Source organism: Petaurus breviceps, unplaced genomic scaffold, assembly GCF_028583685.1.
Source record: "Petaurus breviceps papuanus isolate PSGF00001 unplaced genomic scaffold, PetGlider_PUasm1.0 181, whole genome shotgun sequence".
Classification (NCBI taxonomy): domain Eukaryota; kingdom Metazoa; phylum Chordata; class Mammalia; order Diprotodontia; family Petauridae; genus Petaurus; species Petaurus breviceps.
Window position 1 is genome coordinate 13,060,319 of NW_027185784.1, and position 55,994 is coordinate 13,116,312.

General features: G+C 38.5%; 2 protein-coding genes across 6 annotated transcripts; one reads left to right on the forward strand and one right to left on the reverse strand.

The window, feature by feature from the left end:
* Window positions 1-9,821: 9,821 nt before the first annotated feature.
* TMEM209 (transmembrane protein 209) lies at window positions 9,822-40,697 on the reverse strand. Of its 5 annotated transcripts, none has more exons than XM_069087216.1 (16): window positions 40,452-40,697; window positions 32,168-32,304; window positions 32,005-32,063; window positions 31,359-31,490; window positions 29,582-29,814; window positions 28,251-28,455; window positions 27,418-27,593; window positions 26,109-26,180; window positions 23,912-24,008; window positions 22,242-22,367; window positions 20,739-20,836; window positions 20,260-20,374; window positions 20,066-20,163; window positions 19,218-19,291; window positions 13,975-14,070; window positions 9,822-12,562 (listed from the first exon to the last, which is right to left on the reverse strand). In XM_069087216.1, the coding sequence occupies exons 2-15, from the start codon at window positions 32,302-32,304 to the stop codon at window positions 14,016-14,018; spliced, it is 1,677 nt and encodes a 558-aa protein (XP_068943317.1). In that variant the 5' UTR covers window positions 40,452-40,697; the 3' UTR covers window positions 9,822-12,562; window positions 13,975-14,015. The 5 variants fall into 5 exon arrangements, with proteins under 5 accessions (XP_068943317.1, XP_068943316.1, XP_068943318.1 ...); XM_069087215.1 differs by having other exon boundaries at window positions 40,465-40,696; XM_069087217.1 differs by having other exon boundaries at window positions 32,168-32,296; window positions 40,458-40,591.
* On the forward strand, window positions 40,477-49,440 carry SSMEM1 (serine rich single-pass membrane protein 1). The gene is made up of 3 exons (XM_069087220.1): window positions 40,477-40,597; window positions 47,907-47,970; window positions 48,549-49,440. The coding sequence occupies exons 1-3, from the start codon at window positions 40,580-40,582 to the stop codon at window positions 49,040-49,042; spliced, it is 576 nt and encodes a 191-aa protein (XP_068943321.1). The 5' UTR covers window positions 40,477-40,579; the 3' UTR covers window positions 49,043-49,440.
* Window positions 49,441-55,994: the final 6,554 nt, after the last annotated feature.

Consider the following 55,994-nt stretch of genomic DNA (forward strand, 5'->3'; position numbering starts at 1 on the left):
TAAACAGGTAAATGTGAACAAAAAAATGTACCTTTATTCAATAAGCAAATCACTGGGGAAGAACAGGATGACGTGCTCACTGCTGCAGCTCTGATTGGATGCAGCTCGGAGCGCGGCGTGCGTTTCGCGGGAAGGGGGGGACGGGGGATGGTGCATACAGAGGGTACCGTAATGTAGCGTGTAGCGCAGGAGATCACCTTCACTATAGTAGCAATCTCAATAGGGCTTATTTTCGGGGGAGGGCTTATTTTAGAGGAATCTTACACAGTAAGGGGAGGGCTTATTTTCGGGATAGGTCTTATTATCGGGGAAACACGGTAGCTCTGTAAGAGGCTTCTCCAGGTCAGGGACTATGAAGTATTAAAACTTGTGTCTATTACAGCATCCAGCATGTGGAAGGTGCATAATAGAGTCTGATGAATAGAATTGTTCAATTAAATGGAAAACTAAGTAATCAAAATTCTGAGTTTGTATTACCACCACCCCACACCCTGATGGAAGGATTAGATTATAATCTCCTTGAAGGCAATAATTGTGTCTTTTTCATCTATCTTCCCTAGGGGACCAGCCCCATCAATCAATTAACAAAAAAGGGAAGAGGAAGCAACTGAGCTTGCAAAGCTCCAAGGAGCAGGAGGAATTCTAAAGTTTGTTACTCTCTGTGGTCACATTGCAAAACTCTGAGAATTTCCATGTGTCATTCATTATCTTTGGGAAGAGCAGACTGTGCCCTGTTAAATGGGCAGAAAGAATGCTGATCCTTCTTGCTCCAAAAAATACCAGCAAAGCAAAACTATCACTCTTTGCAGATGATATAATGGAACTACTTGAAATAATTAACAACTTTAGCAAAGCTGCAGGATATAAAATAAACGCAAATAAATTGTGAACATTTCTATATATTACCAACAAAGCCCAGCAGCAAGAGAATGAGAAATTCCATTTAAAATAACTGTAGACAATATAAAATGCTTGAGAGTCTACCTGCCAAGACAAACCCAGGAAGTATATGACACAATTACAAAACACATTTCACACAAATAAAGTCAGATCTAAACAACTGGAAAAATATCAATTGCTCATAAGTAGGCCAAGCCCATATAATAAAAATAATTCTACCTAAATTAATTTACTTATTCAGTGTCATATCAATCAAATTACCAAAAAATATTTTATAGAGCTAGAAAAAAATAATAATTCATCTGGAAGAACAAATGATCAAGAATATCAAGGAGATTAATGAAAGTGTGAAGGGAGGTAGCCTACCTGTACCACATTTCTTTTTTTTTTTCATTTTTCAAATGCTTTATTAACTTCTGATTTACATCATTAATTTCCGCCAGATTTTGAGTTACAAATTTTCTCCCCGTTTTTCCCCTACCCACCGCCCCAGAATAGCGGTCCCACAGGATAATCCCTCCTCCAACCTGCTCTCTCCCATATCTTCTCCCATACCCCCTTAGACTTTTCCAGTGGGGCATGGTGGAACTCTATGCCCCAGTGCTTGTATATCTTATTTCCCAATTACATGTAAGATAGTATTAATAATAGTATATATGTATATATAATTTTAAACATTTGATTTTAAAACTTTGAATTCCAGATTCATTCCCTTCCACCCTTACTGGGAAGATAAGCAGTTCAGTATAGATTGTACATGTGTAGCTAACGCAAAACATTAACATAATAGATATATTGTAAAAGACTGACTATATTTCCCTCCCTCCTACCCCACCTCCCACTTGTTCTATTCTCTACTTTGATCCTGTCCCTTTTCAAAAGTGGGTGCTTCCAACTTCCCTCCCCCCAAGCCTGCCCTCCCTTCCATCATGGCCCCTCTCTCCTGTAGGGTGAGATACCCTATTTAGTGTGTATTTCATTCCCTCCCCGAGCCAAATTCAGTGAGAATAAGGTTGACCCATTCCCTTTTGCCTTCCTATTCTTCCCCTCCATTGTAACCCTTTACCCTTGCCTCTTCTTTGTGAGATAGTTTACCCCATTCTGTCTCTCTCCATCTCCTCTCATTATATTCCTCTCTCACCTCTTAATTTCCCCTGAAAAGTATCATCCCTTCCTATTAAATTGGTCCTGTGCCCTTTATCTTTCTATACCTATAAGCATATATACACACATTCACACATGTATTCATACGCCCATATGCCCTCCGAAATAGACATATATATTTCTATTCCCCTCAACTATTTTCACACTTAGAAAAGTTTCATCAATTACAATTATTGTTTTTCCATGTAGGAATGTTAATAGTTCAACTTTGATCAGTGACTTATGATTTCTTTTCCCTGTTTACCTTCTCAAGCCTCTCTTGCTTCTTGTATCTGGATGTTAAATTTTCTATTCAACTCTGGTTTTTTCATCAAGAATGCTTGAAAGTCCTCTGTTCCACTGAAGGACCATATTTTCCCCTGAAACATGATACTCAGTTTTGCTGGGTGATTCTTGGTTGATTTGGTTTTAATTTCAGCTCCTCTGCTGAAATATCCTATTCCAGGCCCTTCGATCCCTCAGTGTAGAAGCTGTCAGATCCTGGGTTATCATGATTGTGCTTCCACAATATTCAAATTGTTTCTTCCTGGCTGCTTGTAATATTCTCTCCTTGATCTGGGAATACTGGAATCTGGCTATAATATTCCTAGGAGTTTTCTTTTTGGGATCTTTTTCAGGAGGTGATGGGTGGATTCTTTCAACCTCTATTTTGCCCTCTCGTTCTAAAACATCAGGGCAGTTTTCCTTGAGAATTTCTTGGAGGATGATTTCTATGTTCTTTCTTTGATCATGGCTTTCAGGTAATTTTTAAATTATCTCTCCTGTATTTGTTTTCCAGGTCAGTGGTTTTTCCCATGAGATATTTCACATTGCCTTCTATTCTTTCATTTGTTTGGATCTGTTTAACAGCATCTTGATTTCTCTTAAAGTCACTAGCTTCCCTTTGCTCCAATCTTAATCCAAGGGAACGATTCTCCTCATTGAACTTTTGAGATTCTTTTTCCATCTGGCAAATTCGGCTTTTTAAGGCATTTCTCTCCTCATTGCCTTTTTGAGCCTCTTTTGCCAATTGAGTCAGTCTGTTTTTTAAGGTGTGATTTTCCTCAGTCAGGCTGTTGACTCTCATTTCATAATTTTCTTGCATCATTCTCATTTCTCTTGCCAATTTTTCCTCCACTTCTCTTATCTGCTTCTTAAGGTCCTCTATGGCCTGTAACCAGCTTGTATTTCCCTTTGAGGCTTTTGGTGCAGGAGTTCTGGCTTCACTGTCTTCCTTCTGTTCCATGCTTTGCTCCTTTTTGTCCCCAAAATAGGAGTCTTCTTTTTGTTTTGCTTCCTTTGTCTGGTCACGTTGCCCCTCAGTCACTTGACCCCTGGGCTTTTTGCCACAGTAGGACTCTGCCACCAGACAGGGGAGCTTTCATCCCAAACACTGGGTTTTCTCAGTTGCTGGAAGTATTAGTTGGGTGCCCTCTCTGAGGCCTCCACACACTCTGGCAAGCTGGACACATACCCCAGAACCTCTACCCTAGATTGCAATCCAGATCCAAGCAGGTTAAAGCAAGAGCAATTACCCCTCAGACTGGTGCTTGGTCCCCCTACACTCTGCAGGCCAGGAGCTGAAGCTGCCATATGGTGCTGGCTATGCTGGTTGTGCTGGGCGGCTCAGCAGCTTCTCACCCTGGGGGCAAAAGCCAATGCTCTTCCAACTACTGGTCCCAAAGTGCAGCCTGCACTGACCTCTCACTTTGTCCTTCACATCTATGTGTTGATGAATCTGGAAATGGCCACAGATGCTGGTGATCTCGAGTCCCTCCAGCCAGCGGCTGATCAGGCCCTCCCTAGGGCTAAAACCTCCAGCTCTCAGGGGGCCTGGGTTTGGCTTCCAGAGCGCTGGGGTGGCTGATTCCTGAGGGCCTGCCAGGCTGTACTCAGTGGGAGGTTAGCTTTTCTGTGTCATGTTGTGGGTTCTGCAGCTCCAAAGTTTGTTTAGAGTCCCCTTTTACATGGATTGGGGAAGGTGGAAGCCAGAGCAGCGGGGAGGTCCTGCTTCTACTCCACCATCTTGACTCTGCCCCTCTTCCCCCCCCCCCCGCCCCCAAGCTGTACCACATTTCAAGCTGTATGATAAAAGTAATAATCATCAAAACTTTCTGGTATTGGGTAAGAAATAAAGTGGTGAATCAGTGGAATAGATTAGATACACAATACAAAGTAGTAAATGACCATAGTAATCTAATGTTTGATAAAAACCCAAAGATCCAAGTTTTTGGGACAAGAACTCACTATTTGACAAAAACTGCTGGGAAAACTAGAATATGGTATAGCAGAAACTAGGTATAGACCAGCACCTTACACCATATACCAAGATAAGGGGAAGCATGGAATAGTTTACCTATCAGATTTATGGATAAGGGAAGAATTCATGATGAAACAAGAGACAGAGAACATTATAAAATGTAAAATGGCTAATTCTTTTTTTTTTTTTTTTGCTTTTTGGATGGGGAGGAAGGGCAGTTGGGGTTAAATGACTTACCCAAGGTCACATGGCTAGTGTGTCAAGTGTCTGAAATCATTTTTGAACTCAGGTCCTCCTGACTCCAGGGCCAGTACTCTATTCACTGTGTCACCTAGCCACCCTGAAATGGGTAATTCTGATTATATTAAACTCAAAAGTCTTTTTTTAAAACAAAAAAACCCAATGCAATCAAGATTAAAAAGAAAGCATAAAGCTGGGAAATTTTTTTTTTACAGCAAGTATCTCATAATAAGGGCCTCATTTTTCATATATATATATATATAGAGAGAGAGAGAGAGAGAGAATTGAATCAAATTTATACGAATACAAGTCATTCTTCAATTGATAAATGGTCAAAGGATAGGAACAGACAGTTTTCAGAAGAAGAAATCAAACTTATCCACAGTCATATGAAAAAATGCTTGAAATCACTATTTATTAGAGAAATGCAAATTAAAACAACAACTACCTCATACATATCAGATTGGCTAAGATGAGAGAAAAAGAAAATGATAAATGTTGGAAGATATTCAGGAAAACTGAGACACCAATGCACTGCTGGTAGAGTTGTGAACTGGTCCAACCATCCTGGAGAGCATTTTAGAACTATGGCCAAAGGGCTAAAAACTGTGTGTACCGTTTGAGCAGCAATACCATTACTAGGTCTGTATCCCAAAGAAATTAAGGAAAAATGGAAAAGGACCGATTTGTACAAATATATTTATAGAAGATCTTTTTGTTGTGGCAAAGAACTGGAAATTGAGGGGATGTCCATCTTCCTATCCATATCTGAATCTATCAGAAGTCTATCCATCCTTAAACATCCAACTCAAATGCTGGCTCTTTCCCAGATTACCCCAGCCCAATGTGGTCTCTCCTTCCTATGCACCCTATAGCATTTTATTTATATCATTCTTATGGGAGGGAACTAATAAACATTTATATAGTACCTACTATATGCCAAGTACTGTGATAAGAACTTACAAATATCTCATTTGATCTTTACAACAACCCTGCAAGATTATCCCCATTTTACAGTTGAGGAAACTGAGGCAAATAGGTTAAGTGACTTGACCATGGTCACACAGCTAGTGTCTGAGATGAATTTGAACTCAGGTCTTCCTGACTCCAGGCTGTCATAGGAATGTAAATTTTTAAGATCTTCCCTGCCCCTAGGTTAAATGTACCTGGAGCCTGTGGTGGGAGGCTTGTTTCTCAGGAACACCCACAACTTGGTGCTTTGTGATTGGGCTGTGGGTCAAGAGGGTTGTTACATTCTCTGAGCCAGGAGAAAGCTATATAATCCTTGATGTGAGGCTTTGCTTTGGGGCTTACTTTGAGAAGTGTTGTGTGATTTGACCAGATGAGACTCTGGGCAGCCGTTGTTGAGAGCCCCCCCCCCCACTTTGAAAACCCAGATGTTGATGCTTCCCTCTCTGGTAACTGTGATTTGGTATGGATGTAATGGTTGGACAGTTTGGAAGCCTGTCTGCTTGATCTTGTAACTTCTGTCTTTATACTCTGAAGTTCGGGGTGCTGACCTTTTCCCCCTGAACTAGGTAAATGATATATGTTTGATTGATTAAAGTAAGCTTGTTAACCCATTTTGAGTTGCTTTCCTTTAGCAAAGCAGATGATTAAAGTAAGCTTGTTAACCCATTTTGAGCTGCTTTCCTTTAGCAAAGCAGATCTAAGAACCTGGTTTGGCAGCCACGCTGGGGGATGCTGGGGTGCTTGCTGCTACACAGGCCTAGTGCTCTATCTGCTGCAGCACCTGGCTTCTTATGGTTCTTAATAATTAACAATACTAATAATGTGTCAGTATGAGAATTTCATATACCCCATCAGATAATAAACTCTTTGAAGAATACCTTGTATCCTAGCCAGTGACTTGTACAAGGTATGTTAAAAAAGGGTGGGTTAACAAATATGTGAGAATGATCATTTAGAGATGCAGCCAGTGACCATGGGGGAGAATGAAGCCAATTGTTACACATACTATATTCATTAATTTGAGCAGGGCAACTGGGTCTTTACCACAGAGTACTGGGTTTTAGAGCACATGAAAAATGTAATGCAGACATTCCTTCTGCAGTATAAAAGAAAGCCACACTAGTACCTAACTTCCTATCCCACTCAACCAAGTTTGTCTTAATTCTTACATTGTTTTCATTTTATGAATTATAAAGTTCATTTGAAGGTGCATTTTATGCTGCTTGCCCCAGGTGCTAAAACTGTTAGCTGGTTCTTGAACTCAGATCTTCTGACCCTATACCACACTGCCCCCTAGCAGATAAATAACCAGATTTTATTTTTTAAGGGCTGCAATCTAGAGAGACTATTCATCTCAATGACTTGAACATTTTCCCAGGATCATCATTTCAGACAAAAATAGCAGCTCTCCAAACCAAATCCAGAGAAACATCTAAAACTGCTTAGGGGTGAGGAGGGTGGAACAGAAGGGGGCCCTGAGGGGGGGGGAAATGGTTTATTTTTGTTATTTCTTGAGGAGAAAAGCAAACCCAACTCAAGTCATTGGTATTCAGTAAGAAATACCACTTTTGTGTGTCAGAGTGGATAGAAAGCTGTGTCTGGAGGCGGGAAACCTGGGCTCTAATCCCCTTTCTGATGCCTGTTAGTGACATGAACACTGGCAAATCACGGAACTCCTCTCAGGCTCATCTCATTCTGTGAGATGGAGATAATACCTGTAGCACCTGTCTCCTAGGGTTGTTGTGAGGCTCAGGTGAGAGGATATATGTAAAGGGCTTTGCAAACTATAAAGCATCATATCTGCTGTCCATCAGTCGCAGGGGAATCTTCCCGTTTGGGGTTTTCTTGGCGAGATACCAGAGGGGTTCACCATTTCCTTCTTCCAGCTCATTTTACAGATAAGGAAACTGAAGCAAACAGGGTGAAGTGACTTGCCCAGGGCCACACAATTAGTACGGGTTTGAGGCCAGATGTGTCTTGAATTCATGAAGATTAGTCTTCCTGACCCCAGGCCCCCTGCTCTATCCTCTGCACCACCCAGCCACTCTAAACATTAGGTACTATAAAATTAGTCACTATAAAATGAACAATAAATGATGGCAAATCTGGATAGCATACTAAAAAGCAGAGACATCACCTTGCTAACAAATTACTGCTTGGGCAATCCAACCTTCCTCACAAGATTAGCCAGCAGCCAACGAAAGACCACTCCAGATGCAGACAAGAAGCTGAGCTTGCTGTATGCGGCGAGAGTCTGGATTCTTCAAGGTCCAAAAATCACCCCAGGAAGGTAGAAATGGGGCCGAGCGGTAGCTGCAACTGCTCCAACCCTGCCTGGCTTACTCTTATCTGAAAAGAGAAGGCTAGGAAGCCTCTGCCTCCACATATTCTTCCCAAAAGGGGAGTCCCAGAGGCTCCATTCATCGGGGTGTTCTTGGATGTAGCCCCGAGGAGGTCCCTCGAGCCACTGTTGTCCTCCCGACCCGGTTCCACCGCCTGTGGAAGCAGGTAGGAAAACACCCACGGGAAGATATGGGGTGGGGGATAAGTTACGCCACTGGGCGTTTAAAGGGCTCCTGGTCCCACCTGAGCTCTCCCCGGCTGATCGCAGGTGCGCCTGCCGCAGAAGCAGCACGACTATGGATTTCATTGCTTCCTTCTTCACATGTACCTATCCCAGCCAAGTTCCTTCCGCTGCCGCGCCTGCCCTCCAGGTGACTGAACACGGGTCAGCGTGCAGTGAACAAGGCTTAGTAACTTATATACGGGTAGGTACTAGCAGTCAGATCAACAAGTCACTACACATCCTAGGTCTGTTTCCTTACCTGTAAAATGATTGGATTAGATCCCTAAGACTTCTTCCAGCTATAACATTCCGTGGTTTCTGAGACTATTGCAGAAACATGTGGACTAACATCTCAGGATGCAGCTACTGGGGAATAGTGCTAACATTCTTGCTCAGTCCCACTGCACTCATTTCTTTCATTTTCAGAACTTTGGCCGTTAGTTTACACCTCACAATTTAATAATTATAAAGTAATATAACATGTTTAGGTTTTGTCTGCCCACTTATTTAGAGCATGGACTATTGCTACAGGAATCTAATGGAAGGGCAGGAGATAACGGAGGGAATTTAAGGACAGTGCATGTAGTTAAAAAAATACTAGTCTTCATATTTGGGTCCCTGGTAACAGGCATTTAAAAATATTTGTAAACCAACCAATAGACTACTTGCCATGTGCAAAGCACTTAATTACGAGTTACATAAAATAAATGATCCTTTTCTTAAAAGAACTTAAGACCCTAGTGTTGGGGAAAAGACAATCTACACATAAAAATAGAAAAGTACTGTAGCAGGAAGATTAATTCCAGTTGGGGTGGTCAGTATTCCCAGAGTACATTAGATTTGAAATATGTCTTAGGGGCTAGCTAAAATAAAAATGGGGGGTGGGTGGCAATGTGGCACAGTGAATAGAGCACAGGCCCTGGAGTCAGGAGGTCCTGAGTTCAAATCTGCCCTCAGACACAACACAAAAACTAGCTGTGTGACCTTGGGCAAGTCACTTAACCCCAATTGCCTTCCAAAAAGCAAAAAAATAAAATAAAAATGGGCATAGGAAGGTGAGGAGGCAGTGGCACAGAAGCCAGAAAACAAAAAGGCACATTCAGGTCATTTTGGCTGAACAATGGGTTTGTGTAGGGTAAGAAATTAAGGTCAGAAAGGTAGGTTGAGGTCATATTGTAGAAGGTTCGGATTAAAAGGCTAAAGGGTTTGTTTTTAATCTTGGTGTGGAGTGTTTATAAAATGCTTTTCCACTGATTCACTTTCAAGGCAAAAGAACAATATCTGGTAATTCCAGGGATCCACCAGGGAATTTACTGTATTCCCTCAGTCTTCTAACCTCTCTTTGCTGTTCCCAAATGTAAAATGCAGGTACTGGCATTTCAGTTCGGGTGCTGAACTAATCATTTCTAGGGTCCCTTCCAGCTCATAAAGCTCTATGGTTCTATGTTTTTGAGACATGGAGATCTGATGAAAGCTGTGTCTTCGATTATTTGGACAGCGGCACATTGGAGGGGGGAGGGAGGAAAGGAGACTGGGCTTTTACAGACGGCATAGTGGCTGTGATAGTCATAAATGAGATTTTGACCATTAGGACTGCTGAATACCCCCATTCAGCCAAGCAACAAATTCAGAAACCTATAACTGTTTGGGGAGGGAGGTGGAAGGAAGGAAAAGACGAACAGAATGAACATAATTTCTAAGCAGAGAAGTAGACTGATTCCATAACCAAAATTCAAGTGACACATTTAAGACATCTTTTTTAATTCTTCAAAATTAGAGAAAAAAACATAAATGTAATTAAAACCTTTTCACTTAAAACAAGGCATTCTTCTGGAAATTCAAACTCAGAACTGTTTACCAGTGTTCTTAGTGGCAGTAGTAATACTAGAAAGGTTAACAGATTCCTGAGTTAGGTATAGGACAAAACTTGGTTAACCTTAGAATGGAACTGAAATAAAAACATGTTAAAAGTCAAAGTCAAATTACTGTTCAATGATACAAATAATAGTCTTAATACCCACAGAAAACATCTTTTGTTGTTTTCCAAGCATATCATTTAGTCAGTTTTTTACATTTTATGTTTATTGTAAACTCTTACCAAAGGCAGAATGTTGCTGTCAATATAAACAAAAGTGAACATGGGTCTAATTTTTTAAAAATCCTGGGTAGGAGGCATAAAAGAAGATGCTTCATCATTAGTATTTTGGTCTTAAACATTTTAAAACAAATTATATACTTTCCCATCAGCTGTTTTACGATGATATTTTCAATTACTACCCACTGAAATCTGACAGATTTTAACATTTCTAACAACTTCAGTTTACATTTTTTCCCAAGACATCACAGCCAATGTCCTTGACCTAAAACAAACAAGTTTCCGTATTGATAGTAAAAATACATTTATTTGTGGTGCCCAGAACCAATACATCAGGTTTAATCTGATCAATGCGGAGTAAAAGTGGAACAATTGTTGTCCTTTTATGGACACTAAAGGCTACTTAGAGAGGAGATACAGTACCGGGGAAGGAGCACTGGACTTGGAGAGAGAGGGCAAATGTAGGCTTCGACCCGATGAGCACTGTGACCTAACTTTTCTGGTACCTTTTTTTTTTCTTTTTAGAAGGGCAATTGGGGTTAAGTGACTTGCCCAAGGTCACATGACTAGTAAGTGTTAAGTGTCTGAGGCCAGATTTGAACTCATGTCCTCCTAACTCCAGGGCCGGTGCTCTATTCACTGCACCACCTAGCCACCCCTCTGGTACCTTTTCTATAAAATTGGGTAACAGCTGCATTAACATGTTTCACAGGGCTGCTGTAAGCAAAGTGCTTTGTAAACTTTAGAGCATTACACAAAAGTAAAAATACACCCTGACATCACATTAGCTTTTTAAGCTGCCATTTTTACTATCAATCATATTGACCTTGATTGAGCCCATCATTTTACCAAGTGGGATTGGATGATTCTACTACCCAATATATTAGCTAGCCTACCAGCTCTATCTTGTGAACATACCATTTGTCTTTTATTGAATTCACTGATTAAAAATAGAGCTAATGGCAGTTTTGTAGTACGTTACTAGAGTTCTTCCTCTAGGAAGACAACTGATAATCTCATTACATTTTGGATATGGTTAGCTATTTATCTGTCTAACTAGACAGACATTCAAACTTGCCCATCTTATCCACAAGTATTATCATGACAGGCTGTCAAATGCCTTACAGAAGTCCAGGTATGGTGGCAGCATTCCCCAGATGTAGTAATATTGTCAAAAAAAGGAAATGGAACTAGTTTGGTATGACATTTTTAATAAATCCATACTGGCTCCTAGTAATCCTCAGCTTCCTTTCTAGAGTTACACTCACTATTACACTCAATTATCTACAATCTTATCCCCTTTCCCTTCTTTGAAAGAAGCAAGAAGACAAAAAATGTACTTTTTCTGGCATTAACAATTTTGTTTTGGAGAGTTTAAAACAGGTAGGCTGACATTTTAATCTTAAAAAACAGAAAAGTTCAAATAACACAATACTGTCAATGGTATATCTGAGTAATTAAAACCAAATGTTATAAAAAATTCTTTCTTACTCATTAATCCCCAATATCCTTGAGAAGTTTAACCAAAGAGCTGAATAAAATTCTGTCCAAATTTAAAGTTTAACTTAAACTCATATTCTTTGGAGCTAATACTGTAAAATCTTTTTACTAGTATTACTATCTCTGATAAATTAATTTTAACCAATAGTTATTAAACTTTTATGTTTTAGGTTATTAATAAGATGGGAAATTTGGGGACAAATTACCAAAGGAGTTCACAATTTACTGTCTTTAAGATAAGAACTTATGCCAAAATATTCAAGAGACCAAAAATGGATTGTGGAACTACCTTAGGTATCTGTTTTTGTTTGTTTGTTTGTTTTTGCTTTTTTGGAGGGGAGCAGCAGGGCAATTGGGGTTAAGTGATGTGTCCAAGGTCACACAGCTAGTGTTAAGTATATGAGGCCTCATTTGAACTTAGGGCCTCCTGACTCCCAGGCTGGGTGCTCTATTCACCACACCACCTAACTGCCCCAGTATGTAGTTCTACAATCCTATGGTTTCATTTCTGAAAGTCCCGCCAAAACCCTAGTTTATTAAAAGGCTGACACACTTTCTTCAAAGGAACTCTAGAGGACAATATTTATAGCAGACAATTACAAAACCTTGAAATATATGTAAACCAAAGTCGATGATCTTTTTGTAACAGAAGATGTCAGAGTTAGCAATGACAACAAGCTTCTTACTACCCCAGCTTTCATTTTGTCTGGAGTGTGTTACATATCCTATTTCAACTGTGCAGCAATAGGAGTTTTAGAATCTTCTTCAAAAAGGGTGACATTTTTATTTGATCCAATCAAATTAAAGGAGCTCAAAATCAAGAGATAAGTAAGTTACTCTCCAAAAATCCACAAAATATTCACTCCTGAGACCAAGATTAATCCTCCTGTAAAGAAAAAAATGAGTTTCAATGGATTTTTATATAGACTATATTTGTCTCTTTCAATAATCACAATAATTTTGATAACCAGGATACTACCTCAAATATGAGCTATTATCATAAACATGAACAATGCTGGATTGTTCCACTTAACAATATTTAGAAATATTGATCTGATGGGTATGAAGTGGAACTTGAACTTTTTAAATTTGCATTTCTCTAATTATTAGTAATTTAGAGCACTATTTCAAATAGATTTCTTCCTCTGAAAACTGCCGTTCATATCTTTTGACCATTTATAATGGGAAATGGCTCTTATTCTTATAAGATCCCTAAACATCTTAGAAATGAGACCTAGATCAGAAACTTTGAAGTCACCTCATCATTTCCCAGCCTGCTGACTAGATTTTATTATCTCCAGAAACTCTGAAACTTATACTGGCTAAGATCGTTTCCCACCCTGACTGTAGAACTTCATTACCCCCTACCCCTCCTTGGGTAACTCCTCATACCACCATCCACCAACCACCACCCACCCCACCCCCCTGCCCCTGCCCAGCCTGTCAGCTTCATATTACGTGCTTTCTTCTCTCATTACATTGAGAGCTCCTTTGAAGGCAGGGAGTCATACTTTTAAAAAATCCTCAGTGCTTAGCAAAGTACCTACCACATAATAGGTACTTAATAAATGCTTACTGATTATTCAATGACTACTTGCTTCTCTTCTAATTTTATTTTATTTTGCTTTTTTTTGGAGGGGGGGGGAAAGGTAGGGCAATTGGGGGTTAAGTGACTTGCCCAAGGTCACAAGGCTAGTTTTTTTTTTGTGTTAAGTGTCTGAGGCTGGATTTGAACTCAGGTCCTCCTGACTCCAGGGCCGGTGCTCTATTCACTGCGCCATCTAGCCGCCCCTTCTCTTCTGATTTTAGTCGCACTGGTTTTGTCTGTGCAAAAACTTTTTATGTAATAACCATCCATTTTACCTTCTGTAGTACTCTCTATTATTCAATCATAAACTCACCCATCACACAACAATCTGAAAGGCAATTTTTTCCTTGCTCTTCTAAATTGTTTCTGGTGTCACTTTACAACTAAAGTTATGTATCCGTTTTGGAATTTAACTTGGTTTGTGGTATGAGGCGTTAGTCTATGCCTAGTTTCTGTCAAAATGCCTTCTGGTTTTCCCAACAATGTTTATGGAATACTGAGTTCCTGTCCCAATAGCCAGGATCACTGGATTTGTGGAATACTAGGTTACTGTGCTTATTTGCTTCTTCTGTAATTTATACCACAGAAAATGTTCCACTGATCAACTTATTGTTTAACCACTACCAAATTACTTTGAGGATTACTGCTTTGTAGTACAGTTTGTGATTTAGTACTGCTAGGTTCCCTTCCCACTTTTTTTCATTAATTACCAGTCAAAATAAAGGAGATGAAAATCAAGAGATTATGTGAGTTATTTTCCAAAAATCCACAAAATATTCACTCCCGAAAGGCCAAGATTAACCCTCCTGCAAAAAAAAAAAAAAGTTTCAATGGATCCAGACAACTTAAATTTTTTTTTACAACCATAATAATTTTGCTAATCAGAAGTATTATATAAATGTGAGCTATTATCATAAAGATTAACAGTGCTAGACTGTTACTTCAGATTCAGATGAATATTGTCATTTTTTTTTCTAGCTGTGTAAAATAACTTTTGGGAAGACACTGAATAAATCTGGCAGTATTTTCATATTTATTATACTGACTTAGCCTATCCACAAACAATTACTATTTCTCTAATTATTTAAATGTCTTTACTTGTTTAAAGTGTTTTATAACCCTAATATTCTCTTTTTGCTAGTAATATATGGAAATGCCGATGATTTGTGTATTTATTTTATATCCTACAACTCTGCTGAAGATGTTAATTGTTTCAATTAGTTTTTCAGATGACTCTCTAGGATTCTCTAAAGAAATCATCATATTTTGGGAAAAAAGAAGAAAATTGTTGCTCTTTCCCTATGCTTATTCTATTTATTCTGTCTTATTACTATAACTAGAATTCCTAGTACTATATTGTACAGTAATGGTGATAATAGACGTCCTTGTTTCATGCTTCCAGTTTATTTCCATTATAATGCTAGCTCTTGGCTTTAGATAACTATTACTTATATTAAGGAATATATTACTTATATTAAGAAAATATATTCCTTCATTTTGTACTTTTTTTTTTAAACAAGAATGGTTACTGAATTTTGTCAAAAGTTTCTTCTCCATCCACTGAAATAATCATGGCTTTTGTTGGTATTATTAATATGGTTAACAATATTCATAATTTTCTTAATATTTAACCAGCCCTGAATTCTTTTCTTTTTTTTTTTTTTTTGCTTTTTGGAGGGCAATTGGGGTTAAGTGACTTGCTCAAAGTCACACAGCTAGTAAGTGTGTCAAGTGTCTGAGGCTACATTTGAAATCAGGTCCTCCTGACTCCAGGGCCGGTGCTCTATTCACTGTGCCACCTAGCTGCCCCAAGCCTTCAATTCTTAATAAAAATTTACCCTGGTTATGATGTATAATCTCTGTGATAAGTGCTATGGTCACCTTGCTTATATTAGATTTTTTTTTTTCATCAATGTTCATTAGAGATATTAAGTCTATAGTTTTCTTCCTTGTTTTCACTCTCTCTAGTTTAGGTATCAAGACAATATTTAACCTTGGGGGGAGGGGGGAGTGGTGGTGTTAATTTTTTAATTATATCTGTTTTCTTCCTTTAAAAAATGAACAGAAATCAATTTTCCCCCCAGCCTTCATTTTACTGGAGAAAAAGGAAAGAAAAACAAATTCCCTGCAAAAATATGCTGTCAAGTAAATCAAACCACCTCACTGGCAATATCCAAAACATACATGCCTAATTCCGTACTCTAAGACAGTCAGATTATTACATAAGAGGCAATTGTGTAGACATAGTTTACTAGGAATTTAAGAAACCACTTCTGAATCTTTCAGTCTAACTGATGAAGAGATGTAAGTGACACAATAAGTAGAGTTCAATTCTTTTTTCTTTTTTAGGGGGGAAGGTAGGGCAATTGGGGTTAAGTGACTTGCCCAACCAAGGTCACATGGCTAGTTTTGTGTTAAGTGTCTGAGGCCGGATTTGAACTCAGGTCCTCCTGACTCCAGGGCTGGTGCTCTATTCATTGTACCACCTAGCTGCCCTGAAAGTATTCAAAATTTTTAAACACCAGCTTTATTTATTAATTCAATAGTTTTCTGGCTTTCAATTCTGAGAATTTTTTTTTTCAGCATTTCTAATTTGAGGCTTAAAAAAACCTTTTTTTTCTAGCTACATGCCAATTCTTTAATCTACTATTTCTCTCTGTTATTGATTAAAATGTTTAGAAATAAAAATTTCCCCCTAAGGGCTGCTTGATTTAGCTGCATCCTAAAAAATTTTGTTATATTGTCCTACTGTTGTCACTATCGATAAAATTGACTGTTTCTATTATTCATTCTTTGACCTATCCTTTAGAATTAAATTTTTTTGGTTTAGATTTACTTCAGTCTGAGAGGGGTAAACTGATGCCCCCCAATATTAGTTTTATTATTTCTCCATATATCTCATTTGACTTTCCTTTTAAGAATTTAAATGCTATGACATTTGATGCTTATGTTTAATAATGACATTGTCTGTGCTAACTTTCAGTAAAATATAGTTTCCCTATTTCTTTTAAGTTGTCCACTTTTGCTGTTGCTTTGAGGTGGAGATTGTTACCCCTGCCTTTTTCACTTCAGCATTAACAGATTTTGTTTTAATCTCTTATTTTAAATGTATGCACCTTTCTATTTTAAGCATGTTTACTGTACGCAACATCACTGAATTTTGTTTTCCAATTGTCATCACCTTCCATTTCATAGGTGAGTTCATCCCATTCACATTCAATTATGATTGTTAATTGTATATTTTCCTCCATCCTATTTTCTTAAACTTTTCTGTCTCTTCATTGCCCTCCTCTTCAAGAGTTTGTTTTGCTTAATATCAATACCTCCCTTTTTCTATTCTCCCTCTTATTCTCTTCTTTCCTTGTTTCCCTGTTGAATGAAATGTATTTCTACACCCAACTAGGTATATGTATATCCTTCCCCACTTTGACCAGTTCAGAGGAGAGTTTCAAGTACAGCCAGTTCCATGTACCCCGACCCCCTACCTTCCTCTTTGCTTGTGTAAAGTTCCACATTTGTGGATCCCAATTACATCAGGTAATTTCGCTTTCCTTCCTCTCTCTCTTGAATATTTCTCTTCCTTTGCCTTTCCATTTTTAAGATTATCAAAACAGAACACCCAGGCCCTCTGTCTAATTAAACTTTCTCTCTGAACCCCTGATAATGACAGAATTCTAAAGGGAAATACCTATTTTTTTATATATATAAAATAACATATGTATATGTATACACACACACATATACGTATCTTATTTCCACATATTAGAAAGTAAACATTTATACTTGTTTAGTGCCTTATGATTATTTACTTCTTAAAATATCTCTCTTGATTCCTGTATTTGTATTTCTGATTTTCTACTCAGCTCTGTCTGGGATTTTCATTAGAAATGCTTAGAAGTACTATTAAAGATCCATTTTTTCCCTGGTAGAATTCTATTCAGTTTTGGTGGGTAAATTATTCTTGGTTGTAAGCCTGTTATCTTTTTGCCTTTTGAACTATCATAATTCAAGCTCTGTGTTCTTTTATGACTGTGGCTGCTCAAACTGTGTGATCCTAACTGTGGCTCCTCAATACTTGAATTCTTTATTTCTGTCTGCTTGCAGTATTTTTTTCCTTTAAGAAGCTCTGGATTTTGGCTATAACACACTTGGGAATTTTCATTTTGGGTTTCTTCTAAGAGGTGGATTTTTATTTCACCTTTGCTCATTGGTGCTAAGACCTCTGGCAATTTTATGATTTCATGAAATGAGATGTTTAGGCTCTTCTTTTTGTCATAGCTTTCTAGTAATGCATTGATTTTAAAATTAAGCTTCTTTCTTTTCTAGGTTACTTATTTTTGCTTATATCTTTTCATTCTTGTTTAATTCAGTTAAAGAATGAGATTTAAACCCTGTTTTAGTATTTTTTGTTTCATGAAGTCATTGTTTTCTTTTTGGTCAATTCTAAGTTCTGAAGAAGTTTTTCTTGGGTGAGGTTTGTACCTCTTGTTCCAAGTTATAATTCTCTTTCCAAATCATACTTCCATAGCTCTCTCATTTGTCTTTTAAAGAGAAAAAACACAAAACAAAAAACTCTTGCTGAATTTTGTGTCTAAGCTGTGTTTTCCTTTGAGATTTTCCTTATAGATGTTTTGGAGTAATTTTCTTTTTCTGGGATCATGTCTTTAGTTGTCTCTGTCACCATAATAGCTCTTTATGGTGTAAATTTTTTTGTTGTTTGTTCATTCTTCCTTTCTGCTTTCTGACTTTATGTTAGGGTCAGATTCTGTGTATATCTGGAGTACTTCAGCCCTAAGTTTTTGTCTGCTTGGTTCCTCCTCATACTTTCTTGGGGTATAGAATGTTGTATTATTCCACGATCTCAGGGACATCTCAGGCTGGGGACTGATAAGTTTTTAATGCTCCCAAAAGGTATAATCTAGAACAAAGTCTGATTACTGACCTCCATGAAGTTCCTGATCTGGGTTTGGGTCTAACTGGTTTGTTCCTTGTTGGAAGTTCCAGTAGACTGGTACTGGAATCAGATACTCTCAGGCACCTAGAAAGCTCTGCGGTTCTGAATGACATAAATACAGGATCCCCTTTGATCTAAGATTCCTGCCCTGATTATTCTGCGGTAGGCTTCAGACTGGGCTGAAGTCTAGAACTAATACTCCTATTCAATTCCTAAGGTCTAAGTCACACAACTACAGTTCTTCTGAACTTGTTCCTAGCTCAGTACACAGCCTACAGCTTGTGACCACTGCTCATCCTGGACTGCCAGCCCTCAGCTCAGTCCCCTCATTAGGCAGAGATGAATATGTGATACAGAACTGGGTAGTAAGCAACACAGATGCCAGCTGGCACCTGCTGTTCTACCCTGTACAAGGCCAGAGTTCAAATGGGACTCTTTTTGCCCTGGTACATAGCTCTGGCCCTTTTTAAGTTCTTGCATGTGATATACTCCTGGCTAGATCCTGCTCTGAGTGTCCACAGAACTCTCTATGCCAACCTGGGCTGGAAAAATGACTTAGTATGGTTTCCCCCCCCTTGAACTTCCCTATTTGGATTGGTCTGGTGTATTTTCTAGATCTTTGTGGAGGGGTTGTGTTGGAAGAGTTGGACTATATTTTTTTTTCTGCTATTCTACCATTTTGGTGCCACCTAATAATCCAACAATTTATAGCACTGACTCAAGTTTGCTGGACTTGGACTTGAGCTATTATCATCACTATTTAATTACACATTAAATAGTGATGATAATAAAGAATTTAATACATTTCAAATAAGATTCATTTCAATAAAGATGCTAAGAATGATTTAATAGAATTAGAACTAACCCCTACTAACTAGAAATAGGACTTAGGCCTAACAGTGACTATATAATAACTACAGAAGCTCAACAGGAAAAGCAAGATTAAAGAAGTCATTTAAAAAATTAGTGTTTGTGCCCAAAACAGCATTTTATACCTACCCAAGCATTCCTGACTCTTTGGTCTTTATGATGTATAAGAACATCAGTAACGTATGGAACATGTTATTTCTATCCTGAATTTAGAAAAAAAAAAATTAAGAAAAAATATGAAAATTCAATCTGATAAGGTAAATGAAGTAAAAGCTCATTACTTTAGACCCCAATAATTCAAAAACTCTTGTTTAATTCAGATATAGAATGAGATTTACTCCCTTGTACTCTATAAGAAAAAAGTCTGCTAAGCAAATGGCTATATAGAGGGGAAGGAAAAAAAAATGTAATTAGCCTGCATTAAAAAACAAAACAAAATAGGGGCGGCTAGGTGGTGCAGTGAGTAAGAGTGCTGGCCCTGGATTCGGGAGGACCTGGGATCAGTTCCGGCCTCAGATACTTAACGCCCACACAAAAAAACTGGCTGTGTAACCTTGGGCAAGTTACTTAACCCCAACTGCTTAAAAAAACAAAAAACAAAAAAACCAAAATACTTCAAACCTTGTCAAAGAACTTCAGCATTCAAATAATGTGCTAACTACAAATTTTCCTTATCTATCTACTTCAGCAACATTCTGTCAGCCTCTTATGTAACTGTAAGTGCTTTACTGGAATTTGGTAGTGATACTAAATTAGGAATTAGATAAATCTAAAAGGTCTTAGTAAACATGAGAGTGGAAAAAAATTGTCATTAGTTATCAACATAGGGGACTGTTTTGGTGTTAATTTGAAGTAATGCATTTTTCTGTAAGTAAAGTATTTTTCAGTTTCATAAACTTGAGTAAATATTTTTTCAAAGACAAAGTAGTCTATCATATACAAAATGTGTATATGATAAACACAAAATACAAAAGTACCTTTGGAAGACTGTAGACGTGACGCTGGTAAATTAGCTCATAATGGGGAGGATTAATGTTGCTCTGGTAGATGCAAAAAACGTTTTCATTTGTAATGTCTGCACAGTATCAATTTGAAAAGAGAAAGTTAAGCTTAGAACATAAGAGACATCCACCTAAAAATTCCAATACCTCCTTTCAAAAAAATTCTCTACCTGGTTTGTTTGGTGTCTGAACAAAGTGCTGAGAAGTAAATGTTTTTCCATCAGGATACTTAGGATGTGGAGGTAGTCTAGAGTCAAGGTAAGTGCAAAATACATGCATAATGATCTGTAAATAAAATAAATCAGCACTGAAAAACGGCAACCAAAAATGCATCATTAATTCAATGACTACAATGAAAAACTCAGGATAAACTTTTCTCTAGAACTGAGATCTAGGTAAGAAAGAATGGAAATGCATTATAAATAATACTTGATTTATATATTTAATGATAATAAACATAACATTCCTGATAATCAGTTAGAATTTAGCCAAGCCCACATAGCTAGATAGAACCAAAATTAAGAACACATATACATAATTTCTAGCTGTTGCTTTAACATAAACTTTTAAAATTCTTATTCTGACATAAAACAGTCTCTGGGTATAGATAAATTTATTTAAAATCATTTAAAAGCAATCATTGACTCACAGCAGAATCAGTGGGTAGGTCTGTATCCCATTTTCGTGCTTTGAAGTCCCCACCTCTATTCCATCGGAATGAGCTCATGCAACCACCTTGGGAGAGTTCTATGATTGGATAGAGTTTATATATGGTTATTTAGAATCACAAGGATGGTAAGAAAGAATGAAAAAAGAAGATAGTATCTGAGAACTTTAATGAAATATACCAATGATCTCCTGAAGATTTTTTTCTTTTAAGGAAAAAAAAAAACAACCCAAAACTATTTCTAAAAGTCACTTAAGCAATGAAAACATTTTGCAAAAACAATTTAAAAAAATACTACTCTTATCACTGATTTTCCTTCACAACCTCACCATGTATGTAAGAATAAAAAAATTTTTTATGACTAAGTGTCCAAGGAGCTAATTGACTTTCAAGGTAGCTTACTTATTACTAAATAATATTTCTTTCCCATTGAGGAAGCAGAGCAAAAAAAAATCCAAGAAAGAATACATTAACATTTAAAATGACTAAGTTATTCTAAGACATACAATTGAGTTAGGAGAAATAGCGTTCAGTGTGTCCTATTCTTCTGATGAAAGACATCAAGGAAAGGTCCACTTTTAGTATTCTGAAGAACAGAGAAATAATATCTAAATATTCCAAGTGCGTACACCTTGTACCCAGGAAACTTATTTTTCTATACTGGTGACTAATAAACTTTCAAACACAGAGACACACAACAAGAAGCAACAAGATGTAATGGAGAGAGAACTAGCAGACTTGGGCTTCAGTGTTGTTTCTGTCATGGTTAACCTCTCACCCAGCAACAGTGCTACAGAGCAGATGCTGATTACTTTGACAGAGAATCTCCTCACTTCAAGTTTGGTCCTAACACACAGACACAGAGTAACAAGGTGTAAGTGAATTCCTCCCTTTGACATGTGTTAACTGTGACCATGTTCTCATTCTTTCTGTGCCCAAGGCTAGGTTTTAAGTAACAGATAAGTCATAAATATTCATGAAAAGAGTTTCCACATCCATGTGAACATATGCCTAAGAGGCTAGTTGATGACCAAGCATAGATATGCAGACATATAAACAACAGCCATGATTCTGTACTTATAGATGGATTTCCTTCCACTGGTTGATGACAGTAGCCCCCAACATACCTCAAAAGATAGTTTCTGTGAGTTGCTATGACTAATAGAATTCACCACTTCTGATCAACCTTCTAGTAACGAGTGCATTTAAACTTAGCTAGGCTGGTCTTTGGATGACAGATACATAAAATCTGTCGTAAGACATCGTATCTGAAGTTCCTGAGAACCCAGGGTCACTTCTGTGTCAAAATGATAAATCAGACTAGGACTTCAGTGAAGAAAAATACATAAATATACATATGACTTATAATATATTTCACAAATTAAATGGATTTTTTCTCCCTTATCTTTCCAGGCCCCCCTTAATATAAGGAAATAGCTAATTCTCAAAGTTTTTTTTTTTAAAACCTTCAAAATAATAACTCACCTTTGATCCTTTCAAATAAGTATTCCTGATTTGGTGTAAGGTCTAGATATTGCACTATAGTATTCAAAGTTGGGATGAGTGGGGCTTTGACCAGGGCAGCCTGCTTCAAGCTGGTTATACTTGCTTCTGGAAAAAATAAAGTGGGGAGAGGAAATTCCATTACCACAAAAATCACATACCACAGATCATTATGCCTGCAAGTCTACTTAACATCTTTAAAGAATTATCCTCAAATATTAGTTTACTTTTAAATTCTTACAGAATAAGGCTATGGTTTATCTTGACAGCAAGAATAAGTGCCTGCCTACTGACTTATTACCTTAGGAGAAATGTTGACAGATTACTCCTTCACTTACAGACTATCATCTAAAGAATAAATCTATAAGCAATTAGCCAGAGAGATATTATAAGCGTTAATGTACTAGTAAAATCTGTATGACAAATACAGCTAACTATAAAGATAAATTTTTATTGTTAGTCCCTTACAGGATAATACTTAAAAAGTTGTCTGAAAACAGCCCGTTATAATAATAACTGATTATTTTGTACATAAAAAAGTTATTTTGATTAAGAAAGGGCACCATGCTACTTATGAAGCCATTAAAATATTGCTAAAAGACAGAAAGGGCAAGCATAGTTACAAAAGCATGTTGCAGAGTCAAGAAATGACTCCTGAGAATATATTTGATATTTTGGCGTATTTCTGTTTATAGTCCAGAAAGAAGAAAATGGCTAAAAAATACCCTGATAATAAGAAAGAGCTACTATACAATCCAAATGATTTAAATATTCCTAAAAGCGATTATTCAGAGATCTGATTCATTCCAAAATTCTTTGCTCTTAAATGTTTTTACAAGGATCTGCAATTTCATCTGAGTAGGTACTCCCTCTCCTGATGAAGGCTTCAATCCATCTATAACTCAGTAGCTATCTTTGAGAACTGTTATGACGAAAAATTGATCATCCTGTAGCCAATGTGGCAATGAGCCTCTGAATTTAGGCTGGATCGCAAACAATGGAATCTATCACCACAGAGTTTCTACTCTGCTGGCAAAGCCTTGGAGAATGAGGGGTTGATTACCTCCATGCCAAGAAGCAATGATGTTGGACTTTAGTTCTACTGCCTTTTGCCATGGTACATGATTAGGAAGAGTAAATGTATCATAGGTACACAGCGACCTGAAGTACCTCTGCCATTTTTTTTTAACAGGTGAGAGTCTAAAAATAGGTGATTTAAAAATTAACCAAGGTAATACATTCAATTATACTTCTGGGCTAATGAAGAATGGCATATTTTAGAAAAATTTTAACAGTAAATCTGCCTCATTGGAATCTGGAGCTCTAACAGACTCAGTTTCATGGGTGAAAATCTGTCATGCAAGAACAATCAACAGTCTGCCTTAGAGCTCATTATTATTGCAGTAGTGAAAGGATAATAAAAAAATAGTGAAAAGAAAACTCCCAGGTTTGCAATTTGTTCTATTAGTTTTAATTGCTTTGCTCAATTAACAACATTTGAGCATTAACATTGTTCCCCCCCCCCCCACTTCAGGTGTCAGTGCAGAACAGTCAAATGAAACTGGCTAAATAACTTACTCTCAGTATAGAATGTTCTTCTAATGGGAAGAACTCAAGAATATGGAAGTGCTCATATGTACTTTTATCCGTACCTCCTATTTGTAGCTCTGGGCAGCCCATTCTTCTCATTTGTGTACTGACAGAATCAATTTCTTGAACAAGTGGCACTAATATTGTTTCATTGATCCACTATAAAAAAAATTATAATAAAGCAACATGATACAGACCTAAACCACAGTTAATCAGAGTACACTATAGCAGATTTATTGCTCTGATAAGGCAACTGTCAAATTAATACTTTTTGGTTTTAGAACTAAGTGCTTCAAAATTCTACAATAATAAATTTTACTTCATTTTTAGCTTTTGAGACAGACCTAATAAGGAAAGACCTATATTTGAAATTATTCCTGTCTGCCAACAGACTCCAACAGCAGATCTGACTCTCAGAGCACTGTGAATTTTAACTGTATGCTTTCTGTTACAAGTATGTTTACTGTATGCAACCGTAGTGGACAACTAAAAGAAATAAATAGGGAAACTACACTTTACTGCAAGTTATCACAGATGATGTCATTACTATACACAGACTTCAAATAGCATTTAAATTCTTAAAGGGAGAGTCAAATGAGTTACATGGAGAAACAGTAAAACTGATATTGGGGGACATCCTCTCATACTGAGGTAAATTTGACCCCGAAAAATTTAATCCTAAATCAATTTTATCGATAGTGACAACAGTAGGACAATATACCAAAGTTTTTTAGGATGCAACTAAATCAAGCAGCCCTTAGTGGGAAATTTTTATTTCTAAACACTTTAATCACTAAAAAAGAGAAATAGTAGATTAAAGAATTGGGCATGCAACTAGAAAAAATTAAAAAATTTTTATTCTTAATTTGATGAACTCAGCTTAGATGCCATTTCTCTGTCAAGTCTTCTTTGATCCCCCTTATTAGTACTACTCCCTCTTTCCCATAATATGCCTTATATTATATTTGTGTATATGTTATATAGGTTCAATAAAAACAAGGCTTTTTTCAGGGCAGATTGTTTTCCCCCCTTTATCTATCTCCTCAGTGCCTAGCAGAGTGCCTTGAAACACAGGCACTTAATAAGTGTTTATTAATTATTTTGCATACATGACATTCAAGCTACAGTTTTTGCTAGGTAACCCACAAATATATTTTTTAAAATGTTATTATAATTTAAAAAATTTCTGAGTCCCAAATTCTCTCCTTCCCTCTAGCCCCCCCAACCCATGAGAAGATGAGCAATATCTTATCAATTATACATGTGACATCACACAAAACATAGTCATGATGCCAAAAAAAAAAGCAAGAAAAATAAGGAAAGTGAAAAAATTCAGAGTTCATCAGTTCCCTTTTTGGAGGTGGACAGCATTTTTCATCATGAGACCTTTGAAATTGTCTTGGATCACTGTATTGATTAGAATAGGTAAATCTTTCACAGTTGATCATTGTTACAATATTACTATTACTGTATACAATATTCTCCTGGTTCTGCTCACTTCACTTTCTATCAGTTCATATAAGTCTTCCCAGGTTTTTCTGAAAACATCCTGCTTTTCATTTCTTAAAGTACAATAGTATCCATCACAATTATATACCACAACTTGTTCAGCCAATTTCCAATTCTTTGTCAACACAAAATGGGCTGTTATAAATATATTTTTGTACACATAGGTCTTCTTTCCTTCTCTCTGTTGGAATACAGACCTAGTAAAGGTATTACAGGGTCAAAGAGTACCAGTTTTATAGCTCTTTGGGAATAGTTCCAAATTGTCCTCCAAAATGGCTGGACCAGTTCACAACTCCAGCAACAGCGCATTACTATCCCTATTTTTCTACATACCCTTTAGCATTTGTCATTTTCTTTTCCTGTCATGTTAGCTAATCTGACAGGTGTGAGGTGGTACCCCAGAATTGGTTAATCCACAAATATTAACTCACAGCTGCTGTTACTCAGTCATTTCAGTGATGTCTGACTCCATCTGACTTCATGACCTCATTTGTGGTTTTCTTGGCAAAGATACTGGAGTGATTTCTCTTCCTTGTCCAACTCATTTTATAGATGAAGAACTGAGGCCAACAGGTTTGAGTGACTTGCCCAAGGTCATACAGCTAATAAGTGTCTGAGGTCATATTTGAACTCAGGAAGAAGAGTCTTCCTGACTTCAAGCCTGGCACTCAATCTACTGCATCACCTAGCTGCCTTTACCCACAATAGTGACACATTAACTGTTTGCATTAGAGCAATGACAGAACTTACATTTCTAAACTTGGCAGTCCATGAATCCATATGCTCAAGAAGCTGTCGATTCATAGTCACTCTTGCCCACACCTACTCAAAAACAGTACATGCTTTGAAAAGTACAATCAGTGCAGAAAAGGTTTATGAGACACCATAGTAATTCTCATTTCCACAACTTTAAAAGTACCTTATCAATCCTGAAAAAATCTTTAAATGGTATATACAAACATCACCATTTACTCAATTACTATGGTTTTGTTTTTCTTTTGTAAGTACTTAAGAGTTGCCATTCAACTCTATTAACTTTTTAAATGATCAAGTTAAAGGTACAAAAACAGACATAAAGTATAAAAGAAATAAAGTAACTAAATCTAAGTAAAACAAAATAACTAAATGAACAGACTGTAGTATATGTCAAGTGTAATAAGGTGCCAAACATTTGTTGATGGTGACGGCAGAAAATTTTCTGATAGTAATTTCCGCGATCTGACAGAATGAAAAGTGCTACCTACTGCAGTGAGAGGCACACACAGACCATCAGTCCCTCACACTGCAAGGGCCTTCAGGGACTGCTTTTTGCCTTTCCTTGTATCCTCAAAGCTTGAAATAGTGCTTGGCATATACAGGCACTTAATGAGTGCTGGCAGACAAAGGGCAGCAGATTTTCCATCCGATTCCTGTTACAGTGTATTTATAACTGACATTGAGGTAGGGCTTTCAAATTTGCAAAGCACGTTACATAGGTTATCTCATTTTAGATTCACACTAGATATTATAGGTATTGTCACTCCTACTTTACAGATGAGAAAGTTAAGGCACACAGAGATTAAATGATTTGCTCTTGGTCATACAACTCGTAGGTTTTGGGGAGAGAATGAACCCAAGCTTTCCCAGCTCTATACCCACACTGCCTCAACTTAAAAGTTGAGATTAAAAATTTTTTTTTAGCAATTGGGGTTAAATAACTTGCTCAAGGTTACATGGCTAGTTATTTCTGGGTGTGGTGCTGAGTATCTGAGCCCGGATTTGATCCAGGTCATCCCGACACTGGAGCCGGTGCTCTTACTCGCTGAGGCACCTGGCCGCCCCTAAGCAATTGGGGTTAAGTAACTTGCTCAAGGTTACACGGCCACGTGTTTCTGGGTGGGTGCTAAGTGTCTGAGCCCGGGATTCGATCTCCAGGTGTTCTCAACACTGGAGCCGGTGCCCTTACTCGCTGTGCTACCTGGCTGCCCCGAGATTAAAATATTTTTTTAAGGAACAACCAACAATTAGCAGAATGTCCTAAGATTTGTAAATTATAAAGTCATCATTTCTATCCATTTACCTCTTCTGCAGCCTGTTTAGAACCAAGGTCAGTTTCATCCTTGTTAGCACTTGGGGCTTGGGACCTGCAAGCCAGCTGGTATTGAAATTTCTTTAGCGTCTGTGCATAATCACCCACAGAACGACTATAGTTCCAGAAAGTAGGACTGCTAGAAGGTGAAGTAGAATCTGTACTCCCTAGAATTATCAATTTAGTAAGCATCAGTTTATCATAATTATTTTAAAATCACAATAGGTCAAAAGACAAGTGTCCACTAGGTAACATTAACATTATGATAGGCCCCATGTTCAAAAGATGGAACTCTGTCTTCACTGTGTTTAGAGTTTTCCCCAAGTAAAGGCAACTGCTAAGATTACAGGTCATTGACTTACTACCAAACACTCTTCTTTTGCCTTTGTATTTACCTCATGACATACTTTCTGTATGTGTTTTATCTCCCCTATCATTTTTTACTTCTGTATCCCTAGCTTTGTGCATGGTGAACAGAACTGGGGGGGGGGGGGGCGCTATATGCCAATAAAAAGTGAGTTATTTCAGCTCATATAATCATAAAGTTCAAGAGTTCAAAGAATATTTGGAAAAATCTAGTGCAACCTTCTTATTTTATAGATGAGGGAACTGAGACCCAGAATGGTTAAATGACTTGCCCAAAGTCCCACAGCTAGTTAATTGAAAATCTGCAGCAATAAACTCCTATTGCTTACTCTCAGCCTTCCACTGTACCACAATGCCTCCCAGAGGAAATGGCATATTCTTCTGACCACTCTGTATATAGAAAAAGCAAACACCATGATCCAATTTTATTATGACTGAATGAAATCATTTTTTTTTACCCAGCTGAACCCTATGTTGCTTCTCTTCTTCCCCTCGAAGAAAATTGTCAAGGGTTCTGAGATCAGTCATATAGTCTTCTTTGCCAGTTGGAGAGTTATAGACAGTGGGTGAAGCCCGGTACCGAGATCTCAAGCCAGAGCTCTCTGCTGGACCGATGGTTGTAGGATATGGAGAAGAACCAGGAGAAGGACTATAACCACACACCTATTTGGAATAAGAGATTTACTCTAAAAGCTGCAACTTAAAGGTAGGAAGACTTTTTTTTAACCTTAATTATTTGTCTAGTTTGAAAATGAAGCCTCCATCTGGATGACGTGTACTACAAACTCTCGTTTCTCTAGTGCTTAGTTTTGTAAAGTGCTTTCCTCACAATGATTTGAGCTGGTCTGAGACAGAAGGGAAAGAGAAGAAAGGACAGCAAATAGAGGTCAATAAGTAAATTGAGAGAAGATTTCGCTTTAAGTTACAGTAAGTTACAATTTCTTTCACAAAAATGGAAAGCAAAGTCTAACTAGAATGTGCCAATATTCAAAGCAGAAATAATAAGCAATACTACAGAGGCTACATCAAAATAAAGTTAGTGAGGCCCTATACCAAATATGCCACGTGCACAAGACCAGTTATATACCTAAGTTTCTAAGTGCTAACTCAAAAAAACCCATCATTTTCACAAAATTCTCTTATTTCCTGCCAAAATCAGATCTAACATATTTTAATACATGCAATTTGTTTAAAAAAGTTAATCAAATGAAATAATAAATTTAAAAAACAAAAACATTGGGTAAATTTTATTTCTAGGTACTGCTACTAATAATGAGCAATAGAATACAACAAGAAAATGATTATTCTTGGGGGCTAAGTCACCCAATACAAAGATCCCCAACGATCTGCTTCAGGCAACCAAATGTCTTCTAATTTCCATATCTCTTTATCCTGGTCCTATCGGACCAAAATGTTAAATGACTAGGAAAAATGACAATGGATGCCTAAACAACCCTCATTATTTTGGAATTTGGAGTAAAAGCTGCAAGCCCCATGAAGTCCTAACTTATGTTTTTAATTTGAAAGATGCTCAGATAAAATGAGAGGCCATGAAAGACAAGACTCTTAGAATTCTGTAAGGATACCTAAAAGCTTTGCAGAAGGAAGTATGAAAATAGAGGAAAGTGTAAAGAAAGCAGGGGCCAAAGCCCATGACATTAAAGAGATAATTTTCTGTTTGTTTTAAAGAGGACACTGTGGCAAAATATCAGCATGGAACCACTATACATTTAACCTTGGAGATGGTGCTAAAATGTTTCTTCTTTAGTAATCAAAAGAAAAGGCTTACCTTACTGTAACTACTGCTAGGTGAGTAGGTCACTCCAGGGCTGTAAGAACCACTGCTGCCTGATGATAAGCCTTGAAGTTGAGGGCTATAACCTGTCATCGTAAACTTGGGGCTTGTACTGGGGGAGCGAGATGGGCTATAACTCAATACACTCTGACCCTGTATTGGAGGAGAAGGTGTAGAGGGAGGGATACTGTTTGCCACCAGTTCACGTGGAGGAGTGGTTTGCACAACTGGAAATAAAAGGAAAATGCAAAGTAGAAGTTAACAGTCTTTGGTATTTAATAGCTAATTTTCTATTCCGAAGGAATCAAAGTCGGGAAAGGCACTGTTATTTTTAAAAAGAACAAAAACTTCATGAGTCTGAGACCTAAGTCTAGGAGCTTAAAAATTACAAGAATCAGGATATTTTAAAATTCTGATAGAGTCAGTATTATAATAGTAAAGGAGTTTGAAGAACAGAACCTAAAGAACCTAGATAAGTGTCAATAAAGTAACTGAAGAGAAAGTAAAATAGTTTTTAAGAAGAAAAGTTTAGTTTAAATGGTTGGAGTTGTTTTGTCTAGAAAAAAACAATAAAACAACATTTACTGTAACAAAGTCTTTCCTCACAACAATTCTGTGAAACAGATAAATGCAAGTATTGTCACCCCTATTTTACAGTTAAAGAAACTGAGTCTCAGAAAAGTTAAGTGACTTACTTCAGGTCACATGGCTATAACTAGGATTTGAACCCAGGTCTTGGTGCTGTTTAAGTATATGAAGGAATAATTTTAAAAAAAAACGACACTGTTTTAGCAAACACTGGTTCTCCTGATCAAACAGAAAGACATGGCAGACAAATGCAATACTAGTTTTGAGTATAATTTATTTGCAAAATATTTTACTGAGGCAGCTAGGTGGCACAGTGAATGCAGCACCAGTCCTGAAGTCAGGAGGACCTGATTTCAAATCTGGCCTCAGACACTTGACACACTTACTAGCGGCGTAACTTTGGGTAAATCACTTAACCCCAAATGCCTTGCTGTTTCCTCTCAAAACAAAACAAAACAAAAAAAAAACACTGCAGAGCAGGACGGCAGAAAATCACAAGCAGTTTTGCCTAACCAAACCGTAAAATATTCACACATATACAAAAAGCTTGGTATTAGACTTGTCAGATCATCCCAAAAACATTTACAATGAAAGTACAACAAATACATGGAAAATGGAACATGTTTGTCAGCATCACTCTCATCATCAACAAACCATGTTAGGACCATATATCAGGACATCAGTGCCTTATGTGTTATGAAGAAGGAGAAATGGCACTTGGGAAGATGAAGTCAGGAAGAATAGCTGGATCAGACCAAGTAAATACAGAAGAAATCCATGCTGGAGGCAACACCAATTTGAAAATATTAAGAGGTAATACTGAAAGGATATCTTAAAGTGGTAGAATGCAACTAAACAATTGGGGGAAAATATCAAGAACAGCATCATTACCCCAGAGAGGTGACTGAAAAATTAATATATTCAGCCCTTATCTCTACCTGCATGTCTCATAGGCACCTCAAACTTAGCATGTTCAAAATGTAATTAAATTCCTTTCCAAACAGATGAATTAGGAAAGACAATAATTTGTCTTCTGTATTTAGATTTAGAATTGCTTAAGACAGGGCCCCTGCAGATTATATGGTCTTGATGATTCTTCCATCAATACCAAATTTTGAAAAGGAAATTTCTGAAATTAAGAGATATCCGTTGCTAACTGTATCAAGAGAAACAGAACCCTTACCAGTTGTTTTCAATCCTAAAAGTGTTTGCTGTCCAGGACTGATGACCAGATTTGTAGGTGCTACAGTATATTTGAAATACCTCCAGAAATCAAATAAGGCATTCAGGCTGAAGAGAGATGCAAGTACAAGCTCTGGAACAAAACACCAGTTAATTAAAACACAAAACAACCACCTATCCCACCCCTAGAATCTTAATAAAACACAAAACTCTAACTTGTAAAAATAAATCATGGTTTAATTTTGCAATTCTTTATTGTGCTCAGCCTAATTTTCTATTCAATAATGTACACAACAGTATAGCATACAACATTCATTATCCAGAAAGATTAAAATGAATTTAAATTGTCTGAACATCCCAATCAAAAAACCAATTTTGTTTTGTTTTGTTTTTCTTTGGAAGGGGGAAGGCAAGGCAATTGGGGTTAAGTGACTTGCCCAAGGTCATACAGCTAGCAAGTGTGTCAAGGGTCTGAGGCCGGATTTGAGCTCAGGTCCTCTTGACTCCATGGCCCATGCTCTAATTCAATGCACCACCTAGCTGCTCCAAAAAACAATTTTTTAAGAAAGTCAAATCTGAATTCCATTTGTACATAATTTTTATGCAATAATAAACATAAATTATATCACAATACAGGAAAAGCTTACCAATATACCAGAGGGGCCAGTATGTTACATTATAGTATGAACTTAATAATTTCCCCGTCCTGAAAAAAAATTAAAATTCTTTTAAAATATCTTCAATAATACTATTTGAAAACATTTTCACACATTTCACAAATTTTGCTCTAATTCTAGTTAATGGACTTACATTTCAGTATATATCATGCCAGCCACAGAAACATTTAGGAGTCCCCAAGCTAAAACCACTTTCCTATCTTCTGTCTCTTTTCTCATCCTGATGGTTCTATCGATGAGGGTAGCAGAGGGACTCTGTTCTCTCTGCATCTATTTGGAGACAAAATTAAGGAAGAGTCATTGCTAAAACCTTTTAGAGAGGAGTGGCTTTGAATTTAGAGCTACAAGGGTGGCTAGACTCAAAGCGAAGTGTTAATGATTCACTGTCAAGACACCAGGAAGTTCCCAGGGAGTACCCCCAGATCTGTGCTCATCCCCGTGCTCTTTAATTTTTTTTTAATTAATGATGGTGGGGCAGAACCAAGATGGCGGAGTAGAAGCAGGAAAACTCCCGGAGTTTCCCCCATAACCACCTCAAATAGCTATATAAAAACGACTCTAAACAAACTTTAGAACTACAGAACCCACAAAGTGACAGGGAGAAACCTCCTGCTGAAGAGAGCCCGGCAGGTGGACAGGAAGGGTCCACCGCAGTGCTGGGAGCAGAGCCCAGCCCTGCATGTGCCCCCAGTTTTACCCTCAGGGCAGCCCCAACCCTGGAGCAGACTTCAGGAGAGTGGATTACCAGCAGCTGTGGCGGTTTTCAGATTTATCAACCCATAAATGCCAAAGACAAAGTGAGAGGTCAGTGGACTTTGGGAACAGGGGATCTGCAACTGTGGTCCAGCCTCTGCCCCTGGGAGAAGTGGCTGAGGCACGGCAGCTGCCACCGCATGGCTGCTTCAGAACTCCTGGCCTGTAGACTGTAGGGGGACCAAGCGACCACTCTGAGGGGTAATCGCTCTTGCTTTAACCTGCTTGGATCTCGACTGCGGTCTAGGGTGGGATGTCCTGGGATGTATTACCTGGTGCCAGAGCGGGTGGAAGCTTCAGAGAGGGCACCCAACTAATAGCTCCAGCAGCTGTGAAAACCACAGCGATTTGGGACAAAGCTCTCCTCTCTGGAAGCAGAGTTCTACTATGACAAAAAGCTCAAAAGTTAAGTAACTGAGTGGCAACATGAGCAAGCAAAGGAAGCAAAGCAAGCACAGCAGTCAAATCTTAGATTCCTTTCTTGGGGACAAAAAGGATCAAAGCATGGAACAGGAGGAAGACAATGAAGTGAGAACTCTTGTACCAAAAGCTTCAAAGAAAAATATGAACTGGTTATAGGCCATAGAGGAGCTTAAGAAGGATTTTGAGAACCAAATAAGAGAAGTGGAGGAAAAATTCGGAAGAGAAATGAGAATGATGCAAGAAAATCATGAAAAGAGAGTCAACAACCTGACTGAAGAAAATAACACCTTAAAAAGTCGAATTTTCCAGATGGAAAAAGAATCTCAAAAGCTCACTGAAAAAAATCATTCCTTCAGAATTAGATTGGAGCAAATGGAAGCTAGTGACTTTAAGAGAAATCAAGATGATGTTAAATCCAAACAAATGAAAGAATAGAGGCAATGTGAAATATCTCATGGGAAAAACCACTGACCTGGAAAAAAAATACAGGAAAGATAATTTAAAAATTAGTGGACTACCTGAGAGCCATGATCAAAGAAAGAACCTAGAAATCATTCTCCAAGAAATTCTCAAGGAAAACTGCCCTGATGTTTTAGAACCAGAGGGCAAAACAGAGGTTGAAAGAATCCACTGATCACCTCTTGAAAAAGATCCCAAAAAGAAAACTCCTAGGAATATTATAGTCAGGTTCCAAAATTCCCAGATCAAGGAGAGAATATTACAAGCAGCCAGGAAGAAACCATTTTAATATTGTGGAAACACAATCAGGATAACTCAGGATCTGGAAGCTTCTACACTGAGGGATTGAAGGGCTTGGAATATGATATTCCAGAGGGCAAAGGAGCTGGGATTAAAACCAAGAATCACCTACCCAGAAAAACTGGGCATCATGTTTCAGGGGAAAATATGGTCATTCAGTGGAATAGAGGACTTTCAAGCATTCTTGATGAAAAAACCAGAGTTGAATAGAAAATTTGACATTCAGATACAAGAAGCAAGGGAAGCATGAGAAGGTAAACAGGGAAAAGAAATCATAAGGAACTTATCAAAGCTGAACTATTTACATTCCTACATGGAAAAATGATAATTGTAACTTATGAAACTTTTCTCAGTATGAGATTAGTTGAAGGGAATATAAATGTATGTGTATATATATATATGTGTATATACATATATATGTCTATATAGGAGGGTTTGAATATGAATACATATGTAAGTGTGTGTATATATGTGTATAGGTATACACAGACAGAGGACACAGGACCAATTGAATAGGAAGGGATGATACTTAAAAAGTGAAATTGAGGGGTGAGAGAGGAATATAATGAAAAGAGATGGAGAGAGACAGAATGGCGTAAATTATCTCATATGGAAGAGACAAGGGAAAATGGTTATAATGGAGGGGAAGAACAGGAAGGCAAAAGGGAATGGGTCAACAACCTTACTCTCACTGAATTTGGCTTAGGGAAGGAATGACATACACACTACATAGGGTATCTCACCCTACAGGGCAGTAGCGGGGAAGGGGATGAGGAGGGGGATGATGGAGGGGACAGCAGGTTGCAGGGGAGGGAAGTTAGAAGCACCCACCTTTGAAAAGGGAAGGGATCAAAGCAGAGAATAGAACAAGTGGGGGGCAGGATAGGATGAAGCGAAATATAGTCAGTCTTTCACAATATATCCACTATGGAAATGTTTTGCTTAGCTACACATGTACAACCCATATTGAATTGCCTATCTTTCCAATAAGGGGGGGGTGACAGGGGAGGAAGGGAAAGAATCTGGAATTCAAAATTTTAAAATCAAATGTCTAAAAAAATATATTATTATTATTTCTTTTTACATGTAACTAGGAAATAAGATATACTGGCACTGGGGTACAGAGATCCATCTTGTCCTACTGGAAAGTCGGAGGGGGTTTAGGGGAGGATATACCGTGTTTCCCCGATAATAAGACACTGTCTTATTATATTTTTGGACAGAAAAACACCAGAGGGCTTATTTTCAGGGGAGGGCTTATTTTAATGAACATTGACAGCAATTTAAATAAACAGGTAAATGTGAACAAAAAAATGTACCTTTATTCAATAAGCAAATCACTGGGGAAGAACAGGATGATGCGCTCACTGCTGCAGCTCTGATTGGATGCAGCTTGGAGCGCGGTGTGCGTTTCACGGGGGAGGGGAATGCTGCATACAGAGGGTACCGTAATGTAGCATGTAGCGCAGGGGATCACCTTCACTACAGTAGCAATCTCAATAGGGCTTATTTTAGAGGAATCTTACACAGTAAAGGGAGGGCTTATTTTCGGGATAGGTCTTATTATCGGGGAAACACGGTAGGAGAGAGCAGATTGGGGGAGGGCTATACAGTGGGATTGCTGTTTAGGGGTGGTGGGTAGGGGAAAGATGGGGAGAAAATTTGTGACTCAAAATCTTGTAGAAATGAATGATGTAAACTAAAAATAACATAAAAATTTAATTAAAAAAAAAATAAAATTAATGATGGCCAGAGTCATAGATGGCATGCTCATCAAATCTGCAGATGACAAAAACAGAAATGTACAGCTTATATACTGGATGACAGAGGTAGAATTCAAAAGGATCCTAACAGGCTAAAGAACTAGGCTAAATATAAGATGGATTTTAATAGGGATAAATGTAAATTGTTACACTTGGGTGTAAAAAAATAAAATTCCAAAGACAGGGAGGGAATGGTTAGACAGCAGCTGCCCCGAACAAGGTCTGAGAGTTTTAGTTACTCAAAGCTCAACAGAAGGGGCAGCTAGGTGGCACAGTGAATAGAGCACCGGCCCTGAAGTCAGCAGGACCTGAGTTCAAATACAGCCTCAGACACTTAACACAAAACTAGCCATGTGACCTTGGGCAAGTCACTTAACCCCAACTGCCCTAACTTTCCCCCCTCCAAAAAGGGGGAAAAAAAAAAAGCTAAACAGAAATGTGATAAAGCAGCCAAGAAGCAGAATATGATTTTGTTCTGAGGGGCATAAGCTTCTAGGCATAGGGATGTAATAGTCCCACCATACTCTGTACTTGTCAGATGTTATCCAAAGTACTATGTTGAATTCTGGGCACCAGGGTTTTTAAAAATGCTATTGCTAAGCTAAAGAGTAACCAGAGGAGAGCAATCAAGATGGTGAAGGGCCTTGAATCACCATCAAAGTAGAACTGATTGAAGGAACTGGCTATGTTCAATTTGGAGAAATGAAGACTCAAAGGGAATATGACAGCTATTTTAAAATATTTTTTAAGTATCTGTAGGGCTGTCATGTGGAAGAGGACTAAAAATCTGTTTAACTGCAAAGGGAAGAATAAGGAGTAATGGTGGAAGCTGAACAGAGATAAGGCTTGATGTCAGGAAAAACTTCTAGCAATTAAAGCTATCCAAAAACGAAATGGACTGTTTTAAGAAGTGGTAGGTTCCCCCTTCCTTGGTGGTCTTTGAGCAGAGGCTAAATGACCACTGCCTGGTCTGTTATAGTGGGGATTCCTTTCATGTAAGGGTTGGACTATATTAGGACTAAGCTCCCCTCCAACTCCTCCATTCTACTAACAATGGGTAGTAGGAGAATTTTTAACCATGCAAGGAACAAATATGAGTAATGAACAAAAGAAAAATGTCAATTATATGAAATTTAAAAGTGTAGAATAGGGAAAAAAAACCAAACCAGCACTAAATATCTCTAAGAGTCTGATATCTGAGTAAGACACAGAGGAAATTAATACATAAAAAGTCATACCCCAATAGAGAAATAGTCAAAGGATAAGAACAAATGGCCCTTAAAAGGAATATAAACTATTAATGACATTATGAAAAATTATTCCAAATAACTAGTAATAAGAGGAATTTAAGTTAATATGACTCTGAGACTTCACCTCATATTCTTTGGCAAAAAATTGGCAGAGATCACACAAGACGAAAATTGTTCTACACTGGAGGGATTGTGGGAAGAGACACTAATACACTACTGATGGAGCTATGAATAATCCAAACTTTATGGATTATGGAAGAAAACAATTAAAACGTTCATTGGCTTTGATCCTGAGATCTTCCCCAAGGAGCTAAAAAATTTTTTTTAAACAATCTCTGATTGACAGAAATATTTGGAACAGCATTAAACACCTGTAAAAAAAAGTGGTTGCCCAAAGGTTGGGAAAACAGCTGAAAAGGGGGCAGCATGTGACTATGATGGAATATAATTGCACTATCATTAACAATGAAAACAAACAGCTCAGACATGAGAAGACTAATATATCCTCCTCATATCCCCTTCTTACAATCCTAAATTTCCTGAGGCAGCTCAGGCACCACTTCTACATAAAGTCCATCCCAGTGACTTTCAGCTGCTAATAAACAAATCCTGCTCCTCTTAACTCTCAACCAACATCTCCCTTCAAAAGTTAGGCCAACACCAATTTCTCCTGACAATACTTTATGTAACACGTCACCATTTCCAGTACTGTTGCATTTTTGTTCATATTCTCTATTCCCACTCACTAGTTCCACTGAAATTACCCTCTAGGTAAGTTCCAAATGATCTCTTAATTGCTGGATTTAATGGTCTTTTCTCATTCCTCATTCTTCTAGACCACCCTGCAGCACCTGACACTATTAGTTACCTTCTCCTCTCTAGGTTTTCATGATCTTTTTCCTTCTTGGCTCTCCTCCAATCTGTCTTTTTCAGTCTTCTTTACCAGCTCTTCATCTGAGAGCCATGCTAACTATGGGTGATTCCCAAGGCTCTGTCCTGGAGCCTCTTCTCCATCTATACACTTTCATTTGGTAACACCATCAGCTGCCATGGGTTAAATATGGTCTATTTCTAGGGAGTTAATTTTCAGATCCATAATCCAGCTCTTGTCTTTCTCCTAAACTCCAGTCCCATATCACCAAGAGTTTTTTAGACATTTATAACTGGATGTCCCATAGATAGCCAAGTTCAACATGTCCCAAAATAGAACTCATTATCTTTCCCCTCTCCACAACTTTATTATCACTGTCAAAAGGATACCACTATCCTCCCAGTCAGCCTGGTTCACCACCTCAGTGTGTCATCCTTGAAGTCTACCTAACACTCACCCCACATATCCAAACTGTTAATGAACTTTGTCAAGACTACCTTCACAACATCCCTCTGAAGATGTCCCTTTTCTCCATACATTCTCCAAACCATAGTTGGTGTTTATCACTTTTGTCCTCAACTGCTGCAATAGCCTTTTCACTGGTTTTGTCTCAGGTTTCTCCATATTCTAATGCATCCTCCACTCAGCTGCCAAAGTCATCTTCCTATAAACTCCAAGTCTGACCACCCCACTCCAATCAATAAAGCTTCAAGGGGCTTCAGGATTAAATATAAAGTCCTCAATTTGGCATTTAAAGCTCGTGGCTACTGGGTCCTTTCCTCTTCTTACACTTTTACTCTCCGTATGATTCAGCTACACTGCTCTACTTGCTGTTCTTCTAATACGACGCTCCATTTCCACTCAATGCCTTTGCCTTGGCTGTCCCTCATGGCTGCAGCCCTTTATCCCAGCACCTCTACATCTCTGATTCTCTGGCTTCCTTCAAGACTCAGCTCAGTCCTTGCCTTCTGTCGTATATCTCCCTTGGTACTAGCTGGTGCCTTCCCTAAGACTTCCTAGGTCTTAGCCTTTTTTTCTCTTATATTCTCTTGGTACTCATTGACACCCATAGATGTTTGGGGTTTTTTTGTTTTTTATTTCTTAAATGTTCATATTTAAATTTTCTTAAAATTTATTTAAAAATAAATGCCTATTTATTTAAAAAAAAAGTTTTCATGATTTTTTCCAGCTCCATTCAGTTCCATGGGGAGATGATCTTCCTAGACCTACTCTGTATACATCTTATACATGCCTAATTTACATGTTCTGTCCTCCATTAAAATGTGAGTTCCTTGGAGCTAGCCTCAATCTTCTCTTGGTCTTTTGTCTATCCCCAGTGCTTAGCACAGTGCCAAGCACACAGTAAGGGCAAACTGCCTGTGGACTGAGGCTATCCTGAACATGTGCTCCTCCACTAGTGTCTGCTCCAAAATCACTTAATATTTTTATTTACTTGTGTATCAGCTTTTCTTCCTCTTCAAGAGAATGCAAACTCTTTGAGGGCAAGTCCTGTTTCAAGTTTTCTTTGTATTCCCAGAATCTAGCACCAGGCCTGGAACACAATAGCTCAATAAATGCACAGGAGTCTTAAACTATACCCCATGGTCTAGCACCATCTTCTATGTCATAGGAAGATGCTAATAAATACTCCTTGTTGTTGTGTGCCTGTGTTCAAACCTGCTGTGTCTGGTAAGGGACACACAAGGAAAGCTGGGGGGGAGAAAATAGCAACTGACTTTTCACATCCTATCTGATGCCTGCAACAACCCCTTGAAGTAAGTACTACAAGATATCACCCGGATTTTACAGACAGGGCTCTGAGAAGTTAGATGACACTGCACACGATCCCGTAACTACTATCAGAAGCCAGACTGGAACTGGGGTTCCATTGCTGGAGGAGGGGAAGAAAAGACCAAGGAGGGGTGGAAAAGGCCAAGGAGGGGTAGGGGCAGAGAATGATGCATACATAGCTCACTTCGGGTTAATAATCCTTGTGGTGACGCACTACAGCAGCCCACAGCTGTCTCAGAGCTCTGGACCCGCGAGTCCCTAAGAAGTGAGTTCAAATCCTGCCTCCGATATGTAATAGCTGTGTGACCCTGGGTAAATCACTTAACCTCTCTGGGCCTCAGTTTCTTCATCTGTAAAATGGGGGATGGAGGGTGGGGTTGGCCTCGGTGGCCTCCAAGGCCCCTTCTGGCTCTAGCCCTATGGTCCTATGATAGGCCTTCATGTAGGAGGACCTAAATCTTTGAACCCTGGGCTCCCTCCCCACACCAGGCGTCTGGTCCCGGCCGCCCACGCCACAAACCATTTGAGGATGACTTGCCCCTGTATGTGCACCCCACCCCCTCCCCAAATCAGCGTTGCACCCCGAGATCCCTTCAGTCACCCCCTGGGCCCCGCCGCCCTCGCTTCAGCACCGCCCGCACGCGGCTCCCCACAGCCTCGGGCCAAGGCCAGCCTCACCTCCCGCACCCCGCCGCCGCCACCGCGCCCTCCACGGGGCCGAGCCATCCCCAAGCCCGACAGGCAGCGGAAGCTCCGTCCACTCCCCCGAGAGGAAAAAGACAGGCGCACACACACACATACACGCACATAAACAACGCACCGTGCTCAACTTCCCGCAGCCGCGATTCGGCACCAGTTCTCACCGCGCCTGCGCACAGTCACGTGAGCTCGCGGATGCCCAGCCCTGGGGCGCGAGGCCAATCAAGACGTGAAAAATGGACCTCGGGAGCAAGGTGGAATGGAGGGCGGGAAGGGAGGGGGCCGAGGAGAAAGGGCCCGACTGAAATATCTTCTTGCGAGAGGAGGGAACGTTGCCTTGGAAATAGGAGCGCGTGCGCGTGTGTGCGTGCGCGCGCCCTGCGGGTTGGCGCCTGCGCACAGTGGCCTCGGGAAGTTACTGGAGGGGGTGGGTCTGGGAAGGGAGGAGCGGGTGGAGCTCGAAGCGGAGGGTGGGTGGCATTTCGGAGTTTGTTGCTGGCCCACCTCAAAAAGCCGAAAACAAACTAAAGAAGACAAGCCCAGCATCTGGGTTAAATTCAAATAGAAACAGTTTCGGTCTCCGGGCCTTGCGGCCTGTTTGCTTTTCCCCAGCAGCCGCTCCAGGACCGGTTGACGCTGCCGTCATTTGCGCAGCTTTCGCTAAGTGTCCGAGGCCTTGTGGCCCGCCTGGTTAACAACAGTCTAAGTTTCACCCGCGAGTGACCAGAAGCCGCTCCTCTCGCTGTACAGAGTCGCTGCAGCTCCCTCAACCTGTCAGGGCCTCAGTTCCATTTTTTTTTTTTGCGGGGGGTCGTTGCCCCAAATTTCACTCCTTGTGAGCCTCCCTCGTCCCCCATGCAGATTGGCAACAGTTCTGCAACTTAAGATGTTAAGACTTGTGAGAGGTTAAGTGACTTGTTCAAAGTTACCCAGCCTGGCAGGACTTGAACCCAAATCTTTCTGAATCCCGAGCAGGAACCGGAGCCGCCTGCTACGCAAAGGGGATAATATCAGTCCTGCCTCGGGGTAACTGTGACAACACTTTACCTGGTAAAGGGCACGAGGCCATCAACAAGAGCTGCCCTAAAAGGTGTGGCTGAATTCTTCAGGAGCAGGTGTAAATTGTAGCACCGAAAGCGCCTGTATTTATGCAAATTCAGTGAATTTTTATGTGATGAACAGGGACTATCACACAAACGTGGACTGATCATGAGGTTGGCCTCTCGTTTTGTAGGAACTGAACATTGAAGGGACAAGTGGCTTAAAGCCAAGTTAAAGAGAAAGGAGGACATAAGTACCTGGGAAAACATGGATAATCACTTCCCTGTATAACTGGGCGGCATATATTTACAAAAGATACCATTGTCATAGTATGCTGAGATTTTTTTATGTCGGCGGTCAAAATTATTCCCAAATTTTGCTTCCAAGATCATTTTGTTTTGAAAATGAAGTTTTTTTTTTTCCTATAGGACAAAAACAGAGGAAATACATATTAATGATAGTTTACAAACATAATTGTATGTTTTAAAACTCCAAAGTGCTTTATAAACAGTGACACTTCTGTCATTTTGCAGATTTTTAAAATTGAAGTGGATTTTCTTATAGTTTAGATATGAATTCAAGTGGAGAAATGTCTTGAAAATGTGCAGAGGCAATATTTGACATTACTAGTTAATACTAGAAACCAAGTTTTATTTATCCTTCCTAAATTAAGAAGAAAACGTGCCTCAGTAAATTTTATCCAATTCATAAATGATCATCTCATTTTATATTAATCATTGGACATTTATATAGGAATCACCAAAAATCCTAAATTTATATGGAGTCTAATCACATATTTTAATAAAGGGAGAGAAAATTAATGCCTCAAAGAAGCCAAATTGTTTTTTTTAAAAATCAAGCAATATTTGCTGTCAGGAAATGAAGTTTGTGCATTTTAAAACATGCCCAAAAAATTGAGATGAGGAAAAATACCACGTATTATTTTTAACATAAGCAAGGTACTTAAAATATTCTTTGAAACTTTAAGGAATCCTTTGTAGTAGCTTGTTAATTCTTGTCACAGTTGCTGAAACATGTCATAATGGGTTGCCAAGGAAGTTGTTACACATCGTGGATTGAAGCATTCTCCCAGTCATCTTCAATCACATAAAGCATGTTTTGATATTTTCTAAGAAAGTAGCTTCATGGGACTCCCTTATTCTCTTTTCTGGGAGATGGACCCTCCCAGCAAGCCTTTGAATTTCATTCCAAAACCGGAGCATGAATGCCAAAAGGATGACTCTTGTGGGGCAGTAGGGAACTTTCTGCTTTGGTACTTTATTATTATGTTGTTCCTGATGATCCTCTATAGGGCTGTTCTCTGGGTAGGATATTCTTCCATTCTTACTAATATATTTACTAAGCCATATATTTCTGTGAAGTTAATTTTTTTTTGGCTAAAATCTTCCCAACTTCTAATAGCTCAAAGTTTCCTTCTATATCCTCATAATTCTGGTTGTAGGAGGTAAGATATTTGTTATTACAGAATATGTACTATGGAATCTTAAATTCTATAGAAAGGTTGTTGGCTTTGGTTTTTTTTTTTAAGTAAAATAAGGGCCCAGACTAAGATGCAGAATTACCATTATAGAATATTCCTCTTTGTGAAACCTTAAAGCAATAATAACATTGTCAATGGGTAGCATTTATGTAGTCCCTACTGTGTGTCAGGAACTTTGTGCTAAGTACTTTACAAATATCTCATTTGTTCCTCACAACACTCTGGGAGGAAGGTGATACTACATTTTCCATTTTACAGTTTTGGAACCTGAGAACAGACAGAAGTTAAGTGACTTGCCCAAGGTCACATAACTATTAAGTGTCTAAAATAGAATATGAACTCAGGTCTTCATGATTCCAGGCTCAGTAATCTATCTACTATGTCACTTAGCTCTAATAATATATGTATATGCGTCACCTATCATTATTACTAGCAATTCCTATGGCTGGCAGTGCTTTTATAATACAGGTCCTGATTTCTAATGCAAATAGATGGCTAATCAAACCACTATTGTATTTACTGATGGTGCATATGAAATACATGTTAACTTAGTAATAATAGTAATACAAATACCATCGTTGTTGTTATTACTATTTTTTTTAGTAATTATTACTATCATTTAGTAATTATCAGAATATCGAATGGTTGCCAGTCTTCTCCATTCTGAGTGCTCCATTAGAGGCAAAAATGGGTTATTAAACTCTTTGATATCTCATTTCCAGTGGTCATAGATGCCTCTCTATAGCAAATTCATCTGAATCTTCTTTAAGGCAGATTCTTTGATAGCAGTCAATAAAATTAGAATAGGAATAGCTTTAATTGCCTAAACTAAACATTGAATGTATGAGGCTAACAAGAAAGGTGCTACTGTCTTGCACATCACCAAAAATTTTCACAATCTCAAGTTGCAAGAGATCTCAGGCATTCTAACGGTTAAGAATCTCCACAATAGCATATCCAACAAGTGATTTTCCAGCTTTTCCTTGAAGACCCCCAGGACCACTTGCTCATACAGCTCATTTCACTTTTGTATGGCTGTTAGAAAGTTTGTTTTGTTTCCCCCCAACATCTTACCTAAGTCTTTCATCCATTGTTCTTTGTTCTTGCCCTCTGTGACCAAATAAGACAAATTTAATCCCTCTTCCAATGACTTCCTTTCAAATACTTGAAGAAAACTATTGTGCCTCTACCTCACTTTACCCTAAACATGACCTCCATTTTAGAAATTTAAAAATAACAATAATCTCTTGTCTGCACCATCTACATAGAGTCTTAGATCCCTGAACTGGAAAGGGACCTCAGCAGATCCTCTATCCTTCTCTTTAGGCAGGTACGATTTCTCTCCATGCTCAGGAAAATGAAAAGCTGAGGTTCTGCTACTACCTAAGCAGTATTCCTGAGGTCATACAGGTAGTTAATGTCAAGGCAACCCTAGGAGACCTATTTTTTCAGTTTTAATCATATTTGCTTCAAAATAAGTCTGAAATGTGGAGTTCAGCTTATTAAATAGTAAGCCCCAATGATCTTAGAAGCTGCATTTCTCATTATGCAACATCATGAAAATTGCTCATTTTTTCTGTTAAGAAACTTAATTACTTATCTATAGGTAATATGGTTATAAATATATTGGAAAATAGTGATTAATTATCCTTGCTATGAAATGTATTTTCTCTTCATTTACTTCTCTTCTAAATATATTTATCAATTTACCATTAAAATGTGAATATTTTGTGATACACACACACACACACACACACACACGCAGCTAAGTAGTAGATAGAGCCCTGGCCCTGGAGTCAGGAACATCTGAGTTCAAATCTGGCCTCAGAAACTTACTAGTATGTGACCCTGGGCAAGTTAACCTCTTGTCTGCCTCAGTTTCTTCATCTGTAAATTGAGGATTTACCAAAAAAAAAAAAAAACAACCTACTCAGGTTTTTTGTTAGGATAAAATGAGATCACACTTGTAAAGGACTTTACAGAGCTTAAAATGATATGCAAATGCTCTCAGCTGTTATTGTCATTATCAAGACTGTCCCTCCTAGTCTAGCCATATGCTCTTCGGGAGCAGAATTTCTGAACTTGAAGGGACCTCAGAGGTCACTGATTCCAGACTCCTGGCATTTTACAGATGAGGTCATCAAGGCCAAAATTTAGTTGAAATGAGTTGCCTAATATCACAGCTACTTAATGATAGAGCCAGGAATAAAATGAAGAACTCCTAGTCCCTGGTCTTTTCCTTATACTACTCTACCTCTCAAAGTACGAGCCAACTCTGGTTCTCTCACTTTCTATAAAACAACCTACACAAATGTTTAATAAATGCTTATGTGACACAGTGAATAAAAGGCTGATTCTGGAGTCAGGAAGACCTCAGTTCAAATCTTGCTTAGACCTTTATTAGCTGTGTGACCCTGGATAAGTTACAACTTTGCAATCTCCATTTCCTCAACTGTAAAACCAATAATAGCATCTACCTCCTAGGGTTGCTGTTGAGGATAAAAGAGATGTTTGTAAAGTGCTTTGCAAACCTTAAAGCACAATATAAATGTTATTTTTTTTATTATTTTGTTTAAAATAGGCCTATTATTTCATTAAAGATAGGTATTAGATCTTTGATTCCGTTGGTGACCTGCCCAAGGTCATAAAGCTAGTATATGTCGGAGGCAGCACTTGAACCTAGGTATTTCTTACTTGGAGGCCAATTCTCTGTCCACTATGCTATACTGCCTCTTCCTACCTTTTTATTTTACTGCGCTTTAAAAAATTTTTGCATACATGTGGGGCATTGCTCTGAAAATTATATAATTTGAGTTCAGTAAATATTAAAACTCAAACAATGGCAGTAAGAAGTAAAAGCAATGGGATATCAACAGAACCTGAGTTCCTATTTCCAATTTAGTTTACCAGTGAACATAATCCAGGAATGTGTGTCTAGATATATACCTTTCATGATAGAGACCATCATGATATATGGAAGAGGAAAAAAATTTACATATGGAAGGGAATGGGATAGAAATAGGGAGAATCTAGAACAAGGTTAAGAATGTCCTCGTATGACACTTTACACATGAAAGGGTTTGACTTTAGATCCATCACTTTTGGCAGGCATCATAAAGGAAGCTATGGTGGTGCAATAGATAGGAAGACCTGAGTTCAAATCCAGCTTTAGGAACTTCCTAGCTGTGTAACCAAGCAAGTCACTTAATTTCTTTTGCCACTGGAGCAGGAAATGGCAAACCGCTCCAGTATCTTTTCCAAGAAAACCCCATGGACAGAGAGAGGTCATGGAGAGTCTAAAATGACTGAAATAAACAACTCAAACACAAATGCAACTAAAAATAAAATTATATGGCCACATTGTTGGAGGGACATTACTTCTGAATGGTTTTTGGAGGAACTTTGAGGAAGTTAATGGTTTATGTTAGAAGTATTAAATTTATTTTTATGACCCAAATTAGACTAATTAAAAAAAATATTTCCTGCAGAGGTTCAGTCCATTTTGTCCCCTTGGTTAGAAAATCACTTAGGGTACTATGCTATTGAAGAGGGGTGAGAGGTGTTACAGGAGCTCCAATGACCAGAGTCCCTGAGTGGGCAGTCTGCAATGAATTCATAGGACCCAAGCAATCTTTTAAGTCAGGATTGTAAAAGTTTATTGTTATGCTATACAGTGGGCAGGAGGTCTTATGGAACCTACAAACTTAAAGAAGTCATAGATATAGTTTATAAAGTGTTACAATAGTAAATCAGATGTCAATTATGCTAACTAGGTGAGTAAGGGTGGGGTTTAGGGAGGAGTTAAGGAGTGGTCAGTGCTTAAAGGAACATGCACTTTTATTATCTACTGCTCAGGCATATTGCCCATAATTCACTGGGAAATAGCCCAAGGGGCGTGGGGGGGGACGGGACACTTGGAGGTGTGGTTTTAGGCTTGAAACGTCACTAAGTCAGCTAGAGGTCAGGGCTGACTGAAAAATGCCTAGTCTGCCTCCCATCAGTGTCATGTTTGACAAGATGGATGTTGGGAACCAAGGCTAACAGGGATTCAGGATGTGCCTAATTGGCTGAGGAGTTAACTTACAGATAGTGCATTGAAGGATTCATAGATGCAGCTGGCCATTGTACTAGGGAGAGATAACATTTGCCTAAGCTAAAAAGTTTATAGATGGTTTAGTGAAGGATTCACAGATGTAGCTTGTTATTGTACCAAGCAGAGATACACAGTTCATGAGTTGTTGCTGGGCAGATGTTCTGAGGCTGGGGGGAAATGTGATTTTACAAACTGGTTTTACAAATTGATTTTATAAACTGATGTTACAAACATAGACACCCCAAGCACCCCATTACTATCAGTGAATTTGGAATCAGTAAGATCTGGGTTCAGGTTCTGCTGCAGGTGCTTGCCAACTTTGTGACTCTGGGCAAGTCACTCAACCTCTCTCTGAACCTATTTCTTCATCTGTAAAATTAGGGCTTTGGACTAGATGGTTTCTAATGTCCTTTCCACTTCTAAACTTATGGTGCTATGATTTTTACTAAAGAGAACACAAGTATTTTTGGTCCCATGTTTCTTATTCTTCTAACATAAATAAGGATTTTTCATTACTAACGATACTAATAGCTAGCATTTATTAGAGAGCTTTAAGATTTGCAAAGTTATATGTATACATTTATATATATTTGCATGCCTATATCATGTAATTTGATTTGATAACTATACCTTGAACCATTATCATACCTGAAAATAATTTTCTGTTCTGTCCAGGGACAATTTAAGAGATTGCACTATTTATAACAACAATTCATATTTACATAGTACTACTAAAAAGTCTGTCTTTCAAATTGATGGTGATTTAGCAGGATCACAGAGCGGCAACTCAATAAATACTTGGAAAATTAAAATTTTAAATCAGACTCAGCTAATGCTTCAAGGCAACAATATTTCTTAACAAATAAGTAATAATGAATGTTGTCTAATTTAGAGAATCTCTCTGACTAGTCTATATATCCTGACACAGATATCTGAGAAAAAGGATGCATCACTATCAACAGACAATGGGACAAACAATTCAGGATGTAAAGGTGAGATCCAGTAAAAAAAAAATTGACAATGTAAATTTATGCTGAAAGTTTCCGGCTTCCTTGTCCCCATCCCTATCTTTCATCCCCCCTGCTGAGCCAAGTTGAATTTTGCTGGGAACTGGAAATATTGTCTCCCATCTCCTCCTTTACCCCTTCCCATTTTCTCCTACCAAGACTTTTGCTGTTTGTCATCGTGTGACCTGCTCCATTCCTACTCCCATTATTCTATCACTTATTTTTAAGAATATAAACCTCTGAGAAATGGAAACTTGATAATTCTTTGGAAAAGAATGGGACCTCTGCCTAGAACCTTAAAATCAGGATCAGCATTGACTTTTCAAAGTGGGTCTCCAAGATTTCCATCTGTTTCCTTCTGCTGCTCCGGGGTGAGACATGTCTGACCCACTGTGGTGAAGGGTGGGGTAGTGGGGCGTTGTTATATGTGTGGTCTGCACGTTGTTAAAAATGTGCTATTTATTATCTTTGGGATTCATGCTACAGATTGTCATGATAATAATAATAGTGTGTTGAGCTGCAGTGCACCTCATCTGTTGTTTTCTTCTGATTGTTGTTATCAGAGGCCTACTGCAAGCGACATAGCAAAAGCACCTTCTGGGAATCTTTAACAAAGATCTTTAAGAAGAAACCCAAACATATGCAACTTTCACCTGTAACTGACTCAGAAGTGGCACTTGTTAATGCCTACCTGGAAAGGAGACGAGCCAGGCTCCACTCTCAGCTGAACCAGATGAACCAAGGCCTCCATGATAGTGATACCACTGACAGGGACAGTATGGACTCTAACTCAGGAGCCTCCTCCTGGAAGGAGAGTGAAACTGAACATCGTCCAACACCAGCCAGCCTCAGAAGAAGAAAGATAGCTCAAAGGCAGAGGAACCTCGGAAGCTACCAAATCAGGGAAAGGCCTTGCCTCCACTGCAAAGCTATGAGAACCAGTGAGTGGCTGACTCGCCACTTCCTTCATCCTCCTGCAGCACCGCTTCCAGTGGATGGAGATATTCCAGAGGACAGTTCTCTAGTAGAAATTAACACAAAATTCAGTAGAATTTGAGCTTTATCTAGTTCTTAATTATTGAAGCCAAATGAATAAGAGATTAAAACAAGTATGAAATATCACCAGAGGGTCAAGGTAGTGAGGCTTTACAATAAAGTCTCTCTACTAATGTCAAGTGTACTTGGTATGTTTTAGATAATTATTTTAAAGCAAAAAATACTAGTAAATTTAACTTTGACATCATGAGAATATGACCAAAAATTTGTATCTACTGTATATGGGGTAGCAAACTCTGCTGGATTTGGAATGTTACTGATTCTAAAGTTCTGATTCAGATGCTTCCTAGCTGTGTTACTCTGGGCAAGTCATCTTAAAATGACGGGCTTGGACTAGATGTAATGTCCCTTCCAGGTCTAAACCTGTGATCCTATGATTTTTACTTAAATTAGTGTAAATAAATGTTTTTGATCCTAATTTTATTTATTCCTCTAAAATAAATGAGGATGCCCCTTTAAAAAGGATAATTTATCCATCAGTTCAACAAGCATTTATTAAATACTTAGTGTCTGCAAGGCATTGATTGTGCTAGGAATTGGGAAGCAGAAACAAATACAAAGTAATTTGAGAATGGGGAGAGTATTAACAACTGGGAGGGATTGGGAAGGTCCCATTGCTTAGCTAAGCCTTGAAGTAAGATGAAATTTCTGAGAGAGATGAGGGAATGCATTCTGTCCATAGGGTTGTTGCCTGTGGAAATGCATGGAGGTAAGAGATGAAATGTCAAATTCTGGGAACTGCTACTAGTTTAGTTTGACTAGAATACAGAGCTCTTAAGGCAGGGAGTTAATGTGAGATAAGACTGGAAAGGTAGTTGGAGCCAGACTGGGGAGAAACTTTAATGCTAGATTGAGAAGTATTTTATCCTTATTTTTTTTTTCTATTTTGAGGATAGTTCTTAGTCACATTGATCTTTGGGAAGATTATTTTAGCTGCTAAGTAAAGGATGGATTAGGTGAGGTGCAGGGAGACTAATTAGAAGGCTATAAAAATAGTCTAGGCAAGAAATGATAAGGACCTGACTAAGGTGGTGGCCCTGTGAGTATAGAGAATGAGAATGGATGTTAGGAATGTTAAAGGAGAATCAAAAAGTCTTGGTAACTGATTGAATGTGGGGGTGGAGGGAGAGAGGGAGAGAGCAAAGAAGAAAAGTGAAGGGTGACAGCAAGGTTATGAACCTGGATGACTAGGGGGGTGGTAGTTCCCTAAATAGAAATGAGAGAAGTTTGAGATGCCAACAGAACATCAGGGCAGAGCTATCTGGCAAGTGGTTGGGAACATAGAACTGGAATTCAAGAGCAAGATCAGGCTTGGATATCTAGTTCTGAGAGTAATCTGTGTAGAGAAGCTAATTGAACCCTTGGTGCTCATGAGCTCACCAAGGGAGAAAGTATATGTTCCCATACACAGCCTTTAAAGACATACCTGCTTAAGGAAAGAGAGCAGACATTTATTAAGCATCCACCATGTGGCTGGCACTGTGCTGACTACTTTACAAATACCTTGTTTAATCCTCACAACAACTCTGGGAGGTAGGTGCTACTAGGATCTCCATTTTACAGTTGAGGAAACTGAGGTCTGAAGTTGGATTTGAACTCAGATTTTTCTGACTCCAGACTGCTCAGTGTTAGAAGATAGATGATAAAAGATAAAAGTGACTGAAATAAAGTTGCTAGTTAGAGTAAGAGAACCAGAAGAAGGTAGTGTCATGGAAGCCAAAGGGGGAGAAGGAATCTGGGAAGAAGGAATGGTTCACAGTGTAAAAATTTAGGGAGCGCAAGGAGGATGAGTAGTGAGGAAAAGACATTGGATTTTTCACTGAGGATAGAATAACCTTGGAGAGAGCAATTTCAGTAGAGTGGTAGGGTCAGAAACCTCACTGTAAGGGACTGAGATGTGAGTGGTGGTGTGAAAGTGGAAATAACCAGTGTAGACTGACCTTTCTGGAAGCTTGGCAGTGATATGTTTACAAGAATGAAAGTTTGAGCAATTTGCAAGGCCAAGATAAGGTTAAGAATGGAAGAGACCTAAGAATGCTTGTTAGACAGCATGTAAAGAACAGTAGAAAAGAAGAATTTAAAGCTGAATAATTTCTAAGGCAAGACCCTGAAGCATATGGGAGAGAATAAGATCAGGGCACAAGTGGAAAGGGTTAAGCTTTAACAAGGAAACCAGCTGGAAACCAGAGCAAAGATGGAAAGGGCATAGATGAAAATGTGTGTGTTTTGAGGAGTGGAATAGGAGAAATGGGGGAGCTTTTAATATATGACACAATGTCTCAATAAAGTAGGAGAGAAAGTCATCTGCTTAGATGAAGGGGAAGGGAGATATAAGGAACTTAAGAAGAAAGGAAAAAATGTGGAGCAGTCATTTTGAGGAGTTCAGTGGGGATTCAAGAGGGGGAGAATACAGGGATTACTGAATACCAGTGAGATCCCCATGGAATTTGGAGTAGATAACATGAATTTGTAGGACATCATTTGTATAACTGTATAACTTCATCCAGTGGTGTTCATCAGTTTGGGAGGAATGGAAAAGGTAGATGGTGGGGGGTAAACTAGGTTTGGAGACTTAGCACAGCATGAAAGACAAAAGAAAAGGGCAAAAAGGTGGAAGGATACTATATAATCAACTTTAGGACCAAGTCTGTGAAGAGAGGAAAGTGAGACTGGGGCAAGGGTGATGGAATTGGAGAATAGAAAGGAATGGAGGTCCTGGAGTTCTTGATAAGGACAAAGAATACAACTGGAAAGAGTGAGATGGAGGCAGAATTAGATGAATAAGAAACTATACCATGCACAGTGCCTTACACACAGAGGTCACTTAATATGTTCAGATTGTTTTAATCAAGAAGAATTTCACAATTTGGGGTCATAAATATGCCATAGTTATGGGTGATGGTGAGATTTCTGGTATTGGCTACTCCTATGAGTGGCTAAAGTAGACTGAAGATGTAGGTCATGGAATTTGAGGCCAGTGTTTTCCAGGGTATTTCATATCGTATATTGAATTCTCCAAATGTAAGGTAGATGCGAAAACTGTGAGCCTGGTACTGCACTCATTGAGAAAGAAGAGAGAATATCTTGGAGGCTGGTGTATCATGGCAGCAAGGATCTAGAATGGGGTTATACAGATAGATTTATGCTTGTAAACTGGTAGGAATATATTAGGTATGGTTAGAATAAAAGAATAGAATTAGGGTGGTTTATTATAGAAGCACTGGGAGACTTAGCATTTCCTTCATGACCTTAGCACAATAGCTCCAAAGTAGGTGCTAAATAAATATTTGTTGAATGAATTAATGAATGTAAAATATGGGTGCCTGCAGAATTTAGGTAGAAAGAATTGAACTGTGCACAAACATTCCAAATATCATAAAATGAATTGTTTTTAAGGTCCAAATCTGGTGTTTCAGAATATTATCTATTAGAAATAGCCAGTAGTTATATAAATCTTTCGAAATAGTTTGTTGATGACATTATTCAACTACTTGGAATAGAATCATAGACTCAGATATGGGGATTCTAGATATCATCTGGTGCAAAACCTCCCTTTTGTGGATATTTATAGTTTATAACTGGCATTTAAGGAAGAAAATGCATTTTTATTTGATATTTCAATATTTAGGAGTCCTTGCTTTTAAAATATGTTTTACTTAGTGAACTCTTGCTTATTCACTATATTCACAAATATAGAGAATTTACAATAGCAAACTTTAAACAGCAAGCTTTCTTCCCCTTTTCTCTTTAGTGTGATTCTGGACCTCCTCACCTTGACATTTAATTAATGATATGGACAAAAAATATTTTATTAACACAAAATATAATTTTTATCTTCAATGAAAATAATTTACTATGCATGTATTCCAAAGGCAAATATAATCATTTTAAAATTAGGATGTTATTTTGGATTTTACTGTTAAAGACTCCATACTAATTTTTTGGGGGAGGGCAACTGGGGTTAAGTGACTTGCCCAAGGTCACTCAGCTAGTTTGTGTGTGTGTGTGTGTGTGTTAAGTGTCGGAGGTCAGATTTGAACTCAGGTCCTCCTGACTCCAGGGCCAGTGCTTTATTCACTGTGCCACCTATCCATCCCAAGACTTCTTTCTATTAAAAGGGAGAATATAACCCCATGCTCAGGGTGATCTCAGTTCAATGGCTCCTCCAACCCTATTAGGGAGAAGCTAAAGTGCCCTTCCCTGTTCTCTAGAACTGTTCTCTAGTTCTTCAGGCTCACAGCTTCTGTGTCTCAACACCATAACCAGAGGCCAGCTCAGTAGGGCCTCTTGTGACCATCAAGTCACTAGGATACTTTTTTGCCAATAAAACCATTACGGGGGAAAAAAGAAGGCCCAGCAATTACTATTGGTTAATTATCCAATTAATTAATTCATTTTGCATGTAAATGGCTATTTCTAAACTTCTTGAAGGCAATTATTGTTATTATTGTTTTTGCTTTCTGGAGGGGGGAAGGCAGGACAATCGGGGTTAAGTGACTTGCCCAAGGTCACACAGCTAGTAAGTGTTAAGTGTCTGAGGTTGGATTTGAAATCAGGTCCTCCTGACTCCAGGGTCAGTGCTCTATTCTCTATGCCACCTAGCCACCCCTACAATTATTTCTTTTAAGTGGGAAAATATTACGCTTACATATTTACATTTGTAGCCTGAGTCCCTTCTGAAAACGACTCCAGGTTCAAGGAATACTTTGGATCATTCTCCACTCAAAAGACAGTTTATGAGCCCAGATCGCTGTTTTTTTTTATCTTTACCATATTAATCAGAGGGCATATTAGTTTAAAGCAAAATATATTAAATACGGTAGGGCAGCAGAATAAATGACAAGGATTTTTCTCCATATACACTTAGGGAAACACACATGCCCAAAGAAAACATTTGGGAGCTTGCATATACACATACACTTATGAAACACATGTAGTCAGATAACTCACTTGGAGAGGGTATACATGTGTCCAGGATTAGATATACACAGCCAGATCCTATTGGAACACCTCTTCACCATATTTGCTCCTACTTACTTGCCCAGTAGAACTGCTATTGATGCCATCTGCTGGTCTGGTAATATTCTTGAGCTCTGGACTATAAATTGGTCATGTCTACTTCTGGGCTAGTTCCTGTTGCTCTGTACTCATCCTTTGCAATGAATCTGAGCTGCCATTTCATGAATTCAGTCAACCCTTTGACTTAGGATGAGGAAATTTCACTTAAAGCCTTTCAATTTCATATTCCATGTGCTCTATGCAAATCAACTTGGGAGATCAATTTGTGTATGGAGATCGTTGTCTTAATTTCTTTCTAATATTACCCATTTGAGATTCTTTTTTACCATAAAAAGGCACACTAACTAAAATGACCACATTCTCAGTTAGTGAAATCCTAGTGAAGTTTTTCTATATGTGTCCTAGGTTTTATTCATTCATCAATCAACAGGCCTTTATTTGAGATATTTTTAATTTAAGGTAAGGGGCTTAACTGAGAGTCCTGGGGTGAATAAGGAATGAGGAGTGTGAGAAGCGGGGTGGGGTAAGGATACAACTGAATCTTAGGCAACAGAGACACAAGAATATCTTCAGACCTCTCTGATTTAGCCAGTGAGTCTTTGAGTCAGATGATGATCTCACCCAGGGTATGGCAAGTAGAGGAAGAAGAGTGAAGACTCAGAAGGTGGTTCCCACCAAACCCAGAGCATAGGCTGTTCTAAACCCTCACCACACCTATGCTGCTGCTCCTGGATATGTAAGAAGGGAGGTGGGTGTTTTATAGAGATGTCAGGCATATCTTTAAGTGGTTCCCACCTCTAAGGTCACAGGCAGGGAGCTGTCAGGCACCAAGTTGAATAGAGACATGGAAGTTTCTAGCTAGATACTGGAGATTCCAAGAAAAGGAAAGAATGGGGATATCAGGTAAGAGGAAGGAGAATGTCTATTTGATTCAATTCAACGACACTTTTTTAAGCACTTACTAGTTTAAGGCACCATCCAGGTGCTGGGACACTGAAGACAAACAGGCCTTGTCTTCAAGGAGCTGCCATCTACTGAGAGCTATAAATCCTGTACACAAGTAACTAAATTCAAAGCACAAGTAGGAAAAAGAGCAAATAATTGAGGGGATCAGGAAATTTAGGAGGTAGCATTTGAGCTATGCTTGGAAGGAAGCTGTAGATTTTATAAGACAGGTGACAAAAGAGTATATTCCAGGAATGGGATCACTTGTGCAAAGGCACAAAAGGTGAATAATATTCATAACCATAATACCTAACATCTATATAGTGCTTACTATATTCCAGGTACTATGTGAAGCACTTTACAATTATTATCTCATTTGATCCTTGCCACAACCCCGGGAGTTAGGGGCTGTTGTTAACCCCATTTTACAGATGAGGAAACTGAGGCAAATAGATGTTAAGTTACTTGTTCAGATTCACACAGCTATCTAAGGCCGGATTTGAACTCAAGCCTGCCTGACTCCAGGCCTGGTACTCTATCCAATATACCACCTACCTGCCTACAAGAGAATATGTTTTATACAGGCCAGTTTGACTGGAACGTAGAGTAAATGAAAGCAAATATGAAATTACTAGAAAAGTAGAAGTCAGATTATGAAAAGCTTTAAGTGGCTGAGGATTTGGGACTTTATCCTAGAGAGCCATTGAAGATTTTTGAGTAGAGAGGAGACAATTAGACCTGTGATTTAGGAATGTAAGTTTGGCAGTTGTGTTGTGGGAGGGTGGATTGGAAAGAGAAGACACTGAAGTCAGGAAGAGAGATTAGGGGTTTATTTTAATAGGCCAGGTGAGGTGGTGAGGCCTTGATGCCTTGAAAAAGATAGAGGCTGTGTGAGTAGAGAAAAGGGGAGTGGAGGCAGGACGAGATACTAGACGAGATACTAGAGATTCCTAAACTACCCCAGCAATGGGGAGCCAATGTAAGTTTCT

Bases quoted from the DNA above. Each gene is read 5' to 3' on its own strand.
- TMEM209 (XM_069087214.1), bottom strand. From the start codon at position 40,370: ATGGCTCGGCCCCGTGGAGGGCGCGGTGGCGGCGGCGGGGTGCGGGAG. The intron at 31,491-32,004 runs GTAAGCTTTTCC...GTTTTGTTCCAG, and splicing joins CTGGCCCCTCTGGTATATTG to AGCTTGTACTTGCATCTCTC. The intron at 14,071-19,217 runs GTAGGTATAAAA...TTTTTTTTGCAG, and splicing joins AAAGAGTCAGGAATGCTTGG to GAGGGTTAATCTTGGCCTTT.
- SSMEM1 (XM_069087220.1), top strand. The intron at 47,971-48,548 runs GTGAGATCCAGT...TGTTGTTATCAG, and splicing joins AAACAATTCAGGATGTAAAG to AGGCCTACTGCAAGCGACAT.